The following is a 72,089-nucleotide window of genomic DNA, read 5'->3' on the forward strand; positions in this document are numbered from 1 at the left end:
GACTGCAGTCGAGGTTCACGTCCTTTCATGACTTCAAGCAGCGGTTTAAAAACTAATTCCTTCCCCCGGATTACGAATATCGTATCCTGGAGGAGCTGCACAAACGTACTCAGCATCCAGATGAGACGTTGGCAGAATTCGTACGGGCCCTGCGAGAGCTGTATAACAGAGCAAAACCAACTGCAACGGAGCAGCAGCGAGTAGCACGGGCTATCCGTCAGTGCCACCCACGCTTCTGGCCCTACCTTCGAGCCCATCGCTTTGATAGTCTTGAAGCGTTGGCGCAGGAGGTTCGTACCATACAGGGCGACCTCCTGGCGGAACTCGAATATCGGACCCCGCCGCCGCCTGAATAGGCGTTAGAACCACGCTGTGGTCAGCGGGGGGTGGTCAGCGGGAGGAGCCTCGGTCGAACGCCTACCTGCAGTGGGACCGGATGAGCCCCACCGCAATCCTTATGCGCAGCCATCCCGACGAGCAATTGATCCCTTCCGTCATGGCCAGAGGGTGATCCTCGCAGGAACGAGCCATGACAGACCCGTCCCGCCTAATCATCGTGGTCAACCCGGCAACACAGCTGGCGAAACTACGGACAGGCAGCGGGAACGGCAGCGTCTGCCGCGCCCGCAGCCACAAAGGTCCGCCGGCTGTTGGAATTGCGGCAGGACCGAACATTTCCGTCGGGACTGTCCGCACCGAGGACCGAATACCCGTAACGTGCCAACGGGAAATGGCCGCCGCCGATGTCCATGAACGCTCGCTTAACGACGTCGGCAATCTGCCGAAAGAGCGAACGGTCGCTAGCAGTGGCCTTGATCATGCAAAAGCTGGCTCTGCAAGCAGCAAGACAACCAAAGGAGACGGTTGAGAGCAATAGGCTCTGGCTGATAGTTGCTTGTGATGTGACGGGATCGGCACGATCTCGTTCTCGGCGGTCTCGCCACCTGGACGGTGGTGGCGGAAGACCGCCCTGTTGGATGGGTGGCTCACTCCAGATGGTCGTCGCAGCCACGCCCCCTCCGTGGTGAAGATCCTGCTTCGATACCTACGCCTTTTTTGGGACTGACGTTGTCCGACCGTCACCCCCACGATCCACCGATTCCCCTGTCCGAGGAGGAACAAAGACTGCTGTGCCCTATGTGCAACGTCTCAGAATTACACAGGGCATCTCATTGTCGAGGTCTGCTACACAGGACCAGGGTCGACGCCGCCCGTACCGCCGGAGACGTACCAGCAGCGTTAGCCACCCTGCGACGCCTTCGCCCCGAACTGCTGCAGGAGGCTCCTCAGCGGGCAGACCCTCCGGAAGACGTCATAATTCACATGCTGGATGAATTTTGAACTATTATTCAACGTTGTTTGTTGGTAAACTTTTACATTTTGTTCGTGATAGTTACCACAAGGGGGGGGGAGTGTGGGGAAAAGAGGACGCAGAAGTAGTTGGGAGGTTGGAGGACGACGAAGAGGTCCTACAGCTGGCTAACCTTTTCAGTGACTTTCATCTTTCATCAACATTTTAGTTGGTTACACTACTTGCGCTTGAATGGTACTCCGTAGGTCGGTAATGTTACAGCGTTATGCTAGTCGTAACAGTTTCACGAGAATCGGCATCTAATCGCCTAATATCATAGTACAATCGCTACATACGTATCCTCTTTACCGCGAGCGAATTCATGCTCAGAGATGGCTCGTCATCGTTGCTCTAGTTTCTCCTGACACACTGCAAGAAACATACAAAAAATGTTTACTTAATTTTCCGTCAGAGCACGCTCTCATCTTCTGTGCACCAGAAACGAAAAAACACGCTAGCGCCACCGTCAGTAAAACGCTTGATCCTTTCGCCATGGTAGCTGAACATGAAATATTTTCCTTCTGTACTGAGCTGCGCACAGTAGAACAATGCCGTGCCATGTAAGGAATGCGTACCTCCACGTGTATTATTCACTGTTTGCTCAGCCGTGTCACTAAGCAGAGGGTACACGATAGCATGCGGAAGCGCCATAGGGCTCACTGTTTTCCTCCTAAAGAAACTGTAAAGCGAAATATAATGACAATGTTTCAAGATTTTATCATGTACCACCATGTGTGATCAAACACCAGAGGTCATCACCTCTCAGTTCTTCATACTTTTCGCACCAATTAATTTTTAGAAACTGAAAGTTAGAAACTGAAACTGAAACTGAAATTTTTAGAACTTCTAGAAACTGAAAGTTACCGACGTTCACCGAGCCAAAGTTGGAGTGGGCCCCGGATTGGTGGGCAGATATGGAGTGACGTTGAAGTGTCCCGTAAAGTATTTTGAACATGTTGCTAATAGACCTCTCCTTGTTTACAAGGAGAGCTCTACAAGAGATTTGTAACTCTTGCGATGAAGCATTTTTTTTCTTTCCGCGGTGGACTGGGAACGGGAATAAAGACACGAAAGTTACTAAGAACGTGACCTCATTTGTGTGTAGCGCGCTCCAACTACCCGTCAAAAAAGAGGTAGAGCCAAGGGCTCATTTCCACAGATTTTCGGCGAATTTATTTCGGCAATTGCCGTTGCATTACGAGTGGGATTGTGTACTATACTGAGTAAAATGACCACCCATTTCCGCAAAGCGGGGAACCCATTTCCGCAAAGAAAACGTTATGTGGCCTTAGGTACTTTCGGAGTTAAATTCAAGAAATTAACTTTCCGTCAATTGAAATGAAATCAAAATTTTACCAACATGTGGCAAAAGCTATTGGCAGAAAAAATCTCTTGACCGCATGTCTCTCCGGGGCCTACACTTTTTACTATGATTTTCTATCAAGGGTGGTGGACCATCCTGTATATACACGGTATCCTGTATTCCGCCTCTCTCTTCCTTCGACCTCAAAGAAATATGCATTTTCCCTCTGTACTCAATCTTGTGCCTTATTTATGTTTCTCCCGTCAGTCTCAACGAAATGTTACTTGTCCTGTGTGTCTTGTGTTCTGTCTTGCGTCTCCATTTTCCCGCAGTATAAAAGAAATATTCTTTTGATGTTGTGTCGCGGCTTTCTTTCGCCTCAGTTTCGAGGAAACGATACTTTCACATGTGTACTCGCGTTTTGTGTTGCGTCTGTTCTTTTTTTTTTTCGCTCAGCCTCAAGGAAGTTTTGCTATGCCCCGTGTACATCGTGTTCTGTGTTTCATTTCTCCGCTCCAGCGGACCCTACGAAATCTCACTTTGTCCTGGGTGTATCGTATTCTCTCTTGTGTCTGACAGTAAGCAATTCGGTCTCGCAATGCTGCACACTACAAGCAGAACTTCGCCGCATAAGAGCCACAGAAGTAACCGTCATGCAGAACGATGTCGTTGAATTTCCTAATCTGTTGATAATGGATGACCGACACATTGTTGTGACAATTTCCCGGAGATATTTTTCATAAAAAGGCGCTCGTCCGGCTCTCGAATACTTCGACGCAGCTGTGGTTGGCGCAGCTCAGATGTTGGGTTATGCGGTGAAGGCGCACCTCTTCTTCGTCTTTTTTCTTTTCTTTTTTTTTAGATTACCGTTGCAAAGGAGAATGCAACGGGTTGCTTTCCGCTGGCATGTAGTATGCAAACATATCACCACAATGTTTTTAAATATCATTTCAGTGCGAGGTACTGCTAGGTGGCTGTGAAACCCAAGAACGGTGTGTTTGTGTCCTTGTCCCCGGTGGTCGACATCTGGTGTGGGCCCCGAGGTACGGTTAATGATAATCAGCAACCAAGAAGCAGAAATCATCCTGGCAATAAAAATAATGTTCCCTGCTCCAACGAACATTTTGGCCACTGGTGTTTTACTATAACTTGTGGCGGCCGGTGGGCAATGACGAGGATGGACACGTGCCTGGAGCACCCGCTCCTCAGTTCCACCGGCGTGGCCAAGGAGATAGGCCACCGTCATCGCCTCTCCATGGCATATTATCGTCGCCTGTCGGGAGTCATGTAGGGAACACCATCGCCCATTTGGTGACCCGAACGTGACTCTGCTCTATTACCATCCCAGATTTGGCAACCTTCCAGCAAGTCCAGCACCGTCGGCACGCTGCCGCGCAGTGTGGAAACAGTCTTCCATTTCTTGTTCGACGCTATAATGCACCACTATCGCAGCTCTGTGATACGCCAAGCGATCGAGCCTGATGCTCCTCTCATCATTCCACAATTTAGTCTCTTTTCTTGTCCATGACGATGAGCATGTCCAAAACTCACGCGCGCGGTATATCACAATGGGTTTACATCGTCGGAAACTATGCACGGGAAAACGTCTACGAGTAACCCCCATAGAAATAGGGGTTCACGCTGTGTTGCGATTCGGTTTCATGCATTCAGTGCAAATGCAGTCCAATGTGCAAAATCGTGAATTAAAGTCTACATATTATTCATCATATCAGAAACTGTGCAGTCAGAACGCTGTGCAGTGGGAAAGAGCCTTTATTTTTTCCGCTTCCAAGATAGGTCATCAGTTGATTTGGTTCATCCACACGCCATTGATGTGGCTAGCATTGCAGCTTTAACTAATGCGGCTACGGTGCGCAGAACCGAAATAAAATGGTTAAAGAAAACTTGGAAAGCCATGGCTGCAAGTAATACTAAACAAGGCATTCTGAGCAAAGAAGCTGTACTCTTCCCAGCACAGTCAAAATCGTTAATAAACATTCTCCCTCATACTCTACACCTGCGAACATCTCTTACTAATTGGGATGTTGCTATTTCTACAGTGCAGGTGCAGACAATACTTAAAGCTTCTGATTGAATCGATAGCTTCAGTGCAGACGCAACGTCTTCCTTTCTGCTTAAACCGCAGTTTACGTCTCTCCTACATAGGGCCTTACATGGGGCACACTTGAAGTTGTCCCCATAGACAAATAAAAACTCGGTCGTGCAACAGGATATACATAATCAGCTTAGTAGGTTGGGGGCGGATTATGACTAGATGGAAATTGAGTGTGCTGGCTGATTGGCATTGATGGGTGATGGCCTTTCTTCGGTAGAGAAATTCAATATATTAACACAATATTAATTTGATCAACTGAGCCTGTGTACGAATAACCGGGTAAGTCGACTTACCTATTGTAGCGAACTATGTCAGACGCGTAGAGGAAGGGAAGGAGGAGGAAAGGAGGAAGAGAAAGCTACGTTCTGGACAGGGGGAACAGTCCCCCATACGCTAGAAAAAGTGTAGACGAAGAAACACATGCTAGTATTATATTTGGCGCAGTCGGCGGGATCACGAGTGATAGAATGTGTGGGAGAGGACTTCTTCCTGGGCAGTTACCGAGTGGACGGGAACGAAGGTGTTTCTCTACAGTTGACCCGAAACCGTCCAATTCAATTTGGACAATACGAAGTCGTCTATGAAGAGGTATACGATCAGAGCGACTTATGAAGCTTAATCTGAAGACGACAGAAAGGCAAACCGGATCGTTGGAACCGACCTAGGGCAGCAGCTGCCATATCTCCGAGTTCGACCCCCCCCCACCCAAGTCCGACTATCGCGGTCAGCCTTGTCCGCAACGGCGACAGGCTGAACACTTACTCATCTCTGGAGCCACAAGCGCACCTTGAGGTGGTAAAACCTGACGTTGTCGACAGGACTGGTTCCAGCCAACATCAGCCCAACACTGGGCGGTGTTGCAAAGTGCATGTTGGACCGATGTCCTGCACCGCAATCCGTCGATGACCTCCTAGTCTGCTTCAAAAAATTATGTAATGACAGAATGACCCCCCCCCCCCCCTGTGTTTTCCAGTCCCCAGCAACTACAACCGGCCGTGCAATGATCCGTGTCCGCGAGCACGGGAAAAGACAATGTCGGTTGGAAAGCCAAAGATTCCCGGAAGAAGCCGAGGACTGCCTGGAATATCCAAGATCGTGGGAAAGCCCAATACACTGAGACATTCGGTGGACGGGGAAGGCGATAATAAAGTGTGTCACTACTGGTACGCTATTGCTTCACTTTTTTTTTCAGCTCCACACGCAGTAACATTATTAGTAAGCTGTATGACTCGCTCCTTTCATTGTGTGCGCAAGCGGCCCTGTATGGAGTCTCGTAACATTGTAATGAATTTGAGAAACTGCAATGCACATCTTACAGGAGTGCTGACAACTGAATGCATTTTTCTTTTTTTAGTACTGTTTCTTTCTTTTCTTCATTTATTTCCATTTTAAGCGAGAAGTTCGCTGTCGTTACCCTAATTACACTCTGTAAGGACCTAGGGCAAACAAATTTCATAAATGAATGAGTAGTGGTGTACAGGTTCGCTCAAAAATGTGCGAGCAGTGTAAAATGGAAATGGAAACCGGAAATGGGCACTTTCACTCAGGGGTGGATGGCTGACATTGGCCTCGAATGTGCATGGGAAGCAGCCTGATCGCGAGTGGTAACAGCCACTGGCCCCCCTCTGATCAAGTGGACGTCCCTGTTTCGCAGGATGTCGCTCCGCAGAGGGTTGACGCCGCTCGTGCGTTTCCCAAACTTTTGTCTCAGCTGGTACACCATTTTTACACCAAGATAGGTATTGCTATTTTGACTGTGGGGTGTAAGCTGTACAGTACACCATCTTTGCACCTGGATAGGTGCTCTGCTTTTGGCTGTAAGGTGTAAATTGCTAAATACACCCCTTCAACACCTAAATGGGCGTAAATATTCTTAGTGTGCATGTAGCGAGCTAGGTCGGACGCCTAGAGGAAGAAGGGGTAGAGGTAGAGAAAGCTGCGTTCTGGAAGGGGGAACAGTCCCCCATACGCTATATAGTGTAGACAAATAGTGTAATGTAGTGTAATAAGTTCTCGAATGTTACGTGTATGTTGTAATGAGGAATATCTCGTAATAATGATAACAATAGTAATAGCTTACTTTGCCATGATGCCCAAAAATAAAAAAAAGCGCAGTATCGCGCAGTATATCTGGTATGGTCAGGAAGGAGACAATCCAGAGAGAAGTGTGTATGCATGCATGTGAAATGACATTCCTTCATGACACAGTAAAAAGGTTCTACCGCTATCTATTCTAAATGCAAATCCAAAATGCAAACATAATGGCGCTCTGATTAGAAGAATACAGTTGAGCGCATCAACATATGGCTTCTAGCAACCCGTGAGGGAGGTTTTCATGTAGGTCTTGATGTAGTGCGCGTCCGCGTAACCATGAGTGAAGTTGGTATCCCCGCACTTGTTTCCTGTGTCTATTTGCTCGAAGTCAAAGAGCACATAGCCCCCTTGAAAGCCGTATAACTTCTGAGCGTTGCACATCTGAAGAATAGAAAAAAGAGAGAGAAAGTCAGAGACAGGATGAGAGAGAGTGGATGACGAAGTGAAAACCATCCAAGGTTTGTTATGAAGGGTTTAATCACCCCTTTTGGACAGGTATTCCTGGATTATCAGTGAATCCAACCATGAGCATAGCGTGAGCGTAGCACCACCTAGCGGTGTCGTGTGTACATTTCTCAAAGTTCATTGGATTACACACACCCTATATCATTTTTACGTTAGTGGGTAACACACCACACGCTTGGGGGCGCTACTGTCAAGCACTGTTGGTTTTGATCATCGATGAAGGTAGCCCGTCTAACACGAGTATAGACCGTAAGTTAATTGTAACTACAAGGAAATCCACCTTAAGGGTATGAATGCAGATCACAATTAGGAGTGACACAGACAGACAGACAGTGAGACAGACGAGTAAGCCTCAGACGCCCAGAAATTAACTATTTCAAACAACTCAGGGAAAAGAGGTGCTACCGCTAGGAATCCGACCTGGATCTTCTGATCTAACGTCAGATATGCTAACCGCTACACTGTACGCGTTTCCCTTCCGCTATGTACAGGGGGCACTAGAGATCATGATGATGATTAGAGTTTTAGTGGGGCATCGACAACACACGACTACTACAGATCACAAGAACCAGGTTCGATTCCTAGCGTCCGCATCTCTTTTGCCTGACTTGTTTGAATTTGCAGTTGTATGTCATCCACAGCGCAAGTCATAAATATGTATAGCTCATTATTAATAGCAGGGTGTCGAACAGTGAACCACTATATTTTTTGTAGTCTTGAAACTGAACCGGAACTAAAACAATACAACATCCAACTGTAGCGCTACTACTGCACCGTATATGCTGTAACCAAAGCAGCACATCATCTTGGCCAAACGTTGTCCCAATATGTTGTGCTTGGGAAATGTTATTCATGCGTGGATTTACATGCGGGCGTCATACACGACGCCGGTAATCGCGTACGATTATGCGCTTCGTGTCTGTGTTTGTCTTAGTTTGTTGCTATCTCGATTTGATCTTGTGGTGATCTGGGTACCACGGAAAGTAGGTACTGTACTAAGAGAAGACATACTGGTAGGATTTTCTTACTGCTTGCGTTGAACAACGCGCGTGCTTGCTTGCTGTGTCATCAACTCATCAGGCGAATCTTCAATGAGTCGATGCTTGATCGCAAAACGCTGTTTGCATAATGTGCTCTTGAGAAAGATTGCATCCTGCTCCGTTCACTCCAGCGTATTACCCGCGGATGTTGTAAAGTTAGGTGATTTCACGTAGAGTAATTCAGGGTGGACTGGCAAACCAGGTTGGACCGGGCCTCAGTATATATTGCAACGAAAAAATCTAAGAGGTCGACCGGACCACCCTGCCTGACTCAGCGAGCAATCTCCCAGTACACTACAAAAACAATGCGTGAAAGTTGTTGCCAATCTATAACGCAAGACAAGCAGCAGGAAGACATTGGCAAAGGTGAGTAAAAGACAGACATGATACTAAAAGACAGACAACTGTGCTTGACTACTCCTGCTGCCGGTTGCAGTGTAGATAACCAGCAAGTCTTTATCTTCCAAAAAATGGTTCACAATGGCACAAAAATCATTTTCAGTGTTTCTTTGGAGATTTTTGTGTGGATCGAGTTCCAGTAGGATACTTGGGTACTTAATAGGATGGCAAGTCAAGTACAATTCGAGGTACGCCATTTTGGGATATGGTAAAGGTAAGCAAAAAAAGAAATACCCAGATATGTTGAAAACAGGCAAAAAGCCAGGAGACGTGTTCACAGCAAATATGGTACGTTGGCTTACGTAACAAAATAAACAAAAATACAAAGATGTTTCGACGCCTATACGGGCGTCCTCATGAGCTTGGATACACACGAGAAATGCACACTACTATGGAAACCCTTTTAAGCATTTGTAGCAATCGGGCAAAGGTCACGTGTGGGTGTGGAATCTCCTGACCTCCTCCCCCATGTTGGTTCATGGGTCAAGGTCTTCGCGTTGTGGAAGTCGAAAGAATGACCAGTCTTTAACACGTGTTGCACGAGTTCTGAGCCTCGGTTTCGATCCGGTGGCTTAGAAAAATGTGATCATCTACCTCTACTACTGATTATTTCAAGCACTGTTCATCACTGTTTGGCACAACTTTTGCTGAAGTGCGCTGAAACGTTATGCACCAGAATAGACCCGCTCGAACCATTCTATCTGCGCTCCGTAACTGAACCAGAACGAGACCGAACCCACTTATTCTGTCAGGTGACTAAGACTTAAATTATGGCATTCGCATTCAAAAGAACCAGGTTCCTTCTCCTTATAATTGTACTCTCACAGAGCGGTCAAGGATTGTTTAGTGCTCACATTTTGTCGGTCATGACTAAGCTACAAACAAAGACATCTCAGTTGATCAGGTTTGATTCTCAACGCCATGTATCTTCGAGAAACATCACTCTGCAGGAATCAATGGAGAGGCAGAAGGAGCGAACTTATTGTAATTTAATCTGATCGGTAGATAATTGATTGATTAAATAGTGCGACGTACCTTCATCTTGTATGTCACGTTGGTGTCAAACATGTCTACGGTATCCTCGCGACGCGAACTAAGGGTTACATGGACGACATAATTGGTCACGCTGTTGCTTTCCATGCCCATCAGTCCGCTTTGGTGGCATTTCTGAAACATGAGACGATGTACGAACCCTTGAAGAGTAATGTTGACATGTGTGTTGGTAATTCCTACAACTCTGCTGAGGAGATGAGATAATCGAAGTGACAAAAGCGACAAGGGGATCGCGAACGCTGGCATCCAATATTCGAGCATATGGAAATTAGATCCTGCAAAACCAGGACGGGCGCAGGTTACGTGAAAGCTAGCGAGAGCTCTGCTACGCAAATCGACGCTCATTTTTAGGTAATTTGATGGCCAGTGAACTGCATACGTATTAGGGCATGATTGAAATTTTTCGAAAGACCTTGTCTGACTCCACGTGAAGTTACCTCGACAACTATTTCTCGTTTCCTCGTTAACATTATCACTACTAACAGCGGATTGTTGCACAGAAAGCAGCATAAGCTTCGTGTAGGAATTTTTGTGGGCACTGGGGTTGCGTTATGGCAAAGGGATTCCATGATTCTGCGGAAGGTGAACCATACGCACGCTTACATTTTCCTCTCCATAGTTCGCCAACTGGCTTACTCTACACTTCTCATGGCGAATGATATCGATGTCTTGATGACTCAAGTGAGCGGAGAGGCTTTTGTAAAATGTCCTGAAGCCGGTACAGCTGAAAGAGAGCAATATCCGTAGATCGGAGGGAAGCTGGACGGTCCTGGCAAACTCCAACGACTGAACCTGCATGCAAAACACAAGTCCAATGCAATATCGTCAGTCACTCTTTCTCATAAGGGCATGCATCCTAGTGAAGCCCAAGGCATATATCTCAGGGTGTCCCAGAAAATTCGAACAGGTTTTGATCACATTTATGTATAACTTTTTAATAAAAAGTCACTTGAAATATAGCATATGCTGAAGGGCGCCATCGAATGTCCTAATTGACTTTAAATGATTACCTATCAATTATAAAGGCTACGAAGTTGTCCCAATGAGGATATCCGGTCCCTTCGGTCAACTCCTACCGTACTCGTTTTCAGGACAAAGATCCGTTGGATAGATCATCCACAAAGAATTCGTGAAGGAACATTCTTTTCTATTTTTGTTCGAGAGACGCGTCTTCCCTTCACTCACGATGTGAGAGGGTGAAGGAGCACAGTGCTGCCTCAGAGACACTGTCAGCGGATGTGTACACCACTCTGTGTTGTCACTTTATCAGATTCTGTTCAGTTACAGTCTCAGTTATTGTGCATACTTTGTAGCTGAAGCTTGTGAAGCGTTATGCCACGGAATACCAGTTCCTATACTGTCGGTCACGATGCCGGTCTGTCCCTCCTGTTTTATTTCCAACTTTTAACATACCTCCAACAAAATCCTATCTTTTTCCCGGGACTCGCCGCATGGGACCGCTACGAAGTTAATAATCACCGAGCCGTATATTAAAAGAGTCTGGCCATTGGGAGGAGTCACAAAAAGAGGCTCGACCTGTCGATCACACTTTCGCTCCATTGATTGGTTTGCTTGTTATCAAGGGGACCGCCATGACACCTCACTGCCACCAAAAACTGCGACGAAAACACAGTGAAGCGGGAATTTCGTGACAAAATTTTCTTTGCGGACAACTGATTTTCCGCTGGAAATGTACTTGCTCATGTACGTTTCTTGGAAATCAGTTTCAACTGATGCTCACCCATCGATATTTAACCGAAACTAATACGTTTTGTCGCTGGTGTTAGGCAGAGTAAACACGGCGATCGCGGTGATCTCAACGAAATCATAACAAAAAAACGACACTGTGCTGTACAATCTTATATTCAATTGCTGGATTTCATGGATATAATCATTCTTGCCTTTTACGTTCCAATTATTCCTGTAGATTTGTTTCAAAATCGTACCGACGACAGAATGTGCCCTTAGCAGGTGGTTCTGCTGGCAGCCGTACAACGACGGAAGCAGACGACAATTCCCGTTCCCCACGCACTCTAGGTGGAGATCATCAGATCTGCACCAAAAATCCACTAGTTTTGCAGATAGCGAGAGGTATCCACTTGCCACCCAAAATGGCGCTGCCCATGTTGAATAGGGCGAACAAATAGTGGAGATAGGTTGATTGATAGCGCCCCATATTTCGAGACTGTATTGGTCAGAAAGCTGAAAAAGTGGGTGGAGCTTCAGGTATAGGCATGACCCATTAATGGCCAGACTCCCTTTGAATATACGGCTCTGAGTAATCATAACCGCTTTCTTCAGAATCACATATCACGACATGACATTATAATTATCGTGTCGTGTAGCGCACCGATATATTCCAAACTGGCTCGCGGCGAAAGAATGGGCTTATCTATAGCACATTAATGATCAGCAGGCACCACGTGGATGAAAAAAAAAATGCGGCTAAATGCACAATGTTTCACAGCTGCACTTTTCACGTCACTTCCTCAACGGTGCAGAAAATGCTGCACGGGCGTCGCAGCACGTGGGGCGCTTCCTGAACTCGCCCTAGATGCATTCTTCCAATATAATATTCGAACGTACTGAAAAGACGTCCGTCAGGTCGAGTTGGGACGGAGCCCCAGTCGGAGGCAATCTATTATGTCGTAACACGATTTCAAAACATCTGCAGTATTCGTGTCGTAGTTACTTACGAAAGTTACTTGTTTTTCCAGATTGTCTAGGTGCGTCCATAGTGATGGTCCGGTAAGACGACACTCTGGCTCGAATAGAGCAGACTCTGTCTGAGTAGTTCTGATGAGAAGGGCGTCTAAGTCGACTTCCCTGCAAGATAACTGTAATTAATGCGCATAAGTACCCAATAATGTGCTGGTGGAAGTTGGAATGGGAATGGGCTGGGAATGAAATTGGTAAACGGTGGCTGTTAGTGTCTTCTTTGCGGGCGTCAAGCGGCGTTGTTCAACTTTACAATGACAGGAGAGGCTGTACGATCACGGTTGGTTTAATGCCAAAACGGTCAAAAACTTACAGGTCACCCAGGGACTAACAACAAGAACATAGCACATAAGGTAGACAACCCTTTCTTTGGGAAAATCACGGCAGGGCGACCCTCCGTCACATACACAACAGTGGAGCGGGTTCAAGGGGTAGTGAAGCACACGTCCCTCCCTTGCTTTTTTGCCCGAGAAACAAGTGTGCTCAAGCACGAAACACGATCAGACGAGACCACGAGCAGGGGCTTTAAGCAGCACACCCGTCGCAAACGCCCTCGACTTCCAAGAAGTGGATGATTTAGGTTGGGATCATGATGTTACGGGCTTGACTAGGAAGGGGGGGGGGGCTTAGCGACGATCGCGTGGCTACTGGGCGCAGACAGCTCCTACCTCACAACATGCTTGTACGTCATCATCGCTGAGTTTGAACAGAGATCGTCGACCCTTAACTTGAATATGACGATTAACTGTGCCTCACTAAAGGGAGTTACTGTCACTGAAGCATTGAATCGTTCCTCAAACCGGGTCTATGTCACCTGCAGTCACAGAAATGGATGAGGAGGCCCCGCACGCCATTGCCGATAGGTTTGTCCTCAATAAGAACTTAGCGTTATGCTGCATAGTATTCCTATGCTGTTACTTTACTTCAAAACGAAACAAAGAATTTATTAATTTATTTCACTTAGCTTAAAGAATAGAAACCAAGAACACAAGAGCAATATATAGGGTGCACCCTTACCCATCTGTACGTTGTACAGTTATTTTCATTAAGGGGTGACTTAACGCCGGATGGTCCCGTCGACCTCTCAATTTTTCCCCATTCCAGTATACATTGAAGCCTACTGCTAAGGAAATATATTGCCGAATAAAATGGCTGAAAATGTTGTAGAGGAGGTGGTGTTACTCTACATGAGTCCTCACCGGCGATGATGGAATGTCCCAGCGGGCAGATGGTCGTGGACTCACGCTAGGACGGCGCCGGTACAAGTGCCGTGCTAGCGCCGTAGCGCGTGGCACCAGAGGCACATCTTCGCCATCACACACGGGCCGCGGTGTAGATCTAGCGGTTGAGGTCCGCGTCGATACATGAAGAGGAGGAAGACAGGCGACACGTGCAAAAGGGACGGCTGTTCTTGCGTCTTGTGCTGAGTGGGCAGAAGTGGCGGGATGAACGGTCGGACAAGAGCTGGCCGGAGGGTTCCAGGGGCGGGCCGAAGCAGAGGGCAGAGTAGGTAGGCCGAAGTGATAAGAGAGTGGAGCGACAGAACCGCGACCTGTTCGTGAGCGGTGAGCTCGTACTGTCGCCAAGGAGATTGCCAGGGAGGACCATCGCGAAGCACGGGGAGACCGGGAGTAGAACTCGGTGGCCTCTGTGCGGGTCCCCGGTGGAACGTTGGTCTCGGTGCCTCTTGAGCGCCATTGGATGGACTGCCAGCACCCTGTATCGAAGCCTGGTGGGAAGGCAAGGCGGGCAGGGTTCTTGGGACTGGCATGACGATGAGGATGGAGCCATGCAGCCACCAGCGGCGTACCGCGACCGGTATGGGAGCGTGATGCTCATGAAGGTGCCGCTGGTGAAAGCCCGAGGAATGCCATCGCGAAGCATGTGGCGACGTGACGCAGAGTGAGAGACCATGGCGATGTGAGTAGATGAGCGAGCTGGGTAGAACCGTGGTGTTGCGCGGCCGGGCGTTGCGATGAGTCGAGCCGCGGTGGATTGACGCCGTCACCTAGCAGTTCCTCGGTAGAACGATGCACCGTACCTTCGGAGATGGCTTCGGAGGTGGACTTGCAGAAATTTGGGATGGTACTGGGCCGAACTACGCCGAACATGGTGTTCATAGTTCGGGTCACCAAATGTATAGGAGGTGGTGTTCCTCTACCTCAGTCCTGACCGGCGATGATGGAATGTCCCAGCGGGTAGACGATCGTGGCCTCACGCTAGGACGGTGCCGCTAACTGCCGTGCCAGCGCCGTAGCGCATGGCAGCAGAGGCACGTCTTCGTCATCACACACGGGCCGCCACAATATCTTACAATTGTTACAATTTTTTTTTTAATAATCTCCAAGAATGACCGTTTCGAGCACAGCAATTCCTCAATTTTCAGGACTGGTACCTTCGTAACCATTAAGGCTATGCTATGGAAGTTTTTCGCCACACTTATTGCCTACGTGCTGCGGTGCTGTTTGCTCTGCGGGTTTGCAGGTGACTAGATAAAATATCGCCTATCGACTAGATCGCCTCATTTACAAAAATAACACTTTTTCGACTCTTCCGTTTTCTGTAAAACCAGAAGGTAAACATGAGTGATATCGGTTTGCCAGTGTTTAAAAATATATCCATTCGCGTAAAACATCCGGGAACGTGAAGTACAGGATCCTCCGACGACCTATTTGGCCAATTTTCTCTCTGGATAATTCTTTACTTATTTTAACGTAAGTGCAGCCTGTATGGCCGCGAGCGTCTCGGCGACAACAAGATTGGTGCGACGTGATTCGGACCATGACGGAGCGGACAAATCAGAGTCCGTCCATATTTCAAGTGCTTTGCTGTGGCACATTTTCCCAAGGGAGATTGTATCATGCCAAGGATAACAGGAACGCGATGTTATGTTCCTGGAGCTCACCGGCGAAGGGACAATGACACAAAACGAAAATGGGAGGCCGCAATCACAGCATGTACCCTACTATGCCTAAAGTGTTCCGCACATGTGATCCTCACATTTCGATGATGAGGCTTATCTGAAGACTGACATTATGCAAGCTCTACTTGCAGCTACTTGCCTCGTGCTTACTATCACGACAGCTCATGGAATTCCATTCTGCACTTACGCGGCAACAAAACCGCCAATTTTTTCTCCTCTGTCAAATGAGGCTACTTTGCGATTTTTCTCTAGGCACCTGCAAACCCTAGAACCAAGAACCTACAACAAAGAGTACAGCAGCATATAGGCAGTAAGACTAAAGACAAAACAGCTTAGCTTTAATGGTTACGAAGATAAGATGCCTGAACAACACGAAGAAGCAGGGTGCTCGAAATGGTCATTCTGGAAGAATATTTAAGAAAAACAAAACAAAAATAAGGCATTTTCAGCTATCTCCTTCGCCAGCGTACTTCCAGTGCGCTCAGCTTCAATATATATTGTAACAAAAATAGTAATAGGCATAGCCAGGAGCATGATCAGCCACTCTGTTCCGTCGAGCACTTTGACAGAATGTTCGTGGAACAAAGTATACGTCTCGCATCATTGTACTAGCAACACAATAGATGGATTGATTGTGTGTAATAACTGTCCCCAATTCCCATTAGCTGACAATAAATGAATCCAGTGCTTATTCCGGTACGATTTTCGGTACCTATTTCACTTACGTAACAATGCGTCGCAGGTCTTCTTTGATGTCGTCACCAATTGTGGGAGTGTTGGTATAAAAATAAGGTGTCACACCGATAATGTGGAGACCCCTTGTATTCATCTGGTTTTGTTTTTCACGGAGTGCCTGTGAAATGTCAGATAGGTCAGATGTTAGATAGATAGTTTTTTTTTTTTTTCAAATGCAAACGCGGCACCGGGCAAACGTTTCCTGAATTTTGACACCTCGAGACGAAAACAAACATCCTCTCTTTGACGGCTGCGTCCCTGGCCATGAGAATTCAATCGAATGATCCCACAGACTATATAATGCGGGTCTTATGATTGCCTTTCTAGAGAGACACCCGCACACTTTGTCCTGAAGTTGGAGCACGACACGTAAACTATCCCTCTTTGTGCGTGCTGTTCGCCCGTTAACGTCCATACCCGTGAGATATCTAGTTTTCTTCACATTTTCATTCCAAGTTCAGAAGTAATCACGTCAGTGTCCACGTGTGATGCGAAGGGCGTGCTATAAGGATGTATTTGCTATTTGTTCGTACATATTAACTTCCTTACTCAACATAGAAAAAAAATGACGTATATATACAGGGTGGCCACGGATTGATGAATTAGGAACTCACTATTCGAATTAAAATCACACGGGTCAACATGTCAAAAGCAGAGACATGCGCTCCCGAATATTAGTGAATTTTAGTATAGGTAGTTTTGATCTGTTGGTGCATCTGCATGGCATGAGCACAGCTTTGTGCATTGCGGAGAACCACCACGGTATTTCAAACGTACGCAATCACGACAGCGTACGTTTCCGGAACTTGCTCCATCCAAATACATTACCTCCTATAAAGGCAGAAAACAAACCTCGGCGCAATTGGATCATTTACGTCTCGCAACGTGTCAGCTGCCAGCCCACATATAAGGATGGGCTGCGCGACGTGTTCCTCAATCGGCGTAAAACTCTCTGGCTTTCTCCCGACACGATCGTTGCGGAGCAATGGGCTCGAACAAACACCCTTGGCCCAGCTTTCAAATTCATTAGTTCCCCGTGTTTGCTCTCTGTGCTCTGCTATCGTGCGTTTTTTTGGTGACCAAGAGAGGCTCTACCTTGCGTCAGCTAATTTGCGAATTCGATTATTCGAACTTAATATGACACACGAATGCAGAGAGTCTCTAGGACTATTTCAACTAGTGCCATAATTTGTAGAAGTGAAAACGATTTTTACGAATTTAACAACGCCCTCTCGTGGAACACCCTGTACAAGCCTCGTAGAATAATAGCACACAGGGACTGAACTGGCAAATCAAGCTCTTGTATACTCTGTTGTTCAACCTCGCCCTTCCGTCGGACTGGTTGTCGAGATGATCATTCTGCTTTGAACTCGTTCTCTCCCTGTCCTTTACCTCAAGCGGTTTCTCTGCCTTCGGTATGCGGTATATCAGTCTCCATGGGATTTTCTGGCGTTAGACGGTCGCCACCTCAATCTCCACGGGACCAGAGTTCTTTCATCACACTATCGCAACTGCATCAAGCGTTTCTTCTCTTCCGCCGTTTGCTCACCCCTGGAGCCCCACGATACGTTTTATCTGAACCTCCAAGATTTTCCTCCAATTGACCTTCTTTTGCCGGGCACCCCACCTCAAGCCCAACATGCCAAAACCCCCGTCACATACACAGCCCCGTTGAGCCCTGTTGTGCCACTTGCAGGTCCGAGCAAGTCGGATTCTAGCCTTCATCTTCTGTCTATGGTAGTTCCTACGTCTCCACATGCCACCCAGTGCGCTCCATGGGACCTTAAGTGTGACTACCTGCAACGCGTCTTCAGATGGTAATTACGTTCTTGTGGTAATGTCCTCGTTTGGATACTGTGCACCCCACTGTAAGTGTCATCACTGCCTCCAGTTCGCCAGTTCGCCCGGCGTCCAACGCCAACCTTCCGAAGCCTACGTCCCCTTCGTCTTCGGGAGGGGCCACTTTCAAGAAACCAGGATTCCGCACTTCACGGTACAACACACGAAGCTCAAGTTCACGTTGACTCATCTCGGAACACTCAAAATCCCCTTCTTTCCTGAAGGCTCGTAAATTGTTAGATACGAAAGCAAGGTATGTTTCCCACTTGTATTTTTATACCGATTGCATTAGACAAAACGTTGTTCCTAAAGGTTTGTAGCTCAGTGCATGTTCCTCATTTAAATTTAAATCTCCCCGTAATTCCAAAAGTTGGTCCAATATCTTGACCCATGCTTCCATAAGCCTCATCAGAATTTCACAGAATGAAGCCTCACATGTCATTAAGGACACAGACAATCAACTTCGACAACTTAGCCGTGTACTATCGCCGGAAGAGCTGGATTCGCTGCGCTCTTTTTGTGTCCGTAAACTTTCCGTCCTGCAACGCACTAAGTCCAAGAAGGCTAAACGCGACGGCATTCAACTCACTCCGATTGAGGATATTCATATTTGCGATGCTTTGACACCTCATACATATCCCAGTTCAGCCACAAACAACGTGGTATTCAATCTCGCTAACGTACCATTAAACAAAGCAGAAGTAAATGTGTTGTCCAAAGGTCTCACCTTTGTGCCCACCCCTCCCAGCACTGACAATTTCGAAATCCTAAATGACCTTCTAAGCTTAGGTCGTAGAATGCACCTGCAGACGTTTTTCCACGGCAGTGAACATAGAGGATTTTAAGAAACCCTCAAACTGGACATCAGACCCGTCGAAAACAAGCCCCATGATTGACAATTACATTAGAGCGGTTTATAACGATATTAAATGCCTAACTGTCATTGATAACAATGCTAAAAATTTTAACTTATCTAAAGCAGAAAGGACGGCCTTAATGAATCTGATCCTTAATGACACGTAAAGATATCATCATTAGACCTGCTGACAAAGGTGGCGGAATAGTCGTTATGAATGCATCGGCCTACATAGATGAGGGAAACAAACACCGAAGAACACCAAGCCTGGTTCTTTTTATCTCTTTAGATGCACAAAAGTAACCACCCTGGCAGGCCTATAATTTCGGGTGTTAATACACCGACTGAGAAAATATCCCTCGTCTTAGATCACTGCATCAAGCATATTCCTCCACAACTTCCCTCTTATGTAAAGGACACTAACGACTTCCTTGCCCAAATAAATTCCATTAATAACATTTCTCCTAACCTCAACAACGCTATACTGGTAACTATGGATGTGACGTCATTATAAACAAATATTCCCCATGATGGTGTTAACGCTGTAGAGCTTTTTCTTTCCTCCTTTCTGTCTGATCTTCTTCAAACTAAAACCATTATCTGTCTTCTTGAGTTAGTCTTGCAGTACAACAACTTTGTTTTTAATGACAAACATTATGTCCAAGTTCAGGGCGCAGCGATGGGTTCCCGTGTCTCACCCAATTACGCAAACCTCTTCATGGGGCTTTTTGAACAAAGAGCCTTAGAGTCTTTTCCAGTGACACCTTTAGTATTCCTGCGATACATTGATGATATTTTTGCCATCTGGACAGTTGACGAAACCTCTCTACTCTCATTTTTTTGATCATTTTAACTCACGGCACACTTCCATCAAATTCACGTGCAACTATTCTCGAACTTCAATCAGCTTTCTAGACGTCACTGTTTCTCTCGAGTCGGGTAAACTCGTCACAGAAGCCGACTGACAAACGGCAGTACCTTCATTTCAGCAGCCATCACCCTAATGTCAAAAAGCGAAATATTCCACTTGGACAACTCACACGTATAAAACGCATATGTTCCAATACACAATATTTTTTGAAGCATGCAAATGACATGTGCAATTACTTCAAGGAGCGCAGATATCCCGACGAACTCATCGACAATGCCCTAGCCAGAGCCACCTCCCTAGACAGGGAAAGGTTGCTTTCTCGTGAATGCAATAAGGCACAAAGTCATAATAAATGCACTTTCATTACACCTTACAACCGCGCACTCCGTAATGTAGGATCTGTGTTCAAACGCCATTTAAACATACTCCACGCCGATGAATATCTCTAAGACATTTTCCCTAATGCTCCGGCTATTACATTTCGGAGATCACGTAACATACGCGACTTACTCACTTCCTCCCGCAATAATCAACAGAGTCCCGGTTGCGCTCCTTGCAACAGCAACCGCTGCCAAACTTGCTTATTTATTGCAACATGTACCTCCACCTGTAGCACTGTTAATGGTTTCGTTTTCTCTATTCGGCAGTCTCTTCACTGTAACTCATTCAATGTCTGCTATCTCATTACATGCAAATTGTGCAATAAACAATATATAGGCGAAACACGTAACACCATCCGTGAAAGATTTTATGGCCATAAATCAGATATTGTTAATAAACGTCAATCGCCTGGCCGCTACATTTTAATCTTCCGGGACATGATCTGCATACGCATATACTTATCACCATTTTAGAATCCGGGTACGCTAATGACATCAAACGCAAAAATCGAGAATCCTTTTTCATTTCGAAATTTGCAACGTTACAGCCGCACGGCATTAACGTGTACGGCGGCCCATTACAGTCCTTTATACTATGAGTCTATTTACTGTATTATCACTTGTCTGCCATTTTTCACATCATACACGATGATACACAATCAGTAAGACACCAACTCCGGGTTACTTTCCCAGAGTCTGGAAGCCATCAAGGTGCTGTGTGTCCTCAATCCTTCGCTCTTGAGCCCTAATTCCCCGTACGCATTCTAAAGCTCTTTGTGCCAACTGGCTGCTGTGCCTATTCATGTGATGTTTATTGGTTTCCTTCACGTACAACTCCGACTCGTCTGTATGTCTGTCTGACCTTGTCCAGCCACCTCCTATTGATTGCGTTTTGTTTTTCATTTTTGTTGATATTTGTATTGGGCTTGTAGTTCTCTTCACCCTTACCCTTTTCTCTTGTACCATGTGACTTGGTTTTTCAAATATGCTTCACCACTTGTAACAGGTCCTCAAACCTGAAGAAGTGCAGCCTAGTGCACGAAAGTCTCGTTTTTATGTATATAGTGAACGGTTGATGCTCTTTTGTTATTTTTGATTCGGTATGCACATCAGGTAAAACTAACACTAGAAGATACAGTCGGTCACATGTAATGAAATGAAGACAGCAAGCAAAGAAAAAGCGTGTGCACGATTCCCATTCGTGTACCTCTTCCGTAAAACTGCACGCGATAAAGAGAATCTCAGTCACTCGCCTTGAAGTAATTAATTACACGTGTTATAGCTGCTTCAGTGTGAAGACCAATCCGCAGGTTAAGCATCCCATAATGTCGAAAATTGAGTCCCTCGAACCACTGAAGATCCTTTGTTCCATCAGCGCTGGTCAATTTGTCAAGCGCCTGGTTGTCAGTTGTTTGCCTGCAAAATAACAAAAAAAAAGAAAAAAAATCGTATAGAAAACCTTACAAGTGGGCATACTTATCAGGGTATTGTTGAGGGAACAGTGAGGTGAACATTGGCTTGTTCGCCTGTGCGCTGCAGCGTGTTCGGCACAAGTGACATCAGAGTGCATGCGACATTTCTTTAGTCAGGGGAGATAAACTGTTACTTCCATACAATACTTGAACGGCCGCTCGTCATAATGTATTGTTTCCAATCGGACAGAATGATGAATTACTGGAACTTTAAGGTAAATGTGAAACAAAAATGAGACTGTCCGGGGAATGACGCATACCGAGAAGCGCTCAGGTCAAATGCCTTTGTCTACGAGGCATTTGTACATTTACCTACGTGGACCAACTTTTAGGTTCGTTTTCAGTTGGTGGTTCATGGGAATCGGACAGAAACTTGAGGTTGGTTTAGGGAAGCATTGCCCCGTGACCGGACCATGCCCTGCCATGACAGGTGCCGATTTTATGACAAGAAAAAAATTCAGTGGCGTAGTGCGGCAAATGGGAAGAAATCTGTTTCCATTAAGCGTTTTTTCCGGACTATACTTGGCTTTTGTGTACACAGTTCAGCTCTAGAGCCAACTTCCAGTCCAGCTTCCGCCTTCCAACTCCGTCCAGCTCAGGCTTCCAGCTGTCTGCTTACGGTTTATACATGAATTCCTCTTCACGTTCAGGAGACGCAATTACTATATGACTTGATTAGCGTCAACTACTTTCAGTACCCTTGGATTCCATAATCTTAATATTTTTCCATAATTTAATATTTTTCTTAATTGCATATACCCTTCATTAATTACTCTTAAACTCGACATTCATTTCTTTAGCTGTAAACCAGTGTAAACCACATGATTGATTTTGTTATGCTTAGGTGCGGATCATCAAGGTAGGAGACTTCACTCAAGGCGATGTGAAACACGTCCAGCTCGCCTTAGATATGCGTTATCAGTGTTTTGTCACGCTGACGCAGAAACGTGAGTGGACTACGTGTACCAAACGAGGCCTCTGGGTCATTGGTAGAGCCCCGTTAAGCTAGAGCCGGCAATACAGGAACAGACAAACTGGACAGTCATGATATTCTCATTAGTCCCATCTCCTTTGACGGGATTTTCACTGCCGATTGGCATCTAACCGATATTCTTCAGTCCACGATTGATGACTTCTGCGCCCACATTACACTTTCAAAGGTGGTAAAATCGCAATGGGGCTCCTGCTAACAGCTCCGGCCAAGCTCATGTATTTCGCGATACGGCATTTCTAAACCAGTGGATTAGAAATTTAGGAATTGTCCCAGTGCATGTGTGCCGCCATCCATCGCCAGACGATAGCGTACCGACGTGGCAAGAGCACCCCTCAACAGCTGAGACTATAAAACATGCCCTGTTTGAGGGAACTGAAAAGTGAAGAAAGCTACGTTTAAACCGTTTAAACCGATCTTCTCAAGAGTTCCTCTTCTTCAAAACAGGGCTGATGACAAATAGTTGCCTGCCTCAAATGTGTTACGTAGTACACCAATATTGCACGTACCAACCAATCTGAGCCCGACTCCAAATTTGCTTTCCGAGAACGTCCTGCATTGCCACTTCTCGCTTCCTAGATGTGTTCAAAATAGTCCGCGCAAAAATTACGGAGACTCGGGAGATGATGACTTGCATATTGGCACATTGTGGTTATATTTGTTCCACAGATATCGACATGCTGTGCTAGTTTTTAATGCGGTCCACCCCGCTGATCTAGACTTTTTATCTAGGCACGAATCTTCTATGGCTGGTGAAAATTGGAGTAGGCCATCATGAGCGGCTTATAATAACTGAGAAAAACTGCCACAGTTCAACAAAGGCATTCTAGAAAAACTTTTTTGGTATACAGATAAGGCTCCGTCGGTGAAGGTGATGCATCCCTCAGGCGCGATGTTTTGGCTTCGGTTCACTTTGCATGGAAATTTGAATGATGAATGCTTAAAATTCAATAAAAATCGACTCACGTGCGCACCTCAGCGTTTTGTAATAGTTCTCAATGAGGTTTGTCCCGTTCCGCTGCTTTTATTGTAAAAAAAACCCAGTCACTAAGAGTTAGTTACCAGATGTGAGGGAGTCATGCGGGCTTCCTGTATTTTCGAATGCATTTGTTTGAAGCCGACGGCGCAAATATTTGTGGAATTCTCCATACTGCGTATCTAAATAACGAGTACAACACGAATCACTCACTTGACATAAGCGGTTGAAAATCCTGCCGAAATTGCTATAAATAATTCTTGCCTAAACGATAACACTTCGATCACTATCCCCCATTGACATGTTAAGTATGCTGTGATGCTACTATCCGGTATACCGATGACTCTCAGTCGCGTTTCAGTAAGTCTCTCATCGCGCTCCCGTTACAATGACGGTCGCACATGATCAAATTGCGGTCCAGAATGGCAGCAGCTTATCCCCATCATTGTTCGTTAATTGTACACTTTAAATGTAGGTTACTGTATGTTACTTACAGAAGAATCATGTCAATACCGCATTTCGTGATGATACAAGAACCTCCTGGATTAGTGTTAGTGAAGTTCTCCACTATCAACAATCTTGTAAGAGTTCCATGTGGAAATCTGTGCCGGTAGGTGAGCAACAAGACGTCACATAGTCCGTCTGGCACCACGACGCCGTAGTTCTTCAAAACGCACACAAACAGCCGTTCAGCTGAAATGGAATGGCAGTTAATTGCTTCATCTATATACAACTGCATATGAACATAGGGCAGCATCGGGTTATTCCGTATTTAGTGCCGACGTTGTAAGAAGCCTACCGCCCCACTGATTTTAACACGGACAAAATGTCGATCCGCGCGGAAAAAAATACATTTTACTAGAGAATGCTATTTATTATATATGCCGGTAATTTGCAAGGGCGTGTCATCCGCTGCGTTGTATTTCATTGATCTACTCATACGAAACTCAGTCGTTTGATAGCAATATGTCATCGTCATGTCACATCGAACCTACAGCATCGCGGCAGACAGCGCGGAACCTTTGGTCTTGAGAAGGAAGTGAACCCTCATGTCTAACTTAATCACAGGTGTATCAAACCTTCGACATTCAAATTCTCCTGAGAGTTTCCAAAATTCAAACTGTTCTTCGAAAAATTCGCATGTACGCCGAACTTTTCCACTTCGCACAAGATCTGGAGTAAGATGGGTGGCCAGAGGAACCCATTTACTTAGCGGTCTCGCCCTTTAGTCTCTTGGAAACCCGAAACACGAGCCCGCGGCATGCACGAGCCTGTTACAACACAGGCACTGTAAGGTGCTTGGAATGTATGGGCGCACTTCAGCTGAGGGATGCACAACTTCCAACAGTAGTACTTCAGTACAGTACAGTAGTAGTACTTCGACAGTAGGGAGATTGAAAGTGAGGATGATACTTCGTGTCGTAATGCACTGGTTCTTCTCGATCTTTATTTTACGCACGTCTATCTCATCCTAAAAATCTTCCGCAAGCACGTCAATAGGTTTAGGTGTTTAGTGTTTTACGGAAACGGTACGTTCCCAAGGTGCACACCACTAACAAGTCACAAGATTGCACGCAACCACCTTCTCAATGAAGTCTTACCCAAGGGTATACTGCCTTTTCTCTCCATTTTGTGCTGCTGCAGGGACAATGTACTTTGCTGTGAATGTTTAACTACCTTAACTTTGATCTTCAGGCCGGGGGCGTTTACAAGCCTCAGCCATTTGAAACTACTTTTCAACAACGCCTGACCAGGACCCCGAACATTCAAGGCTTCTACACTTCGCCTTACATGCCCTCGGCAAGATAACACCATGCGACTGGGGCGACTGGGTCCAAAGTGGCGCCACTCACTACAGATTAGCATACACTGATGACGCCTACGGGGCCTCTAGATATGCGCTGCTCGTCTGGTTCCCATGCATCATCCGGGTGTAGGAGACCTAGTTTATCACCCGCACTATGGTACACTATGCGTAGGAGCATTTTCAGAACACGAGAAATGACTGCATTCTTCTGCCTTTGTTCCTTCTACAAGGATTGAAGAAGCTTTGTGCTCCTGGTCAGGCAGATTGAAATGCAACTCTCAAAATATTTGGGATTGGTTTTGCATTTAAAAGACTGGTACATAGAACATACTCAACGTAGCTTACTATGAGTAAATCCTTGATTCACATTGCATGTCATTACAAAAGACAGAGCATAAAAACTAACAGCAGGGTACAAGGTTGACACCAGAATCATCCTCTGCACCTTTCTTGTCCGCTTTACCTGTATCTGGCTGTGGCCTCTCAAAAAAAAAATAATATAAGCCCTTTTGGGCCCAAACGGTCTAGCGTCAGCTTTGCATTGTATAGAGATATCTGTTCGTTATGCGAGCAAAAAGGGAAATACTGCTACCGATAACGAGGTACCGCTACGGTTACTGAAAAAAAATGTAATGATCTACATTACATTTTTTTTAATTACACGACTTCAGCAACATTTTTTTCCGACTTAGTGCCGCGAAGCAACTGTGTCCATGAGCAGCGTACAGGTACGGCATTTCGCAGTTTCATGGTTTTAAAAAGACAAGATTGGGTCTGAATAATGACTGACTCCAGCCCCACCACTGCACCTTCTGCATACATATATAACAAATACTTATAGGAGAACATTTGAATTATACTGCAGACAGCTACCACATCTTGCCATGTCCACCGAGATGAAGGTGCACATTGTGTACGTTCAGATTGTGTGCACACAAGTATACAAGCACTTTTTGTTAGCTATGGATTTCTCAGTAAAAACCTGTGATGGTACAGCAGATGCTTTCGGGCACGGATTATGCGGGCTGTAAGTGGCGCTTGTTTTCTACTCTTGCTATGGCAAAGTATTCTTTAGCCATTAACACTCAAAAAATGTTAAGTGCTACCCACGCCGCATGTAAACGGAGCGGCAGTACGCACTCCTTCACAATCGCATCCGATTGCCTGCCATTTTCCGTTTCTGCATGCTAGTGCCATTCCAGTCCACAAGTCGCAAGTACAGTAACGTCGTTTACGATTATGGCAGAAGTGCCCATTAAAACTTGAGTACGTAGCTTTCTCCAGAGCTACAAGTGTCGGTGGCTTCCACCTCACCAATGCAAACGACGACTTCACCTTTGCACGCACCAAAGGGTCAACAGACAGTTTTCCGACGGCCGAGATGGAGCGACGCAACACGTGCAAACTGAGAACGGTTATCGATGAGACATACGATGTGGCTGAAGATGGCATAGAAAACAAGAAGACTGACATCACATCCTTCATCGTCCAGTCACTGAACGCGCACACACCATACAGAGGCTGGCCTAGACTTCCACAACAGTTCCTCACTCGCTATGTCTGAAACGTGGAAAGATCAATCCACACCGATTAATGATTTCGAATGTGCCACGTACAGCAAGAGGCCAGATCTACGGTGTGCGGGAGTTGCAATTTACAGGAACAGCAACGCAGACCATTTCGCAGTGTGTGAAATCACAATTCCCATTGACATTGAGAAAATATTCACAGTAAACGTCTGCTTCACATAAAATGTATTGGCATCGATGTCATTCTCGTGGTAGTGTACCTAAGCCCCGGTTCTACCCAGAAGCAGATTCACTGGTGGTGCGATACCATTTGTGGATAACACAAAGAACGCAGAGATGCTAATGATCATCGCGGGGCATTACGTGGACATTTCAACACCTGCATATCAGTGGTTCACACAATACACGAAGCAGGTACTCAGTGTGTGACCCTAAACACACGTGACGTTGTGCCAACAACATGACATGGCAGTGTCATCGACAACATCTTTACTAGGGGTGTCGACGTACACACTTCATACGTCTCATACTTCACTTTGCACAGACAGTTCGATCTCGACACAGTTAGTCTCGGTACTAGCAATCGACGATGAAGACTTCAACAACATCGACATGTCCTTGTCCTTGAATTGTCCTTGTATTCATAGCCAGCTGCGTCGTGAGTGTCGATGTGGTTATCTGGAATCGTAACAAAATCTGGCCTCTTCTTGTACGTGACGTCGTGAGTCCTCATACACGATGTTTGACGTATGGTAGAGAGAGAATGTGTGAGTGGGCATGCGCGTGTGTGTGTGCGTGTGAGCGAACGCTCCCCGCTAATATGACGAGTGACTTGTAAATCGTGTTGTAGATTCACATCAACATACCTGCCTGAGGCAGGGGATGTGTCTGTGCTTTGGTTGTCGTAAGGCTTGGCGTCACAGAGCTGCTCGATTGGAGATAGGAGGAGGAGGATCTGGAGAATGTGTAGGCGGTGGATGCTTTGTCAGATGGTTTGAAGATGACTGAAATAAGAAAATTAATGAAGTGCCACAAGACTGAAATAATTAAGAAACAGTTACAGCATAGATGAAATGGAGCAAAGAAAGATAACCCAAACAACCCATGCTTTCTGAAGTCAAGTTCAATGTATTTCCAATAATTCGGTCAAACGTACACAGCGAAGACTACAAACCGAGCATAACAATACAACGAGTCAATGAGCCAATGATGGCCACGTATTGCACACGTTAAAACACACGTTAAAAAATATCAATACACTGTCATACAACAGGAACTCATACAACAAAATTTCAGATTCAGATTCAAGAAATAAATCCGAATAGGGTGCATATGACTATAACAGAAAGGGCATGGTGGACCAGTGCCCATTCTATTGTCAGCCTACAGGAGATGCCATAGACAGGCAATGGCAGATGTACGCTTACTTGCTATAACTGGCCCGTAGACAGGCCAAAGGAAGGATATGATGTCAAAACATGTCAATAGACTATACATACAACAGGCAGGCAGGCTATACATTCAATAGTCGAAATGACTTCCGTTGAGGAAATAGGACGCAATACGGGCGTCGATACCCTGGCTGAACATATTTTTTTGTAAGGGATTACCGGACATTTTATGTCCGGATTACACCTTCACGGGGACTGTTCAGGAGAAGTCCGGACAGGCTAAATTCGCTCAACTGAACTTAAAGAGAAACTGAGTCTTAACTATCGATTATCGGAGCGTTGAATTACGTATTAGACTATGACTCACCTTAAGAGCAAATGTACTCCCAATTATTATACATATTATCCTGTTATCGAACTCCTGCATACCGCTGAACTCCTTTGGACATGCTCTCTAATCAATGTTTTAGTTGATTTTTTTTGTCAATTACACATAAAGTGATACGGTTAGAAATAATTAATAGGGCTCCCAACGGCCAATCTTACCACGTGCATGAGACAGTTCATTAAATTGTAATACGATGTTTTAGCGTACCGATATTTTAATACTACAGCTTTTGGCCGTTCTTCGGAAGTTTTCGGTGTGGAATTGAGAGAAATATGCTTCGACATGGCAATGAACACGCATTTAGCAGTGTTCTACCAGCCCCAAATACTCCAATACTACCCAAATACACTGACCAAAAAATCACTCACGTGCCGATGCAGCGATAATCATTCCTATGAATAAAAGGGGCAGCACCGCTGAAATCACGATAAAAGGCGCAGACCTAGAGAGAAAAAAAAAAAAAAAACACTATATTTGTGACGTAGAATTGTGTACTGAGAATGTATTGCCCTGGGATATTCTCTTTCACAATAACTGAACTGCTGCGGCTTTCCTCACGAAAATAATTTTCCGCACTCACTTTAAAGCACAGTGCGGCCATGTTCTTAAAAATGCTTAGAAGTTGTTATAAATCATCTACGTCCCTTTGTTCCACTAGCGTTGTACTTGCTACCGATTACTGCATCGGGTTTACTGTCGTGAGAAGTGCCGCTAAATCATATTTCAAATTATCAGTCGGCATCGCCGAAAGACTCAGTGCGTAAAATAATAAATGCGGCATTGAACATTAGGTGCTTCCAAGGATTCTCGGAAGAACCCTTTGAGCTAGAAAACACCTGAAACATCCAATTGGCGAACTCCATGTGGCCTTTGTCCGGGCGGACTATCTCTGGGTTTGAACACGATTGCTAATGTGTCTTGAGCCATATGGGAAATATACGCTTGAGGACAATGCGTGCGCAGCAGAAGATAACGCATGTGATGTTCCATTTTCGTTTCACGTGAAATTCCGCTCGTTGTGATTCTTGGTACGACCACAACAGCACCTACCGTAGGTCGTAACGCCCTGCGACAGCGTACGTTTTGGTAAGCCAACTACGAGGTGTGGCTTCTTAGCAAGACCTCGCAATTAAGCAATCTCCGCCACGGCTCAGTGTCCTGTCCCAAGAACTAGAAGCTCAAGTGACAGGCGTTCTGACCCTCCACCGTCTATTAATGACTCCCTCAAGGCTGCGGTTCTCCAAACTGGCTCTAACGGCTGCAGTAGCAACCGCCTCTCGCCTCTTGAAGAACCCGGGACGCTCCGCCCGATCCAACAACAGCGGCTCATGCAGAATCTGTTAGGTCGTACGCTCACATTTTCGATGTCCACGTTGCAACTTTTCCTTCGGTTTCTCCCGCCTGACGTCAGGATGAGACTGGGAACGTGGCCGTGCCATCACTAGAGGAGATAGTAGCGTATGCTGACAATATCATGGGTGTGGCAAGCTCGTCAGTTTCTACGATCTCCACTGCACCTGACATTACTGTAGCGGTTAACTGTCCCGTATCCTTGCAATCAAGCGACTCTGTGACACGACTGTAAGCCGATGTATAGTCATTTCTAGAAGTATAGCGGCCGTACACTGACTAATCCTGCTCCGCAACCCTCCCGAAGTTCTTTCTCATCGTGGCACAGCACCCTACGTCATCCTGTATGCAATAGAGGTGGCGGCGGCCCATCTTGCTTCAGGTGGAGGTCTTCTACTGGAAGCACTGCGGCAGATGGCTGGAAGAGGCAATTGACTTCTTCGATGCTACGACAAGCCGCTCTTCTTGGATCTAGACAAAGCGTCCACGAAAGGTTTCTGGTGGTCACCAGTGCCGAGGCAAGAGTCTTCCGGGTCACGAAACAGGAGCGTTCGGTACCCGCATGGTACCATTCAATTCAGAGATTACTGTTACTGAAGATACTTGTCTCTGGCGCCCTGTTCCAGGAACTTTACTCATAACCACTGTCTACAGGTCCATCCTCTGAGGGGACTTGACGGCCGGACTGCTGGTGGATATTGCACACCACAGGATCAGGTGCCACGACCACCGTGTCTGCTGCTGGCATTGACTGCCGTCGTCCTCCACCAATGGCAGGCGCATTCCTAGAACTCCTAAGTCCAGCTTCCGGTTCGTGCTGCAGAAATTTCTCGCTCTCTCGCGAAAACCCAGATGGAAAACCCATCATCCACACAGTTGTAATTCCAAGTCGGTAAAAAGCACCCTGATTATGCCGTAATCAATAATGCCTTCAAGGGGCCTTGTCCCACCTCGTTTCTTACACCACACGCCTGAAGTCACACGTTTATTCTGTGCTCTTGGCTTGTTGTTTAGTTCATATATGTCAGCTTCGCAATGCTTAAACCATATACTTGCAGCATTGATATTGTGGCTTATATTACTTACCCTGTGTCTGAAATAGAACATAAGAATGCAAGGCGATTAGCGCAAATGTCTCAACGTCAGTCTTGAGTGATGATAATGTTTCATCAAGGTGATCGTCAGTGACATACGGATGTTTTTATGCGCTTACCTTCTTCTACGCGTGTGTCCTGTTCCAGCTGCAGTTGACCACCTAATGTAAATGCAAAAGCACAAGTGATAGGTGCCGGACATGTCACATATGGTATGCTAGCTGCCTTATTAGCATATCAGCATGCCTTATCAGAACATAGCAACCACATATCGCGGTGTAATATATTGGTGAATTGTAACAACGAACTATCAACTGAATCAGTACGGACGCGGACGGACGCTAAGCGCTGAAGAGACAGTTTCTTATGGGATGGCATTCTTATAAAACCTCATGCTTCGATGCCCTCTGCAGTGAAGGAACGCCAAAATCCTGCTCCATGGACACAAGTCAAAGCAGATACGTGTTACTGCAACTATCATACCTACAATCTGTCTACATAGCCTGTCATCTACCATCGGTAAAAGCAAAAAAGCAACCACCTACAGCTAATTGTGTAAGCACTCCTTCTGTGACTGTTTCGGGCAAGGTACAGGTCTTTATATGGGAGATCTGATTCGTATCAGAGTTGTACGTAACTCGTTACCCAGTAACCAGTTATTTTCTGGTCACGAATATACGACCTAGTTCCTTGTCTTAACTAATAAGGCATTCCGTTACAAAAATCGGTAACTCGTTACTCATATTACTCGTTCCTTTCCTTCGTCTACGCTTGGCTTCAACATGGACCACATGGCCAGTTCCTATGTGAAAATTTTCCAAACTCCGTACGCTTCTAACACGAGTTGACCTGACCTGGCTGTTTAGTTCTTGGGGACTACTTTTCGACAGTCAATCTTCATTGAACGTGAAAAGATTCTTCGAAAAAGACCCTGGATTTCTTTTTGTTTGCGTGTGCGTGTGATATCTCACAGGGGCTGCCAACTATTTCCTAAACGCGGATCCTGAGATCGCATTGTCATTATCCGCTGACTCACCGTGTTATTGTAAAGTGTGTTCACCTGACCTGGACGACGAGGTCCCGGGTATATAATATGCTGCTTGTGCCTGACGAACGGTATGGCTGATAAGGCATTGTTATCTCATCGGCACTGTTCATCTTATGTCTTTTTTTTCCTTTTTGATGACATTCTAAGTAAGCTTGAAAGTATGGCGTTCACCCCGTTCAGTCTTTATCCTCCTTCGTCGTAACGTTTTCAGATATGTGCCAATCTGGCGCTTTTGTAGCTTATTTTACATATGCCCTGTCTCACAAGCTGGAAAGTTGTGTGCCGGACATTACCATATGCGACAATCTAACCGGGCAAGACTGCCTCGTGAAAGCGACTGAAAGTACCATCCTCATCTACGATGCAAGCTGAACTTCCAACCAATTCGTAGTTCGGGTTAGGAAACCACATACTATTGCTCGATGATAGCGTGGCTACCCAAAGTCAACTAGCGTGGGCTGCGCACGGCGCGAACTGTTGCGAGGGAGCTAGACCCTTCGATCAAAAGTAAAACAAACACGCATGCTTCACTGCAACATCAAGTGAACAATGAACTTTATGGAGACTGTTATCAGTTTTAAATAATTTCTCCCTACGATTTGGATGTGCTACCGCCCTACGGTGCACCGTGTGCAAATCGCTCGAATTCGTTGACTCTGGTGCTGTCGCATCGTTCCATAAGTTGAACAGCGCCACCCTGGAATACGGGACATCATGCATCATAATTGCCCTCCTCTTCCCACGAAAAATCTTCCTCGAAGCATCCAGACCATGCTCCATAGGCTCCGCACGGGGTGCGCGTTCACCAATTCTCAGCTGTTCAAGATAGGCTCTAGGGGTGACGCCTGCTGTGGCCACTGTCAACAACCCGAAACAATCGAACACATCCTGCGAGACTGCCGAGCATACCATTCTGCGCGCGAAACACATCTCCCTCGCTCCACCTCGGGCTCGCTAGCAGACATCCTCTACCCCGCTGGTTCTTCTGCCGAACGTTCCGCCAAAGCAAGAAACCTCATTCTCTTCCTGCTGAAGACAGGCCTTGCTGATCGACCCATCTAATACTGTACTCTCCCCGATGAACTCGTGCACCTCACCGCATCCCCATCCTTCAACCTCCTCTATCCTCCATCCGTCCGTCCTTCCTTTGTGTTTTGTTTTGCTATGCGTTTTCCTTTTCTTTTTTTGGCTATAGTCGTGACGACGCCCACTACTGTGTGGCCAACAACGGCGAGCCTATCCTGCCATCACCCCCCCCCCCCCCCATGAGTATCTGTTTCTCTGCGTGCAGCCATAGAGGCCATCTTAATCTGTAATTTTCAATTTCAAACACATTTAGTGCCATTTACTTGTTTCTTTAATGGCTTTTTTTCCTTCATTATAATTCACTGGCTTGCACTGTGGCATTGAGGAGTGCTCAGTCACACCCCCAGGTGTATATCGCTCGCTGAGCGACCCCTGGTTTGCCAATTCCGAACGATGCTCCCTAGAGATCCCGTGCCAGGCAGATTTTACATGCTCCCCAAGATCCATAAACCTGGGAACCCAGGGCGCCCGATAGTTTCGTGTAACGGTAGAGCTACCGAAAATATTTCCAGCTTTGTAGATTATCTTCTTAAATAAATACCCCAAAACTTCCATCCTACATTAAGGATACAAATCACTTCCTGGAAATATTAAGTCAGTGCCAACCTCCTCCCTCAAGTTTGCTGGTCACGCTAGACGTTTCTTCCCTCTATACCAACATCCCCCACGAAGATGGCATTGCTGCAGCTCAAAGGGCGTTTTTTAAAATATTCGGACAACTCATACGATCCTTGTGTTCTATTCACATTCCTTAACCTTATTCTGAAAAACAACAACTTTGAATTTGATGGTAAACAATACTTGCAAGTCAGTGGCACGGCTATGGGCACTAAGATGGCACCAAATTATGCAAACATCTTTATGGGTAATCTGGAGGAGGCATTTCTCTTCCAATGCGAGAAAAAGCCAACGTTGTGCAAGCGTTTTCTCGACGATATCTCTATGGTTTGGCCATATTCGGAGGACGATCTGCACATATTCATTAGCAATTTTAACCAAGCACATCGGTCTATCAACTTCACCCATTCTTACTCAGCTCTAACTTAACTTTCTCGATGCTAAGGTAAAGTTACTACTTTCCTGCCTGGTAGCTTCAATATGGATAACTTCATAAGCTTCATATGGATAACGACCTATGTTTCAGTTTCTTGTCCTCCATACTTACTCTGAACGGGACCATATGTTCGGGAGTGCATATTAGATTCCTGCATTCCACTTGTCATTTTTCGGAGATAATTTTAGCATCTCACATCGGGCTTCTTTCATTACAGTTTGTGCAGATACTCTGAAGAACAAGGTGCTCTACAAATGTATCTGGTTCGACTCCATTGTGTTTGATATGCATCTCCGCAGCTGCTTTCCATTTGAACGCCGTTATGAAAAATCTAAGAATATGAACTTTCTTCTCCTGTTTCTAGTTAGATATGTTGTGGGACTCACCCGGTTGCTGGACATCTCCCGTTCCGGCTGCGCGTCCGTCAGTACCTGAAAGAAACGGGCATGGTGGTTTTACCACACAGCATAAAGCTCTGCAAAGGCAATGTTCAGTTGAGTGCTTGACACATAGTGGCAAGAAGTAAAGCGACAGCACACTCGACTTGAAAAAATCGAACTTGAAATTCTCAGGAATTCTTCCGTTGTGCCGCGAACCCGTGAAGTGAAACAAGCGAAACCGTATCGGAGAAATAGGGTAAAAATACTTAAGGACAGTAAGCGCCCTCAGATTCGAACTCTTTGTGGCTGTCATCAATCACAGCGCCACCCGCTGAGTCAGAGGCCGATACGTTTAACGTGCCAACGACTTCCTAAGCAGGAAGTGAACCCGTGCCTGAATTACTCTCTCGAAATCAAATCGCGACCCCACGAGGCTCGACTACTGTTTACAGGATATCACGAATTACATGCTACTGTAATCGGTTGAAATCTCAGTGACGTATTCAGTTCCACCCATCGGTCATGGGTACTCCCACTGTAGGAATCGTACCATTTTACAAAAACATGCCAAAGGCATGCACTCCTTATTAATTTTATAAGACGTGTAGGGAGTCGGAGTTAGGCATGCTTACGGCTGTAAACATCTCCAATCAGAAGCGAGAAGCAACCGATTGATGCGTATGTCACGAAATTCGTCACGTGATGGATTCATCACTTAACGGAAGCAGTTCCGAAAATGGTATGCGCGCTCGTAAACCAATCACCAAATGTATCGGTTTAGCAGTATCCTGTCGTTTCCACACAATGCATACAATGTACTGAAGCGATCTACAAGGTACTGTTGAAGCCAAACACAAACTCAAGCAACTCAAGGCAAACTCGAGAACGGCAGTATAACAGTATCTCTTGGATATCGCGGACGACGCGTGCTGCAACCAACCGCCACCGAAGCTCTGAATTTTGATCTTTTGACTCAACTGACAAAGTAGAAACAAGGATGACGGAGTATGAATGCACCTACTCACTCATTTCGGCTCCTTCTTGTGAGACACTGTGAATGCTTGCGTTCCTCTCGCTCGCCTTCAGAGACAGGAATGATCTCGTGGCTGGTGGAGGACATCGTTCTTCAACTTCTTTCTCTTCGAATTCTGATTTCTATCTGTTCCTTGGAATCTAATATGCGCAAACGAACGAGGGCGAAAGAATGCACCACTTTTCGTAATAGAGGCTCGTAAATTATGGGGGCGTAGAATTTTCTTTTGCAGCTTTTGATGAAGTTAATTTTGCTAAATAATCGAGTTGATTCATTCAATAAAAATAATATATGAGTTCAACTCCACCCTTTTTTTTTGTTAAGGTGCCCGTAAACATCTGTATGGTATAGCCAACTCTGCACACTTAAATAGGCCGAAAATATTCGGGCGTATTCCGCTGGTCGTTGTAGTGCTGAAAAAAAAAAGTTATAGTGACTCGAACGACTGATGTTGTCTGGTCGCGTTCATTGACTCCCCCCTTCGCTCTTCGCGCATTCAACCCACAACGGCGAACGGCACTGCGACGCGCTGCACGAAATCGATTTGCGGAATCCACGATTGTGTCAACGACGACAAGACGACACCTGACAGGAACACGACGGTGGCAACTGCACCATAGCATAATACCGTTGCAGAAACCCATCTTATCGAGCTAACTTTGCGTTTCTCAGTATGCATGAGTAGCGTGCAGCCACTGGCCAAAGGGATGGCTCGCTAAGCATCGGTGCAAACGTAATGCCACTAAGCTCCTAGGGAATAGAATACTGTGCAATTCTTCCGCTCAAATCCTTTGTAGCACTATGCATACGTCGTCAAGTGTCAGAGGAACACCTTCAGAAATATCCTCGCAGGCGAGAGCTCAGCCTCCGGCGACATTAAGTCTTCCCGAATCAGTTTTCATTGCCATTTCGTGCATAAGAAACACGTTCATTGTTTTTATGTCCTCTACGGTTTCCCGAAGAAGAAACAGACGGAGTGATTATAGTGAAGATCAGTGATCTTGCATCACATCGTATGTCCATTGCTCGCACCGTTTCTATGTAGCATAGCACATTGAAGCTCATGCACTTCCTTTTTCTTTTTGCTGTGACATTTTCTGTTCATTTTGTTTCGTATTCCTTCGCTCTCTCTTTCACAATGCATTGTCGTTCTGTTAACTCAAATTCATCATCCTCATCAATCATAGCTTGTAACCATTCAGCTTAGCCTTGGACAATCTCCCTTGATGGATAACGGCATCCACCTGAGCTCGAAAAAGAAGAAGAAGAGATCGCACAACGGATAATGTCGACCACCTGGGGTCAAGGAGACGTGCGCAGACACAGGGTTCAGGAAGCAAGGTGTACCTCTGCCACACTGCAACCTTCCTCGGCAGGTATTGAACCCGCGATCATGAGCTCAGACTGAGATACCGAGGCTCTGAATGGAAACGGACAATAATCATCAACGTGGTCTGGAAAAAAAAAATATATCGAGCAAAAAAGAGAGGCCCCAACTGAATGCGAGCACAGTAGTTGTCCTGCGAGCGTAGCTACGTTGAGAAACGAAAATTAACTGCGTTACGCCACTTGAAAGCGATGTGTGCACCAACAGAATATTTGTGTTGAAGACGACATACCACTACGACATACTAAATGTCGGCAGAAGCATACCCTAATTCGAGAGGATAGAGAGGTAGCAAGCGAGCTGGTGGTATAGATCCATAAGTTAGAAACTCTAGGGGAAAAAAACGACAACACAGACAAGGTTCCTTGTCTGTGTCCTTGTCCTAATTCGTTGACGATCCAATGTGCTAGGGTAAGTATACAAAAGGTCGTTGGGATACCTTCCTTTGTAAGGGTTACATCCTTGCGCTGTCAGATGATTTGGGGGTTTCTGTTGTACGCTTCTCTAAGGCACACGTATATTAGTTCACGGGAGGCAGAAAAGGGATCACTTGCCACATCCGAATCCTAGGTCAGAATCAATCATTATTTTTCGTTGTTGTTGTTGCTTTTCATTCGCACCGCATTACAATAAGGCATACAAGTCTCCGCCAGCGGATGTCGCAGGAAAGTAACAACAACAGCGGCATCAGATCAGACAGCAAGTAATCACTTTATAGAGATGGTGACCTGAATTAGAACACAGTATCTGACAGGAAAGGATATCAGGAATGTTGTTGGTTCTACTTTGACAAGATGCAGAAACACAGGAATTGCGAAGACGCATCAGTGTCACTGTTACCAGTGTTTTGTGTACCACTACACTTAACGAACCTACACCGACAACTTGTAGTTCAGTATATGCTCCATCCAGTTCGCAAATGCAGGTTAGTGTGGGATTCCAAGCGGTTTCTCGCAGTGCCCAAGGCAAGTTACGCAATCATAGTGCAAGGTTCCACATGTACGCTGGTTAAGCAGTGCTGCTTTGCTGTGAACACCTTGTCATACTGTAGAGTGACAAAAGCAACTTCATTTATATTTCATCCGATTGTTGCGGCATCGCAATGGATAGCATAGTGCAACATCTATGAAACAACAACAACAACTTTATTGTGAAATGATGAATGGGGAGTTTCATAGCCAGCCCTGGGAGATACCGTACCCCATTGCGTGTGGTGATGCAGGGAATGAAATAATGAACCCTTTCATAATAAGAATCGAAGTTCTATGGTATCCAGAAAGGCGAAGATAGCTTTGCGGGCAGAGAGCTCGTGAGCTGGATGTGACCAGAGACCTAGCAATTTTGGGAGATAGAGGGGGAGGGGCGGTGAGAGTTCAGCACGTTAAGGGATCCGGAGAGTACGGTTCGGGAAGGTTAATAGAGTGGTTTGAGTACGGGATTGAGAACATCCTGTGAATATCCAAATATCCCAAAGTTAAGTTATGTGTCTGTGGCACTCCTGAAATGTGGAAAAAGTGGGACAAACCATAGTTGCCATGACGTACATGCGACATCTACAGGCTCTCCGCAATAAGCATATGGACATCGCCTGAACACACACGGACATCGCAAGACTTACCTTCGATAATCTGCGTGAGCAACGGTTGCTCATCATCGGCGAACTTGCACGTCGAGGCCAATTTCTTTAGCCTAATGAAGTATCCGATGTTGCTCTCATCTTGCTGCTGATTCGCATGTCGAAATATGTGTTATTCGAAGACAATGGTCATCTTAGGCTAGTTAGTGGCCGGTGAGGCTTTTCTTTGTCTTCTCGATGTCATCCTCGGACGTACATCCAGGCGTCCGAACCTGCCATAGAAGCCTATGGGAGAGGAAAATTAACGAATGCAAACAACTCAGGGAAAACAGAGAGGAAACTAAGAGGTGGTGGTGGTGGTGGTGGTGATAGGGCTTGCCGTTGTCGGCCTCACATATGTGGGCAACGTCACGACTCACGCCCTGGGGGAATATGCGTCCTGGGCCGACTTCTAAGGGAACTGTGCCGACATATGTCTGAAAGCGTCTGAGGAAAACCCAGGAAAAACCCCAGACAGCACAGCCGGCACCGGGATTCGAACCCGGGTACCCGGAAAACTAAGAGGAAAATTCACGTGACCTCCGGCTTGACCACTGACGGACGACTAGCTACCCTTATTTATTCCTTGGTTTTTGATTATACAGCCAACTGCGCAGTATGACGAGACACGCGTTTATCTCGCACGGCTTTCCTTCTTTCTACTCTCCCCCCACCTTTTTTTTAGTTTTCTTGTTGTTTTTTTTGTTCACGTTTCTTTCTCTTCTTTCTCGTTTCGTTCACGTTCAAGTGCAGTGGGAGACACAGAAAAACGACGAAGTTTTGGCTGTTTTTGTCACACGAGGCTGATCAGTCGGTATTTTATTTTGCCGCATACGTTTATGCAAGCGACAGGCACACAGCATGTTAGCAGCAACGATAACTATATGCCATTAATAGTGCTCCGAAATTTGATTGAAGACTTCCGACTGCTTCAGGCAAGGACTGTGAGGCTGCTACGGAGGGCTGGAGCTCAGAGACTGCAAACTTCAAATTATGACCAGATATATGAAAGCTGCGTGTGCAATGTAAACAAAGACGAAACCAGGTATTCGATGCGAGAATAAAGAACGATTATGATACGGTTGTAAGGAGCTCACTGCAATGGGTAGTGATGAGTGATCTATGTACGCAAAATATATTTGATTTTGTCTACCTCACAACGGGAAATCCAAGCTCAATACCCAGACACACTTCGTTTTTGAGCTATAGAGGAATTACAAAGCTAACGACGTTGGATAAAGCTTGTCGAGCTAAATCGCCTAAAATCACACACTTACCGTAGTGTCATGACTTTAGACATTATGGCGCGAGTGTTTTTTTAATCGTAACATGAAAATAATATGGTAGTACGAAACGAAATATAATGTAACATCGTAACTGCACAGCTACGCGGTCGGTTACTACGTAGTTCCATATTCAGAGTCAGTGTTCTGCCAATTCTCTACAAAACACCAAGTGATTGCAGTATTATAAGGCCACATGGAATAGCAACTGACCTACCTGCCGACTGTCGTTGACCAGGTATCGAAACAACGAAGTGTTCGAACACTCGAATTGGCTCTACATCAAGAGGCAGAGCAGAAATGCTGCGCAGAAATCTTCCCTGGCGTCTGCGACGTTCGGAAAACACTGCATAGTCCAGGCAGCGTTTTTAAACAGGAAACATCGTAATTTGTAGACAAACCGCTATACATGCCATGAGCCACCCAGGGGAGACGCCAGCTCCTCTCCGCGTACGCCGCGACCCGGTACTGCCGAAACTGTGTCGCCTCTTTGATTGCCCGCAAGCAAATTTGAAAACACTCAACTGTCACCAGGAAAACAAATCCATCCTCATGAGAACCAATCAAGATATTGATTGGTAAAATGTGTGAAGGTTTCTGACGTCCTATGACGCGAAGACCATGCACCACCACACTTTGTCCCGCAAAGGAAGTCGAGAGTTTACTACCCGAAGTACTTCCCAGCACTTCGAAAATGTCACAAACCCACTATCACGCGATGCGGAGTACGGCTGCTTTCTCCTGTGTTTTATCTGTTACGTTGGTCGCCGCAATAAAGTTCTAGAAATTTAACCACTTCTCCCACCATTGCACTGAAGCTGGCTGTCCATGTGGATTGAACAACGCAAAGGGCGATATATACGGCTCCATCGTTTTCTTTTTTTTCTCTCTCTTCTGGTGCTTCTACAGATGCAGTAGAGACGAAATGCTCGTGGCCACATGTAGTACCCAGCTTTACGGTTTCGGTGTTTATTGCTGCAAATGAAAACATACAGTGAATCTAACAGATTGTTCGATATCAGCTAACTTGGATGCTGTCCCCTCGCCATGACGGCTCTATTCTATCTGTCAGTGTTGCCTGCCTTTATTCCTGTTTGCGCGAGGCAATCCTACACACGTCTCATGAGTATTTCGGCGCGAAAGAACAAAGTAGCTGCAAATGGACTGCAGGTGCGAAGATGTCAGAAACTCTCGCGATTTTCCAAAAATTTTATTGCACAATTTTTGCAGTCTTCCAGAAGAAACATACACTCATGCTTCACTGCAAGCGCACAAGGAATGAGCTACTTAAAATGCACTATCATTATATCAATAAAGTGCGCACACAAATGCACAAATATAAGCACTGCCGCGGAATACGTTGCGCTCTCTAAGGTAGGAAGTTGAGTAGACAATGCATGCTCAATAAGACTGAATACGGCGCTAGGGTGTACGGGAAAACATCCGACATACCAAGCGTATCTTTCTCACTATGCGCTTTCTGGCCAATCTGATCGCACGCCTTATAGCGCCGCCGTTACCGTGTAGAATTACTTCGGCGAAAAAGGCAGCAGTGGATATCAGCATGCCAGTAGCCCATAGCTCAAAATGTGGCCGCAAATCCCTCATGGTCAAGGTCTCCTCTTCTAAACCCTCTGGCAACTCGACGTTCCCCATTTGACGCGTCACTCGGAACCCTTCCAGGTTCCTTTCTCTTATGTATAATCCCGACTCGACACCCTGAGCCACGATTTCCCTGGTGCTGTAGAAGAAGGGTGAAGTAACCCTGGTCAGTGGCCCAAACATTGATGGCAATACGTCTTCCCGATATTTTACGTAGCCCATTTGTAACAGTTGCTTTTGGAGTTGAGCATTTTTTCCAACGGTAGTATCTGCTGCCAAATAGGTATCCTTACCGTCACTTCCTTGCCGAATGGAACCATCCGCATTGAAGCAATCATCTCCATATTTGATATTATATATTATTGCTGGTATCTGTGAACGCGAACAGGTCATCTCTTTCCAAAACGCAAAGACTATAGCCTCCTGTCAATGGCCTCTCGTAATCAAAATCGATTCGTTTTTCCAGTGGCATGTTCCTCAAGTAAGATGTTAGCAACCCTTGAAACGCCGTGGATACGACCATCACGACAATGATCCAAAATCCAAAAATTATCCGCAAAGGGTGATAGCTCAGAAGGACCGTTGTGTGCGCAACACTTTGGTGTACAAGAGATCTGAGTAGGGGAGCAACCATTTGCGATAAACGCGCTCTGTTCGGACGCTTTCTACGAAGATAAGAGGAACCCATAAGTGTGCATGCTATGAATGAAGAAAGTAAAGATATCCACACTTGCCAGCTGAAAGGAATCAAGAGAACCATTTCTTTCGGCATCTGTTTCGGCTTCTTTGCATAAAATGTGAAACTTAGAGATCCGAAGTAACCTGCAAAGGCAATATTATCCTCCAGGGTATCAATCTTGTGGTACTCTTGTCCGACAATGCCATGACCCTTGTATAAAGTATCCGCGTACTCGATGTAGTGTTCGCGAGGAGCACTTTTAGGAACCCGTGTGTAAAACTTGGTAATTGTTGCATTTTTATGTAGTAGTGTCAGGATGAACGTTTTCACATTGGGATGTTTGCACGTCAGTTCATTCACGCAAATAATAACTACCTTCTGTCCTGCAAATGTTCGTCTTCGAATGAGAGGCTTCCGAAACACATATTCCGGGCTACATGTAAGACATTCTTCTCCGGTGTAGTCCCTTACGTAAGCGTAGCCATTTGAAATAGTGACATTGAACATACCGGTGAAGAAAAACATATTTAAGACACGCTTGAAAAGCCCGCTTGGTTTAGGTAGGTCTTTCGTCCTCGTTGGATCTGAGCTTGCTGGTAACATGTGCAGCTGCGTCGCATAGTGTCCGAAACCTGTTACAGCTTCCGGCAGCCAGGTATCATTAGCTGTGCAAAGTACGTGGAAAACTCGTCCCGCCAGACTTGCTAGTCCACAGTTGTTTTCATCCCAAAGGAAAGTGTGCGCGATTTTCATATCTGTCCACATAGCGATGGGGACGTCAATATTATGAAGCAACTTAACAAGATGTTGAGAATAAGTGTCGATACAACCAAGCGATGTTCTGACGTCTAGCCGTCCGTTTCCTGCGAAAACATTGATAAGCCGTGGAAGTACATCAGATGATAGTAAGTCTTCTATGGAAGCAAACGTCTTCGGGCACGATGTTACGTGAAATAGGCATAAAAGCACAATTGCTTTCAAACGCATGATTCAGCCCTCAACTGCGTCATGCGTTGCAAGTCCGCTGAACGCTTTCTAGTAGCAGTCTCCGCGCTGACACTCGCACTTGTTTGCCTTCGAGCGCTGTCTTTTGTGCATTGCTGAATAAGAGGACGCCGGTCGATTTCAATTTTCCGGAATGAGGCGCCTTCAATTGCAGCTCGAGGTTCGTGCGCGATATCTGTTTTCAGAGGGGACATTCGATCGGTGCAGGTACCTCAAAATACGCGGTGAGGTAAGTAATAAGTTGGTGAACAAAGTTAAGTAGAAGACAAGAAGCAGTAAGCGTATTGTAATGTAATTTTCTTGAATGATGGGAGAGTCAGCTCTAGCGTGCTCTTGGTTTAGCGAAATTTCGTATGCGGCGTTGACATGTAACATCGAGCATGCCGTTCACTCTAGGGTATTCATATTTTCTAGTATGGTTAGTAAAGACGATGTGTTGCTTGGGTTGCCATAAGCCCGTTTCAGAGTTTGCGTCGCCTTGAGGATTATACATATGATCGATGTAACAGCGACAAAATCACACGGAACAAAACTCAATGTCAACTGAAAACAACAACAACAACAACTTTATTTCAGGATAATGGGTGGGGAGTCTCATCGCCGGGGGTGATACTCTACCTCATTGCTGGAGGTGAAGCAGAGAATGAAGGAATGAGTCCCGTTACAATGAGGATCGAAGTCATGTGCCGTCCAAAAAGGCGAAGAGAGCCTTGAGGACAGAGCGTTGGTGAGCTAGATGTTGCCAGGGGCCAAGCGGTTTGATGAGGGAGAGGGGACGAGAGTGGGGCTCGTTGAGGGAGGCGGAGAGTGCGGAGCGGGAAGGGTGGTAGTGTGGGCAATGGAGAAGAATGTGCTCGAGATCTTCAACAGCACCGCAGTGACTGCAGTGGGGAGAGTTAAGTTGTCGCAAGCGGTTGCGCCACTGTGCAGTGAAGGTCACGTCGAGGTGCATTCGATGAACTAATGCGGCGTCTTGACGAGAGATATGTGCTGGCATGCGGAAAGCGACCGCTGGGTCAAATGTGCTCAGCATGGCGGGGGATAGAATGCCAGCGGTCCGTTGCCGGGTAGCCAGAGGAGTCACAAGGCTTCGAAGTATGGACCGCCAATCGCCTCTCAGCAGTGCAATACGCGCCCGTGTCTGAGACGAGAGAGCTGCTTCGGCGGCGCTGTCCTCCAGTTCATTGCCTTCGACACTGCGATGGGCGGGAACCCATTGGAGCCTATGTCCTGCTTCATAGACAAGTATGTAAGAGGTTAACACATCCATAACCAACGAGGCGGAGGAGCCTCGGATGCCAGAATTTTCAATTGCTTGCAGCGCGCATGCTGAGTCAGTAAAGACCACCCAATTCCGGGGTGGGAAGAGAACGATGTGTTGCAAAAAGAATAGTATGGCGTAGAGTTCCGCAGCTGTGGATGATGTACAATGCAAAAGGCGACGTCCTTGAACTACACCTTTATCGGGGATGTCAAATGCTGACGCGGGCTTGCCTATTTCGAGATGCGCCAACGGTGTATGCGGCGGTAGAGGTGGAAAACTTCGCGTCGACGAGAGCATAAAAATGGGCTCGAAGGATTTGAGGGGGAACCTGAGCTCTGCGGACCTGAAGGTCAGGAAGACGTGGGAAGGTGGGTCGCACAGGCACAGACCAGAGGGCGTTCGGTGGTGTGACAGTCCTAGGTGTGAAGCCGGTGAGAGCGTGGCGTGTCCTCTGCGCGACGCGATGGAAATCACTTTCAGGGCGGTATCGAATTTTCCTGAGGAGTAGGTGACGGGGAACGTTCGCACGCAAACGTAGGAAGTGTCGAGCCGTTTCCCGCTCACGGAGGACCTCCACCGCGAGTTCTCCAGCTTCAGCTAGGACTTGCCGTGTTTTAGCCAATCTTGGAACGCCAAGGCAGCGACGAAGGCTTCGGGCGAACAGGGACCAAAGGGTATTGAACGATGTTGTAGAAACCCTATGCAAGACTGGAAGGCTGTAAAGCACAGTCGCCCTCACCAAAGCTGCGTGAACGGCTAAGAGGGACCATTTATCACAGCCCCAGCTGAAGCCAGAAAGATGTTGAATGACAGGAAGCCATCGCTGTACTTTGGTTTCAAGGTGTTTAATGTGGCGAGTCCAGCGCAGGTGGGAGTCCAGGACACACCAAGGAAGCGATGGGAAGGCACGGGTTCGAGCTTCCGTGCACCAACCCAAAGAGGAAAATTACTTATGGCATTGTGGGTGAAAGGGAGTTCGACGCACTTTTCGGGCTAAAGGTCCATTGCAAGTCGCGTAAAGTAGAGATGAATGTTGTTTAAGGCTTGTTGCAAACGGCGCTGAATGGCTGGTCGTGACTTGCCTACAGTCCAAAGGGCACCGTCATCGGCATACACGGAGAATGCGACCTTGCGTGGAACTTTCGATTTTAGTCCTGCCATGACCACATTAAAAGTGTAGGACAGAGAATGCTTTCTTGGGGTACGCCTTGATGAACAGGGTGCTTGGAGCTTTCGCCGTGGGATGAGCGGACAGTGAGAGTTCGGTGCGTAAGGAAATCGTGAAGCCAGCTGAAAAGTCGACCAGATACTCCAAAAGGTCGCAACGAGTGGAGGACACAGATGTGCGAGACGGTATCATAGGCGCGCTTAATGTCCAGGAAGACCGATACCACGATCTGCCGATGAGCACGAGCATGTTGGACGGTAGAGACAAGATAAAGAACTGGATCCATAGAGCTTCGGTGGCGCCGAAATCCTGCCATTTACTGCGGGAACGCGCCTTGTGTTTCGAGCCACCAGTCGAGAGGACGCAAAACCATTCTCTCGATCAGTTTGCCCATACAGCTTGTAAGGCTCACGGGCGAAAAGAGGATAGGGCATTTGGAGGTTTGCTGGGTTTCAGGATTGGAACAACTAAAGCCTCCTTCCCAGTAGATGGTGCGGATTCCTTTCGCCAAGACGTATTACAAACATGAAGGACAGCTAGGAATGACGGCTCGTTAAGGTTTCGCAGTGCAGCGTAAGTGATTTTGTCTGGTCCTCGGGACGATCGCACATTCACAAGTTTCAACTCAGTCTGCAGCTCAATGAGAGTAAAGTCGCGGTCCATAACCTCCTGTGGACGGGGCCAGTCTTGGTGGATTTCTGTCTGCAGGCTCTGGACGAAACTGTGGTGTACTGCAGACGTTGAGGCATCCGCTGGTGTCGTTAGGATGACGGAAAAACTTGTAGCGAGCGTGGTTTCTTCTACACCCTTAACGATAGCCAATGCGGCGAGATGATTCTTTTGTGGGGCGCATACTTCAGAGCTTGAATTGTCCTCCAGATCTTTGTGGCGGGTCAAATGGTGAAAGGTGGTGCCAAAACTTACGCCAACGCTTCCGGTCCTCTTTCTTAAGTTCTCCTGTTACATTAGCTTTCATCCGGTGGTATACGCCACGATGTCAGGAAGTTTCCCAGTTCGGCGAGCCGTTCTCTCGGCTCGGTGACGTAATGCTCTGAGGTGGTTAATTGCGGGAGAATGAAGGTTAATGCGGGAGAATGAGAATTGCGTTTGGACATGACTACCGCGTCCTGCATGGCGGAACGAATGCCTTGCGAGACATGCTCTGAGGACATGCCGGTGTGCACAGATGTTCGGAGGCCAGCGCGAAAGAGTGCCCAATTCGTGAAAGGAATCAGTCCAGTAGTGGTGACAGAGGCAGCCGTTCGTGCGAAATATAGATGGGAAAGTGGTTACTACCTCGGGTGTCGACATCGGTAGCGCACGACATGTAGCAAATTATGTCTGCTGAGCGCCACGACAGATACAGGACCTCGAGTGACGTTGGTGATCGCATATAAGTTGGCTGTGGGCTGTTGAGGAGGCACATGTGAGCAGTCTCCATTACTTCTAACAATCTCCTTCCCCGACCGTCCGTTCTACGGCTTTCCCAGGCTGTGTGATAAGCATTGAAGTCACCCAGTACAAGAGCTGGGCATTCCTGTGGACTGAATAAGCAGTGGAGGTCAGTCCACGGAACCTGTACCGCGGGACGTAGATAGATACTGACGACGGTTAACAGCATGTGCCGTAGGCGGATCTTACACGAGACATAATCATAAGATCGATGACAAACTGACTCTATGGGAACAACAACGAGGTCATTACGAATGTATAACGCTGTGCGGCTCTCAGAGGATTGATGAGATCGACAGATTGTACAACCATTAACGCGATGTGCATCATCCATGCCATGTTCGCATACAGCTATGAAAGGAAACTTGTACTGGTAAAGATGAGATTTAAAATCTGGGAGCTTGTAACGTAGGCTGCCAGAATTCCACTGCATCGCGATGGCCTTTCTATACAGTTCCATCATGCGGAGATAACGATAATGCCTCCAATGCCAAAAGCACTTGAACGTCAGGCAGTTGCGACGCACCAGGAAAGCCGTGAGTACAGCAGAGAAGAGTGTCAGAGAGGGGAGAGCTTCGGTGGTTGGTGGTGCTCACTGTCGTCTCATGACTAATGGGTCTGTTACACCGGCCGTGTAAGCCGGCCGTACAAGTCAGTGTAATCTGATTTGAGGGACCTGGGTGTGTCGGGTGGCTGGTTCGGATGGGCTTCGTCGCGGTGGCGTTCTGTAACCTCCGTTCGCCTTGTGAACAACAAACACCTTTATTTTGAGATGGAGAGTGGGGAGGTTCATCGCCAGAGGCGATACTCTACCCCATTGCTGGTGGGGAGCTGGGGGATAAAATAATGAGCCTCTTCACAATAACAATCGAAGTCCGATGGTGTCCACAAATGTCAAAAGAGCTTTGATCGCAGATCGTTGCTGGGCTGGATTGGGCCAGGGACCAAGCAATTTCGACAGGGAGAAGGGGTGAGAGTTGCGCTGTCCAGCTGGCTAAGAGACTCGGAGAGTGCGGTTCGGGAAGGTTGGTAGTGGGGGCAATGAAGAAGAATGTGCTCCAGATCATCAAGAGCACCACAGTGGCAGCAGGTGGGAGAGTCAACTTGTGTCAAGCGGTAACGCCGCTGAGCTGTAAAGGCCACACCGAGTCGCATTCGGTGGATTAATGAAGCATCTTGACGAGAGGTGTTTTGTGGCATGCGGAAAGCGAGCGTTGGATCAACTCTGCTCAACATAGATGGGGGGGGGGGGGGGAATGTCGGTTGTCCATTGGCGGGAAGCCAGGGGTGTCACGAGGCGTCGCAGAATGGAACGGTTGTCTCCTCTCAGCAGAACAATACTGGTCCGTTTCCGATAGGAGAGTGCTGCTTCTGCGGCGCTGGCGGCCTGCTCGTTCCCCACGACACCACAATGGGCTGGAACCCACTGGAGAACTAGCCTGTGGCCTGCTGCGTAGACAGTGTGGTAAGCCATTAACACATCTGTGACTAGGGGTGCGGATGGGCCTCGTATGCCGGAATTTTCAATAGCTTGAAGTGAAGATTTGTATTCTGTGAAGACTGCCCATTCCCGCGGGGTAAAATCAGCGATGTGTTGTAGAAAGAAAAGGATGGCACAGAGTTCCGCAGCGTTTGAGGAGGTTGGATATGAAAGGCGTCGTCTTTGCACTACGCCTTCGGATGGTATGACGAATGCTGAGGCGGACTTGTTGTTGCGGGATGTGCCATCTATATAGGCTGCCGTAAACGTAGAAAACTTCTCGTCCACCAGAGCATGAAAATGGGCTTGGAGGACTTGAGGGGGGACCTGGTCTCTTCTTCCCAGAAGGTTCGGAAGGCTTACGAATGTCGGCGGTATAATGTCCTTAGCTATGAAGCCAGTGAGAGTCTGGCGTGTCCTCTGCGCTACTCGATAGAAGTCGCTTTCAGGGCGGTATCGAATTTTCCTGAGGAGCGGGTGACGGGGAATGTGAGCACGCAAACGTAGGAAGTGCCGAGCCGTTTCACGTTCACGTAGAACCGCAACCGGGAGTTCACCAGCTTCAGCCAGTACTTCCCGTGTTTCAGCCATTCTTGGAACTCCGAGGCAGCGACGAAGGCTTCGAGCAAACAATGACCGAAGGGTATTAATGATGTTGCTGATATCCTGTGCAGAATAAGAAGGCTGTAAAGCACAGCCGTCCTCACCAACGCCGCATGAACTGCGAGCAGGGAACGCTGATCACAGCCCCATCCTCAGCCAGAAAGATGTTGAATTTCGGGGTGCCATCGCTGCTCTTTAGTTTCAAGGTGTTTAATGTGGCGAGCCCAGCGCAAGTCCGAGTCGATTACCACGCTAAGGAAGCGGTGAAAGCGTACCGGCTCAAGCTTCTTGGCACCAACCCAAAGAGGGACATTGGTCATAGCTTTGCTCGTGAAAGCGAGCTCGACGCACTTTTCGGGTGAAAAGGCCATCACAAGGTGCGTGAGGTACGTATGTACACTATCTAAAGCGAGCTGCAGGCGGCGCTGTATGACTGGCGTGAGTTTCCTACTGTCCAAAGGGCGACGTCATCTGCATACGCGGAAAACGACACTTTGTGAGGAATTACTTATTGTAGGCTGGCCATCACCACATTAAAGAGTGTCGGACTGAGAATACTTCCTTAAGGGGCTCCTTGATGAACAGGATGATGAGGGCTTTAAACTTGGGGCATACGGACAGCGACAGTTCGGTCCGTAAGGAAGTCTTGGAGCCAGGTGAAGAGCCGACCGGATACCCCAAACGAGCGCAAGGCGTGCAGCACAGAAATGTGCGAGACGGTATCATATGCGCGCTTGATGTCGAGGAAAACCGATAGGACGATCCGCCGATGGGCACGAGCATGTTGGACTGTAGAGACTAGGTCGAGAACTGGATCCATGGAGCTTCGGTGGCGAAGAAATCCAGCCATTTCTTGAGGGAACTCACGTTGTTTTTCGAGCCACCAGTCGAGGCGATGCAAAACCATTCTCTCTTTCTTGAGTTCTCATGTTACTTTAGCTTTCATCCGGCGGTATTTTCTTCTTTCTTCTTTCTGCTCGGCGACGTAATGCCCTAAGGAGGTTGATTGCTGGAGAATGACCGACATGTCTTGTTACCCTTTTAGACATGACCACCGCGTCCTGAATACCGCGGCTAATTGCTTGCGAGATACTCTCTGGGGACATACCGGTGTGCACAGATGTTCTGAGGCCCTCACGAAAAAGTCTCCAGTTTGTGAAACAAATCAGTCCAGTACTTGCTGAGAGGGGCAGTCTGTCGTGCAAAATATATAGAGAAAATTATCGCTACCTCTAGTGTCGACGTCCGTAGCGCACGACAAGTGGCGAATTATGTCGGTAGGGCACCACGAGAGGTCCAATACATCGAGTGACGTTGTCGCCTTGTGAAGAGCGGGGTGGAAGTGTATGAAAGTCGTGGTCATCCCAACGAGGCGTGACTGTGGCATTGCCGCCCCTGGGAGCGTCAGAAGGAAGGCGTAATATCCGGTGTTGATATCTTTTTGTGGCGGTGGTCTTCACGGGACATAAAGAGAATGATGCAGGATGGACGGATTTACAGTTGGCACAATTTGGCGCTCTCTTATTGTTGCAGTCAGATCGGCGTTGAGACCTAGCGCATATGCCACAACTAGTTGCACCTCGGCAATTTCAAGCAAGATGGCCAAAGTGTTGACAGTTACAGCACTGGAGGGGGCCTTCTATGTACTCTTGAACGATGAAGGTCTGAAACCCGAGGGCAATTCGGTGTGGAAGAGGGATTATGGGTTAAAAACTTATATTGACGCTGGGTAACGGGGTGAACACATCTCCGCCATCTTCTGCCATGGAGTGCCTAACTTGGCGCCTGGCCTATATAACTCCTGCGTCTTTCAGGTAGAGAACGATGTTGTCATTGGAGTATTCCTTAGGTACCGCAAATATCTTGCCCATATTTCTGGCGTACAATTGAGGTGCTGTAGGGAATACAGGGATTCCAGCTAAACTCTGAGCGGACAAAAAATTGCGACCAGACGAAAGAACGGAGACGAAGAGAGATCCATCTCGGTGGAAACGGTGGTGTATAACCTGTTGTTGGGCTAGCAGGCGTATTTCGCTGGCGACTACATTAGGGTTGACCTTCCAGATGGAGAAGTCACTAGTTGCTGGTCGAAACAAAATGGAAATACCGCCGGCTCGATTCTTCCTGTTGGTGACAGTGGTGAATTGGTCATGAAGAGAAGTGGCAAGGTTGCCATCATTCATCTCATCTGTCTCCTGAGGAGCTGCCGGTGCCGAAGTGTCCATGGTGTTATCGGGCACTTTCACGGCCTGTGGATTGTCGGGATCACCAGAGAAAGGGCTCTCCACCCGTTGCCGTTTGGCAGGGCTGGCGGGGACCTGTTGACCTGTGGGGAGTATCATACAGACGTCGGACCTCCCGTCCAGATTACGGCGGGAGGTCCGTGAATCGTTAGATGGCTCCTTTCAAAAGGCTCAAAAAAAAGCCTAAGGGACTGGACTGACACTGAACAATGGTTACCTTAAACCTGTCAACTGAAAGTTGAGCGATGGTCTATATCATGTCGTGATTAACCAGTGCCACTATATAGGTTAGCTGTTAGCGCGTTTTATGATCAAAGGAGAGTTGTATTGTAGTCGTGTGGTCAATTGGACAACTGGGTAAGCTAGGCGCTGCGGATGACGCAGCGACCTTGTATGGGGCATAAGAACGACAGGTTTATTTATTTATTTACAATACTGCGAACGTATACTTATGCACTGGAATGACAAGGACTTCAAAATCCCAATAGCTTAGCAAGGATTAGGATCGGGTAATTGTTCCACAGCTCTTACAAAGTCATTCCAATGACACATTCATGCATTCCAAAGACACAATTTTTGTCGGGTAGTCTATTCCACTCCCTTGTAGAGTAGTATGGGATGAACACAGACTGCCGCCAACATACAACTGGCAAAAACAGCATTAAATTATCAATTAGAGCTAATTCGGACCCCCCACAGTAATCAGCACCCTCCAGGGAGTCGCCACACTAATTGGGGAGCATTGTGTGTGTTGGCGGCAACCTGTGTCCATAAAAAAGTGGAGAGTAACAATTTATTTGAAAATCAACGGCACCGTGGCGAAGATACTGCTCCGGAACACCCGAGCGGCCAGCGACCACCATGTTGCTTGTTGACAGCCGGTAGTTGGAGAGATCAACCGACAGAGCAGACGACAGGTGGCCACCTAGTTGCAAGGCATCACAGCACATGACACCACGATCATAGCTCTATGCGAGGAAGAAGAGAACAAGAAAATACTAGCGGCAGGTAAAATAGCAACACTTCTGAACAAGTCTAGCCATGCCAGAGCACGAGGAAAAGGCCTAACCGCTACTGCTAAACATGCGACAGCACAGAGAAAACACTACGCATCGGGGGAAAAGGCTTAACACGATCGATTACGGCTAACCACAGTGTCACCTCACAACGTTATGAAATTCAACGGCTAACACAAGATGACAACCACAAAACGCTAGACACACAACGCTAAACATGCGTGAAAAGGCTTAGGACGCTACGGGTCAGTGCTAAACAAGTATAAACACTCGCATACAAAACACAGAGAATAAGACCTAACCGCCACGGCCAACATGCGAGAAAAGACTTAACACGAGTGGGGTAAAAAAATGCGCAAACATCGGGAAAAACCTCCACAGCAAATCACTCACCTTTCCCCCCGCTACGACGGAGTGTCTGATCCCGACGACAGCCATGTCTCAGCTGACACGGAGTGGGGACGGCGGAGCGACCAACCGCACATGCTCACTCCATGAGAGCCAGCACGTGAATGACTGCAGTGCCTCTTTGCAGCCGCTACACATGACCGCGCGCGCTCCTAGCACCCTCTGTGCCACCGGTATCGAGCGGTCATCTCCTCGCGGGTGATCCCCGTTTCGCTTTCGCTCTCTCCTTCCACTGCGCATGCGCACTCCTAGCGACAACGAATTGCTTCTCTGTTTCAGTTTTGCTGTCATTTCTTTGCACGTGTTTATTTGAAAACACTGTATAAAGGCAACACGCACTGCGCTCATGTCATCATTCTGACCGATACGTGGAAAACGTGTGTTGGTTATTCTCCTACGTTTCTCGCCGACAAGAAAAGGCAAAAACGAAGAACTTCGCGAATTTGTTCGCGGCAGCGTGGAGGAAGCCTTCCAAGTCTACTGCCTTGAATCGTTGCAAGCACATCAAGCAATGTGTCAGGACAAGTGTGTTATCGACAATCACATGACCGATGCAGATTCCTTGAAGGAGTTTACTGATCTTTTCATTCGACGTTCTCACCACGCCAACGCGTTGATCTTCTTACTCGTTCAAAACATCTTTTTCAACAGTAGTCATTTTATAACTATGTCCTAAAACACCAGTTATGTCGTCCTGTGGCGCACCGTGCGCAGCGTCCACCAGATGGAACATTCCGGCAATGGCTATTTGGCAGAAAAAGATTGGAGTATGTTCTGGACGCACAGAAACAAGCAATGTCGTCGCCCCACGCTTATTTACTCGTGGATCTTCACAACTATACGCGCGAGGGTCACAGGTTGTGTGGCAATATCTTTCCAGGACAACGTCAATGTATCTGCGCTCCGAAATGAATCTCCACCCTCACCTCACTTTACTCAAAGTGCTCTCTACTCCACCCCCTCCGAGCCGTTGCAGTGTCTTGAGATGTTATTCCTCGTCCGACATGAAACACCTCTCTGAAATTTGTCTCAGTGTATTGAACAGAAAGGTGGCTCTGGCTCCAGACACGTTTGCGCGTTTGAAGAAGCACAAACATTTCTTGTATCTGCTTGCCTACAAAAAGATTCACAAGAATCCGCAACATTTGAAGCGCTATCTGTCTCAGCAGCGAGAGCAGGGCGTTCTTTCGGCAGTGGTTCCTCTCCTGCTTTCCGCAGTGTTGAACCTCTTCGCCAATGGCCAAGTGAATTGAAGTGACTAGCTCCATCGGAAACATTCTTTCCTCAAAAGATAATGATGATGATGATTCCGGTTTTTATGGCACACAGACAACTAAGGTCATAGTGTGCCAAAACTGTGGTGAAATTATGACTAATTAAATTTGTGCGTGAACAATGATAGCGATGTGATCAGTTAAACTTCTATTCGATGTCCAGTAAAAGCTTCTTTACAAATGCATAAAAACAGCTATATAAAATTACAAGAGATTGACTATCCCGGTGTCTTTCAAGAAGTTAAAAATGCTGTTAAAAGGGACGATAGCCTCATCACCCAGCAATAGGGCTGGGTGAAGAGGTAAATAATGTGTATGAAACTGTCTAAAGTGATGTTTACGATGGGCCTCATAGCGAGGACATGAAATGAACGGAGAGAAGTTCACCGCAGTGCTCGCACTGAGGTGGCTCCTCTCCACAAAGTAAAAACCCATGAGTGATGAATGTATGTCCTATGCGTAACCTTGTTAATATAACACTTTGAAAACGATTTTCTGCACGCTCTTCATGATGTTGAATGTTCGGTTTATTCAAATGAAGTTTGTTATGTGTTTGGCTGTCCCAGAAGTTTTGCCAGTTTATATGAATTGAATGCTTTAGTGAAGATGCAATATCCCGTAAGGGTAATTCAAAGGGGGTTATATCATTTGAAGCGGCAGCTGCAGCAGCCTGGTCTGCTAATTCATTGCCCTGTATGCCAACGTGGCTGGGCACCCAGCATAAGATTACAGAATATACATTCTTGTTTATCGTGTGGGCTATGTATTGTGCTCGCTGCACAAGAAAATTCTTCTGCTTGTGTATGCTACAGATGGCATTAAGGGAACTCAGGGAATCCGTGTACACAACTGCTGATTTTATGCAGCCTTCAAGAATGTAGTTCAGTGCCAGGATAATAGCATAAACTTCTGCTGTAAAGCTGGATGCAATGTTTTTTATACGGTGTCATCTTGTGCATGTTCCAGAGACCATGGCACACGTCACTCCTGCACTAGACTTTGATCCATTGGTGTACACCTCATCGTGATTCCCAAAGCTTTGTTTCAAATATTCAAACTCTTGTTGCAGTATAGGCATGGCAGTGTTATGTTTGCTGTATTTCATAAGTGTAGTGTCAGATCTCGGAGGTGGTCCCCAGGGTGGGATCCTCTTCCTACGTTCTACAACCAGAGAATTGCAATAAGAGAAATTGTGAGACTCACTCTCATTTGCAAGACGCATACAGGGTGGTGGAACAACTGAGCATTTGTTAGTAAAGAGCTGTTCAAACCGTGTGCTTGTAACACATGGCAGTGCAGGGTGTTGTGGATAACTTCTTATTGTTAATGCGTAAGATGCCCCAAGATAAAATGTCCGTCTCGTCAAGGAGTATTCATGAGTTTCAACATCCAAACTTTCAACTGGTGAGGTTCTAAAAGCACCAGTTATCAGCCGAAGTCCTTGATGATGTACAGGATCCAGTATTTTTAAAACAGATGGACGAGCTGAACCATACACAATACTCCCGTAGTCTAGTTTCGAACGTACTGTCGAAACATAGACTTTATGCATCGTCTCTCGATCTTCACTCCAGGACTTGTGCGAAAGAATTTTAAGACTATTATTCGATTTGATACATTTGAGTTTTAAGTTTTTAAGATGTAACAAAAATGTGAGCTTTTTTGTCAAATCTGACGCCGAGGAATTTGTGCTCGCTTCTTACAAGAATGTCATGGCCATTCAGTTTCAGAGATGGTTGAGGGAAAAGACCTCTAACTCTTGAGAAAGGAACACATACAGTTTTCTCTGGTGAGAACTTAAAACCATTCTCAGTAGACCATTTCACCAACTTATTTATAGCCAGCTGCATCTGTCGCTCACATATTGCCAGGTTGGTAGAGGAATCTCTAAATTATTCCAGTCATCATCCTGCAATTTCCACCAGGGCGGTCGTGTTGTGAGACAGTCCACAGTTCGCAGATACTTTAAAACGACAGGGAAGTGGTCACTTCCATAAGGATTCTCATCTACAGTCCATTCCAGGCAGTCCTCTGGAGCTATCTGACATGCTGGTTGCTAAGTCGCATCTTGTTACCTAGATACTGTACTGCTATCGAGGAACCTATACAGCTGGCAAAACAGCGACACGTGCTTCAGCGTAACAGAGCCATAAAGCTACCACGTCATCAACAGAAGTGACACCTGGCGGACGTTATGACTTCATAAGCGCCCTACGATCGTCTCCACTCTGCAGTCCTCTGGAGCTATCTGATATGCTGGTTTCTAACTCGCATCTTGTTATCTAGGTACGTGATTTTATCACAGTATCATTTTGTTCGCTCCAGTGGACTGCAACTGTTATGGCTAATATTTGTCTCGCATGTATGAAGCATGTCTCTACTGATGATAGTGCTGTTAAATGTGCCCTATGCAATAACCACTATCACCCTGGAACATGTAGCTCTATTACGAAAATGACACTAAAAGCAATGACAGTGCCTGAACGGGAATCTTGGCTTTGTAACACGTGCACCGTGCACAAGAAGAGAACTGGTCAAGGTCAAAACCAGATCACTCCTCAAATGTTACTTGCTGCCCTTCAAAGCAATGGACAAAAGACTAGTGAGGTACTGGAAAGAATGACAACTATAGAGAAAAGACTGGACAGTATTGAACTGAAGTATGATGACCTTGTACATCGTGCCGATGACACAGATACTAAAGAGACAGCTATGGAAAGAATTCTGAAAGATAAGGATGAGAAGATTACTGGCCTAGAAAAGACTGTAAACTATAATGAGCAGTACAATCGCCGACTGAATATTGAAATTCATGGCGTACAGTACACCCGCGGTGAAGAGCTTGTCAAAGTGCTCGATGAGATCGCCACAAAGATTAAGGTTATGTCTATCTCAAATACGCCGGTAGAGGCTTATCACCGACTTCAGACTAGGTCAACAACTAAGCCGCCAGTTATCCTGATAAGGTTTAAGGATCGTTCCGACGTACAGTCAAAATACGACGTTCCGATCGTTCCGACGTACGACGCAAAATCAGAAGTTAAGAAATTATCTAACGAGCATCCGTATCGAGGTCTGTTTTGTGTGCGAGAGCCTTATCCGCCAAAACAAGAACATTCTGCGGCTGGCTCAAGAACAAGCGAAAGAACTAGGGTACATGTACGTGTGGGTACGAAATGGTCGTATCTTCGTTAAAAAAATGACAAAGCTGAACGCATTTCTATTGAACATGTGAATGATATTCAGAGGCTGTAGAGCGGTCCTCAGTGTTTATTTATTCTCCTTTTTTTGTATGTCCCTGCTTTCTGTTGATGATTTCTGTGATGAAACGCACAACTCTGGCTTCTGTGCTGCGCATTTAAACATTCGTAATTTAAATAAACATTTTGATGATTTACAAACGTTGCTGTCATCGGCAAGTATACAGGTATTTGCTCTTTCTGAAACATGGCTTGGTGATGAAACCTCTCAGTTTTTTCATATAACTGGTTACTCGGCAATCTTTTGTAACAGAGCTGAGAGAGAGTATGGATGCGTTGCATTATAGGTGAAGGAGGACTTGCCATTCAGACAGCGGCCTGACCTGTCCATAAGTGTTCCAATGTGCGAGAGTTTATTTATCGAGTTACCGAAGCTGACTATCGGCAGGGCTGTGCCACTCAGAAACTCATCCCTGATTGATGGTGTAGTTTACAAGTCTCCTTGAGTAAATGTCACTGTGTTCTTAAATGAGTTGGAGGCTACATTGCACTCACTATGGACAACGAAATCAAATGTACTGATCCTTAGTGATTTTAATATTGATTGTCTGAAGCAGGGCTCTGTTGCTGTCAGTTATTTGGAACTCCTAACGAACTATGGTCTAAATCAGTTGGTCAAAGTCCCGACTAGGTTTACAGATGATGGATCGTCAACCATTATTGATCACATTACAACTAATTTTTATGAAAATGAGGTTGTTTGTAAAGTTGATGCAACAGGGATCACGGATCACGAATTACTCTTCATTTCTGTTAAAGCGGCTTGTCCACGAGATGATAGCATCAGGGAGAAGACGTTCACTGATTTTGTGGCATTCGGAACATTGCTAGAAGCGGTAGATTGGTCGTTCTTAAATTCTGATGCCTCAGTTGATGTTAAGTGTAATGATTTTCTTACAAATCTCTCCACATCAATACAAGCTGCGACACATACAGTAACAGTTAGTAAGAGGAATAAGATAAGGAAGCCGTGGGTAACACCTGCAATGCTAAGAAGCATGAAACACAAAAATAATTTATATGAAAAAGTTCGTAGTCATCCAAATAACGTAACGTTAAAGGATCGTTATTCCGCATACGCTGCCATTTTACACAGAGTGCTACGCCATGCAAGAATATTGTACTACCAGGAAAGCATCAATAATGCTGTTGGCAATAGCAAAAAGGTTCTGTGTCGAACAGTTCCAGTGAACGATGTTCCTGCGCTCCGTGGTACTAGCGGGCAGCTTGTTAACGACAAGCAAACAATAGCAGGGATGCTCAGTGAGAGTTTTGTCATGAGTGATGCCGACGGAGATAATGATGTTCCGAATCTACCACTGCCTCCGCGCAATCCGGACACGTTTTTTCTTGCGCCAGTTACTCCATTAGAAATCGAGAGTATCATTCAGAAATTAAACAATACAAACTCAGCTGGGCATGATGGGATATCTGCTTCCGTGTTGAAACGCTTCCGACATGTGTTATCTGTTCCTTTAGCAAAATTAATTAACTCCATGTATCAAGAGGGGTCTTTTTCAGACGAAGATGATTGCGAAGATGGTGCCTGTTTTCAAAAAAAGGTGACAGGTTGTCTACCACAAATTATCGTCCAATATCTGTTCTGTCTGTGATCAGTAAAGTAATTGAGAGAAGTATACTATCCAGGTTGCAGAATTTTTTTTCTGATAAAAACTTACTTTCGCCTTCGCAATATGGATTCACGAAGAAAAGATCCACTGAAATGGCGTTGGTTGATATTGTTGAGTATTTAAAGAACAACATGGATAGCAAAATTTTAACGTTAAATTTTAACGTTGGGCCATTTATTGATTTTACAAAGGCATTTGACTTCATTAATCATAATATTTTATTAACTAAATTAGAACGTTATGGGGTACGAGGGCTACCTCTTGATCTCTTCAGGGGCTACTTAACCAACAGAAAACAGTACGTACAAATTGATAGCAAGCGTTCGTCAATGCGTGTGACTTCTTGCGGTGTCCCGCAGGGGTCTATACTGGGACCTTTTCTATTTTGGGTCTATGTGAATGACCTGCCCAAGTACTTATCAACAGTTACAGCATTGTATGTAGATGACACAAACATTTTTGTTGAAGGCAATACTGTACCTGAGGTTATTACTAAGGCCAACCTGGTTCTTAAAAAACTGTCTCTATGGGTCGCTGCAAATCAGCTAAAAATTAATCTAACCAAGTCATGTTTCATGATTTTTCATCCACGGCAGAGGAAAATCACAAATCATAGTTTGAATATTACTTGCTGCGATGCAACACTTCAGAAAGTCGGCTCTGTTAAATTCCTGGGTATACATTTAGATTCTTGCCTCACTTGGTCTCCACATATTCTCCATGTGAGAAAGAAGATTTCACAGGGCTTATTTGCACTTGCTCGTTTGCTTGCAGGGATAAATGCTTTGCGCGGGCAGCCGCATGTAAACGGCAGAAATACGTAACGAATATACTTGTTCCTCCATATCTAGCTTTTTCTATGGTTTCACGACAAGAAAAAAGTTGTTGTCGGAATAAGATGCCTGCAAACGTCACAGGTTTATCGGTATACCCCGAAGCGACGTCCTGGCGACGTTCCTGTCACGTTCAATATAAGGATATCCATGGGATATGCAAGACTACTTCTTCCTTCGAAATATCCACAGCGTGATATTTTACAGACCAATCTGGGCATCTGGTGTTCACTCAGTAAAACCGAAATGCAAATGTCGTCCAGAGGCAACCCATAGAAACGCATCGATATCCAAATATTCAGGACGTTCATGATCATATGATGTCGTGGGATAATAATGGTTAATGGAGTGAGTACTCTGCAACAGTTACTGCTATTCCTTGATCTCTCGGCGTGAAATGGTGTCCATAACGATGTTTTGTTACACATAAGCTACATATCTACGAACTTCACACAAGAGTCGACTTTTCCAAATGAAAAAAAAAGGTATTATTTGGAGAACAGCAGCACATACTATGAATCCACAATAGATCACAGGAGCCATTGCGATATTTTAATGCAGAACTACGTAATGTTAAACATACATAGCTTGCAGCCCCGTTGCTGGTACACACCAACAGATTTATTTCATATTCGTATAATGACCGCGTGCATCCGCGGTGCAAAAAAAAAACAGTTGAAGGCTACAGTGGAGTGAAGGCTACAGGCAATTACACAAGAAAGTACATGTTAATGGAAAAGTTTTGATGTAAAATCTGCAGCTCGGTAAAGTATATGGAAATTCCATTGAGTGCGATGTGGTCCATTGTTATGGCTTAATGCACAAGGTGATGAAGTGTTCGATGTATGAAGCGCATCCTTCTTACCATGCGTCTTCTGGCCACCCTGATTACATGCTTCATGGCGCCATTGTAACGATGGAATACCATTTGAGCCAAAAAGACGACGGTAGATATCAGCATGCCCGTTGTCCACAGTAGGAAATGGGGCCGCAAATCGGTCATAGTCAGCGCTTTCTGTTCTGAGGACTGTGTACAACTTGTCGCTGTCCTTGTGAAGCGACACTCTGAACGCTTTCAAGCTCCGTGCCCCTACATATAATCCGGCCTCAACACCCTGAGTCACGATTTTCTGGGTGCTCTGAAGGTAGGGAGAAGTGCTCGTGAGTTCATCAACCTTTCTGTAGCCCATTTGTAGGAGTGCGATGTGAGCTTCGACACTATCCAGGCGATGGCTCATTGTTATATAAGTATCCTTGCCATCGTTTCCTCGCTTAATGGATCCATCCGTGTTGAAGCACTCACATCCACCTTGTATAGGATTTTTGGGGGGAAACCGTTATACGGGTCGCAGTGGCTAGCACTTTGCAAATAGCAAGATCTGTAACCTTGGCTCGAAAAGAGGTTGTCATCCCAATTTTCTATTCCTTTTTCGAGCGGCATGTCTCTCAAGTAAGACGTTAGTAATCCCTGAAAAGCCGTGGATACGATCATCCCGACTATCAGCCAAACTCCAAAAATTATTCGCAAGGGATGGTAGTTGAGAAAGGCCGTTGTGTGCACTACACTTTGCCTTAGAAGGGATTTCATAAGTAGGACAGCGACTTGCACTAAGTCTGCTCTGTTTGGAACTTTCATATAAAGATAAGAGAAACCAATAAGCGCGCATGCGATGAATGAAGACAGTAGAGATAACCACACTCGCGCGCTGAACGGTATCAGTAGAACCATTTCCTTTGGCGTCTGCTTCGGTTTCTCTGAGTAAAACGAATAGTACATAGAGTCAAAATACCCTCCGAAGACAGCGTTATCATGCAACGCGTGATACATATGATAAGTTAGCCCAGCAATACCGTTACCCCTGCACAGAATACAAGGTATACCTAAACAGGTAGCGCAACTCCCATAGGCCCCTGTGTCTTCAGAATGACGCCATGATAGAGACGGTCAGCGCCATCCATCCGTTGCGCGGACTACTACGATTGTAAATAAATTGCGTCAGAGGTGACGTCAGCAGTATGAACAATAAGTAGTGCATAATTGGCGTTTTCGTTCGCGCACTTCGTTTGCGTTGTACTCCCTTTACCTCACCCGTGCAACAGTACCAGACGAGAACACAGAAAAAGTAAATCGTATCAAGTTTAATGAAACATATCAATACGAAATACATATAGTTATCACATATCTCGACAACTCCAAACAGAAGGGCACCGTGATATCACACAGAAACGAGGAAGGTTCACTTAAGCTCCATTTCTTACCTAGAGCAATACGCACACGCAGTGATTAGACGTTTGTATTTATTCAATGAATGGCCATTGCAACAAAACGTGACATCGTTGGTGCACAGCTGATTCCTGCTAACACTCACGCTATCATGGCCGCTGGTCCCATGAATTTTTTTCTCGCGGGGCCATCAACAGGGGATGCATTGTATTCATCAGTTCACACGCGTTAATGGTGTTGGCCTACAGCTCCGAGATGTCAACGTCGCTACCTGTTTAACCCAAAAAGTATACGAACTCCGCATTACAATGCACGGATACACAGATGCACGGATAAACACGCCTACTGTGACACATGCGCAAAGGAGCAGGATACGGAAACGTACTCGGGTGGTAGATGATTTCGTACATGTGCACGAGTGGGGCAACAGAAAGTGTTTTCTACATTGAAATTATGAATAACCTATTAGTACGCACACAACCCATGCCCACGTTCTAAAGTTTTTGTGTTTACGATCGTACCTCTACTGTCAACACCCAGGATCTCTCGCGTCTCATGATGGTAGCCTTGCCGATGGGTCTGATTTAGTATTTTCGCTTGTTTTCGCTACCAGTTTAGATATACCTTGCAGAATATTCGCTAATTCCCTCAGGAATGCGCGAGAGCGCCTTCGGGTGAAGTCGATCTCAAATATAGTGACTGTCACATTTCTATGTCGCAGTGAGAGAATCAACGTTTTCACATTGGGGTGAATGCACGTCACTTGCTTTGTGCAAATAAGGACTAAGTTCTGCCCTTCTAATTTCTGGCTTCTCACGAGGTGCTTCCGAAGCATAAATTGCGGGTCACACGAAAGGCATTCTTCCGAAGCATAGTCCCTCAGGTAAGCGTTGCCGTTTGCGATAGTGACATTAAAGACGCCAGTGCACGAAAACGCATCTAAAATGCCCTTCAACTGTCCTACTGAATTAAGTAGACTTTTCGTCCTCGTTGGATCGACGCATTCTGGTAACATGTACAGCTCCAATGCACAGTCTCCAAAAATGCTGAATGCTCTCAATGAATCGTTATAAGTGCAAATTACGCGGAAAACTCGGCCCTCCAGACGTGCAACTGTCCAGTTCCTTGTCAATGCAGCTTCGAAGATCTTCATATCTGTCCAAACAGCGATGGGAACGTCAAGGTGATGAAGTAACTTGACCAAATGTTGAGAATAAATGTCCATACACCCAACCGATATTCCAACGTTCACGGGCCTGTTTGATGCGAAAGCATTGAACACCTGAGGAAGAACGTCAGACGCCAGCAAGTCTTCCATGGAACCAAATGTCTCAGGGCATGTTGTTACGTGGAATAGGCATGCAATCACAACTGCTCCGAGGAACATGGTCCAGTCGCAAGGTAAGTGGTGAAACTGAGTGCGTGATAACTCCGCTAAGCTCCTACCAGTCCGATTCTCTACGTGCATATACGTACTTGTCTCTCCCGGAGCGATATCCCTTCTACATTTGTGAATACAAGACGGCCGGTCGATTTTAATCTATCAAACTTTGCGAGGCGCCCTGACTTGCACCCTGCAGTTCAGAAACGATAAAAAGCGATAAAAAAAGCAGTGCTTCGTCTGTGTTTCGTCTGTCCGTGTCCTCCGCACTGGGGTTTTATCGCTTTTACAAGAACGATATCCACTTCAACCGGTGCGAGTATCTTGATATGCACAATAAGGTGCGCAATCTGCTGATGAGCATAGATAGGAAGAATGCAAGCCGGAATAAGCGTACGATAATGTAATTTTGTAGAGTGGTGAAAGCATCGGCTCTTTGGACGCGCGTATTGTTTGTATAGAGGCACATGGTGAGCGATGTTGGCACGTAGTGTCGCGCACGCTTTTTTTTTTTCTATTTTCACACGGTCTCATATTCGGCTTGATGAATACGTCGTCTTTTATCTGTCCGGTCACGTCAGCACGATCCGTGTATTGCGAATGTTATGCCGTATCTGTCACCCGTACAGAACATTTGTCCGGTGGCGTCTGGTCACTATTTTGAATGTTTAGCATATATTGAGTCATCGAAGGAAGCTGTGCTCTACGCAATCTTGTCGCTGAGAGTATACTGACGAAATCGGAAGGGACGCCCGTCGCTTTTTGCCCTGGTTGGCTGTTTGAAGGAGACTGTTGCTGCTGCCATGTTTGGAAAGCCCGTGTCATTCTTCGCACCCATTGCTGAGACACATTTATTGTGGAGTCCATCCACCAGATAGACTGTACCTACGTCGTCTTATTATCAAACTGTGATATTAAAAGATAGGAGCAACTTATTTACTTACACATGGAGACTTTCGTGCACAAGACTGCACTTGTTCAGCTTACAAGAATATGAAAATGGTACAGGCACGTATATACAGTTGATGGGGAAGTTCTGGTACGAGAGGGTCACAGGGTAATGGAAAGGATGCAAATACAGGTAAAAATCAAATGAACGTAAATACAAAAGCACGGGTATCAGAGATGCAATATAACGCGAGTCCACGGCACTGCATAAGAAGCGATAACGCATATACGTAGGTGGCGTTCGAGGAAGTAAGGAGAGAGAGGGTGTTATGGCGACGGAATGAGGATACAGGTGCGGAGTACAAAGGTAAGCAGTTGACCGTGAGATCGTGAAGACGGAGGTGGTCTCACGAAAGAGACGCACGGAGAAAATATGGAAAGAGAAATGGAGAGTTGTTTTAGAATTTGTGTGTGTGTGTGTCTGTTTATCATTATTTTATTTTATATTATGTGAAAAATTATATTTGTAAAACTATTTACGCGTTCAATAATAATAGTACTGGGCCTGCGTGGGTGTTCAAACCATGAGGTTTCAGAGACTGGAATTCTGCGATAAAAAAAACAAAAAAACTTCGCGATTTTTACGCTTCATGGCACTGTTATAACCCGATTCAACGATAACGATTTTGAGGTCAGTACCTAAAGCGTGTCCAGGAAGGTTAAAATGTGTAGAAATGGGTGTAGTATGGTTATTATCAATATCGGATTTATGGCCGTAACACCTTTCCACATGGTGTTCGAGGTTTCTCCATTATACTGAACACAGCATTTAGTGCACATAACAAGGTAACATACGTTCAAAGAGTTGCAGTGCAACCCCCGTCGGATTTCGAAAGTAAAATAATTCGAGCTGCTAGATATAAATGTACATGGACTGATGAAATGACATGTTCCGCAGCGTTTGTTAGCACAAGGGGAACACCCACGATTTAGTCAGGATAGACGGGATGAAACTAGTACGTTATGAATGTTACGTGATCGACGGAATGTGATATTGGGGGCAGTAGCGAAAATTGTTTTAAGTTTTTCGGCTCAGAGAAGTATGTTGAGATGTCTGGTGAAGATGGATCCTGCGCCACTCAGTGCTTTGTTACAGGCGGTTACGAAGGATAAAGCGTTTTGTTGCTGCCGCGGTTCATGTGAAAGCAATTTATCCCGTTCTTGAGATTTGCACGTGGAGAGAGCATTGTTTATAAGGTTGTGAGGGTAATTTCGTTTTCTGAAATCGTTCGACATTTCTTCAGCGCATATCTCACAATCTTCTGGGTTGGAGAACATGCTTTTTAGACGCGTAAATTGACCAAAGGGGATGCTCCTTTTCTGAGTATTAGGATGGCTGCAGTTAAAATGAAGGTACTGGCGTTTGTCAGTGGGTTTCTTGTATAGATTCATGACCAGCTTACCAGACTGTATAGAAGTAGTCACGTCCAAAAAATTCACTCATTCGTGAGAAAGGTTACACGTGAACTTGATGGCCTGATCGGAGTGAACGGGATGAATGGATGAAAGTGCTCGAAAAACGCATGCGTAACGCGATGGTACATCACCCGACCTTACGATGAAAATGTCGTCGATGTACCTCCCCACGGAGCGCACAATATCGGGCCCATATTGGCTGGTCATTGACAATACAGGTCCAATATGGGGCCCGTTTCGCCACGATTTTCCCCAGATTGGATGAAACTGGACAATAGGGGCTCCATATTGCCGGTTGCGGGTTCCTGTCATGATAACGGAATTGCGTCAGGTCAACAAAAAAACACAGTGTTTGATAGGAAGGGATGGCTCTTCTGTAATGCTAAGTGCTTTCAATTTACTGCAGGCAGTGTCAGTTGCTGAGGCGTATGTCCGTCATCGTCACGAGAGTGTTTCGCTCCTTTGTGCTGTCTGAGCAGGTTGGAAATTTTTGGTGCATATACTATTGCGATCCCAATGAGGGTTCCTGAGGGATGTTTGGCATTTGCAGTTCCGTGGCACTGCCTAGCCAGCACTGGTTAATCCTGCTCTTCGTTTTTAGGGCGAGAGAAGCACTATTTTTGAATTGTGATGTGGGCAAGCTTTCATTTGTTCATCCTACAGTTGACAATACGAAGACGGGCATAGCACCTGGTCTTCGTTTTTGCGGCGATGCGGTGTAGTTTTTGTAATGCTGTGCAACGTGGATCAATGAGAAGATGTGCTGAAATAAAAAAGCAAAAAGAAGCGGTAAGTAATATCAGTGGTGGATATTAAACCGGATAATGCTTTATTTTTACACGGGCTCCCCGTTGGCGTTATCATGAAAATATTGGCGCAATATGGGCAAAATGGGCGCGCCAATATGAACAATCCCTATTGTTCCAATATGGAGCTGGGTCGTACTCCCTATATTGACAGCACATATTGGACCGATACTGGAAATATTGGCAGCCCATATGGGTCCAATATTGGACAAATATTGGCGTGCTGCTTGGGTGTCAGGAAGACTAAAGGTTTGATCGGAAAGTATGCTAATGTTTTTTTCTTCGAATTACCCCATGAAAGGGTTCGCATAGTTAGGACAGACACGTGATCCCATTGCTGTTCATTGAATTTAGAGAGAATGTTTGTCGTTAAATATAAAGTTCTTATACATGAGCACAAGCTCACGGAGCGACGGGGCAGCGGATATCTGGAAAACTTCAGACGGGAAAGATTCAAGCAAAACTTTCACTGCATCGACACCCTCATCGCATTGTATGTTTGTATGAAGGAATGTAACATCCATAGTAGCCAAGACGACGTTGCTCAAATCGCAGTTCTGCTTATTAATCGAATTGACTTTGAGGAGAAAGTCATTGGTGTCTTTCATGTGAGAGGGGAGAAGCGGAAGAACGTGTTTAATGCAATGATGTAAAAAGATGAAATGTTTTCAGTGGCTGTGTTTATTCCTTATAATATAGGCCTGCCTGTTTTGTTTTGTTTTATTGTGTACATTAATCAATAGGTAGGATGAACCTGGAGTAGCATTTTTGGGTCTCATGTATGATAATACGGATGCGTTGCAAAATTTTCCGTTTGGCTCATGAAAGTTTGCAACCACGAAACCATATGTACATTGCAGTCCCGGTCGACAAAGCTGTATGAGGAGATAAAATGGTGTCGACTTTTTAGGTAAGCGGCAAATTCCAGAGCTCAAAGGGAAGCATACACTGACCGTTCCCCTTCTACGCCACTTGTCCGTTCGGGCTCATGTGGAACATACTTATTCATGGAATATTGTCGACGTCGGTGGGTCACCTGATCTTCGCAGTCATGCGAGTTGCTAGGCCCAGACAAGATTCATTCGCCATCACAGGCGTCATCGTGTAATTCAAAGATAGCCTACGCGCTGGTAAACTTGGAGGAAGAAAAACGCTTTTTTGTGTGCTTGAGATTTTAAAAAAAATAATAATAAACAGCCTACAGTAATGAAACGTGTACAGGTAGGAGGGTCAAAGTGCGCTGACAAGCAAGAATACTATTTTAAGAATATTTCTTGTAAGTGGCTGCTCCTTACTTCGCAAGGTTTGTGCGTGTGCGCTTTTTCCTTCATCCCTTCAGTGGCACTCTATATAGCGACGTGTCTTTCTGCACTCCAGGACTGCTAGAGATAAATGTACATGGACTGATGAAATGACATGTTGCTCGCGCTTCCTCAGAAGGTGTGTGTGTGTGGGGGGGGGGGGGGGGGGTCTGTGTTCCGTGCCTTATCACCCATCGAGAGTAACCAACTCGCTCGCATCAGCCCTCTCTTGGATTATCACCAGACAAGCCCAGCGTAGGACAGAAGGTATGGGAGGCGTCGTCCTCTGGTCTACTGAAATTTCTTGCTGTAACAAAATTAAGTGAATTGAAGGGCAAACGAAACGATGGAAATAAAATCGCTGATTGAATCTTGCACTACATGTTCCATTCATGCATATATAATGCGAATGCATGACAAGGGCGCTTCCTCAAAGAGCCCGACTTCGGGCAATCCATTAATCCCACATGATCCCTTCCCGGTTTAATCGCAGTATTTGTTGGTTTCACATAAATCCGCGGCAATAAAGAATAATAGCAAGCGGAAGCGTGCATCGCTATGGATTCACCATTTCTACAGATCTTTTTCAGAAGCTTTCCGTTTTCGTTCAGGAATCATTCAGCACTGTTAAAAGAAAAGGTATAGAAGAGGTATAACGAAGGTATAAACTAGGGCTAAACTGCCGTATTTATGCCTCATCGCCAACGTATATACGCCGTTGCAACCATTTGAAAGGTATAAATTGCCGAGGCTATACCTCCCACGGCAGTTAAGGCTATAATAAGGTACTTCTTTCTTACGTTTATACCTTCGGTATTTTGTATACCTTTAGCTTATGAATATGTGGCATATGTGCATTAATTTGTGGTGGAGACAGTATCCTCTCAGCTAAGCAATAATTTAATTAAGAACACAGTCAGTAATACGGTTGCAGTTAATAGAGGGAGTGATTTATTGCAGCGTGCTATTTGTTCCTGAAATGACCAAGTCTGCGCGAGCTTTCCCCTCCGTTTTACGCCTGCACTTTGTGAATAATAGTTTGTGGACACGTTTGTGTGCATGCGTAACTATGCATTTTCTTCCTTTCTTTCCCAGTACTTTCCTTACCATTGTTTTGGCGCATTATGGCCTTCGTCGCTTATGCCCCAAGAAAATCATCATCATCACCTTTCTTTCCCTCTCGCAGTAGTTGTTGTTATTAAAGCACTTGTCGCTGATCATTATTTTCTTCTTATTTTGTTACGAGCTGATCAGGGAAGTGCCACTCTGATATAGCGCTGAAATAAATCGAATATTCCCATTTTCTAAGATTACAGCCCAGGTTTGAAAATATACCTTAATGGGGATATATGTTTATACGCTAGGGTGCAAATCCCGGGGGTATAAAGTTACTATACCTCGAAGGAAGTACAATCTTTTTACCTGGTAGGCGCCCTTAGACAAGCCGTTTATACCCTACAAGGTATACAGTTTTCTAACAGAGCGTTTTCTCTCAGCTGCATATATGGGTATCATCAGACAAATTATGACTTTGTCCCAGTTACATTCAGTTTATGGTTCAGGACACATTCAGTCCGGGAATAAACTACCGGAATAGATCCTGATACGCCGTTCGTGAATATTTCCTGATCCTCATTCTCGCTAAATTTTGGGTTCAGTCAGGAACCAGATCTGATCGAAGAAACCCGATTGGCTTCGGACTCAGAAATTCAGTCGTTTGCATCACGTCAAGGATTCGGCGATCCCATTAACGACAGTCACTCTCTTGGCAACACTGAGTTGCAAGGCGTCATTTCAGAGCAAGGCACGTATGCATGGGTTATCTCCAAGTTGTTTTCGTTGTTTGGAACATAACATAATCAAACTGACATGGAGGTTTCCTAGATGGACACTATTGAGCAGTAGACCCTCGGCGTTATGTACTCCTGTGACAAAGCCTCATATTAAGCACGACGGCACCGGCAATGGAAGACAGTGTCAACGCTTTATTTCTGTATGAGGACGGACATATTGATGGTACAATAAGAGTCAGCTAAATTTAGTTGGGCATTCCACGCTGCATCTTCTTGAGATGAAATGATAGAAATGAGACGGAGTCAGTCATTACTTGTTCTCGGAAGACCACGAAAATAATCTTACATCTATCAGCCAGCCCCTTGTCGGGCGTTAATATTTGTACTTCACAGTCGCATGAGTAGCTGCACCTTCTGTAGTCCCACAGTGAGTCATTATATTTCTGTCTTTGTTTCGTGATGAGCCAGATCGTGCCGAGAGAGGCTCTGATGATCACGAAAGGGTTTCATGCATGTCTTGCAAACAAAGTGTCTTTCTCCGGTGTGGCGTCTCTGGTGCCTTTCCAGTTCGACTGGCACGAAATAGGAAGCCCCGCATATTTCGCACATGTACTGAAGGTCTTTCTCATGAACGCGCGGGAAGTGTTGCTTCAGAGCATTCTGTGACCTGTAGGCGCCATTACAATCGGTACAGGCAAAAGGACGCTCGTTTGTGTGTGTCCTCCGATGAACTATCATCTTGTCTTTCCTGTCGGTGGAATAACCGCAGAGGGAACAGACATGTCTTCCTCCCGTACGGTAGTGCACGCGCTTCCAATGGCGATTCCGGTAAGCCGCGCTTGAAAAGGTCTTATTGCAGATGCTGCAGCTGAAAGCTTCCGATGGACCATTCGCTGCTGGAATCCCTGTTCGAATACAGGAGTGTTGTTCATGATCAAAATATTACAATACACCTATTATATTCTTCCTACCTTGGATTTTCTACTTTTCTAGCACTTGCATATAACTTGATGTTGCAGTGTTTAATGACATCGTGACATGAGCTATGTGGTGTCTGTTGTGTCGAAACACTGGTGATTGTTCGCGATCAGAGTCTCCTTTGTCAACCGAATTTGCGGTTCCGAAGGTAGGATGCATTTTTTACTGATCTTAAAGTTGCGGGTTTGAATCCGGCTACGGACGCCGGTGGTTTTATTGTAGAGGTTCCTACACATGACGTCGTCGTGTGGCGCGGTGTGAGGATTCACATCATGTCAGCTAATGTTCATAATGGCTATATCAATCCAGAAATCAAACATTATGACCAAGGTTACGATGACGACCTGAAACCTGCTTTGATTTATCAAATTTGCATCGCCAGAGAACCGTTCATATGAACGCCAACACAACGGCGTATCTGGGGAGTGATTTCCACCGGCACCCCATATGTAACCTTCCTGGCATGGGCCGCGACGTGTTCATGAGATTTGCCTACGGGTATCTGGAGATTGGGTGCCCACCTAGGCTCAAAGGGAGAATAGTTTTGTGTGTTTCTATTTTCTACGTTCGTCGTCTCCAGTATCGTTTCCCGTAACCAACACTGACTACGGGAAATGACATGGACAATGCAAAACAAGATATCCAAATGTATTCGTCTCTAGTGACAGCACAAGCTTTGCCAACGCTCATTTGAAAGCGAAGGGAAACAACAAATTTATCTGAATAAATATAGTATAAGTGGGAAGCTCTTTAAAACGAATGGGAAACTCTTCGTTGAACTGTTACGGAGTGATGCAACTGGGGGAATGATAGCACAATGTTGCCCTGTCGGTCCCTTATAAATGTGCTATATTCAAAGATAAACGCTAAAAGTATCGTAGCGGCCGTAAATGGTCAACCTAATCCGCGTTACCGGGTGTCACCAAAGCATAGCTGCATGCTGCTTGCTGGAGGGAAATTTCTTACCAGCTACAGGCTCATCGATCATGTTAGCTGGTGCTGCCATGGACAGTCTCAGCTGACTTTCCAGTTGACTACTGCCTCAGCCGGAGGTCGTCACAGAACTGGCAAGCGGCAACGAGCGAATACTTCCAGCTCCCGCTCTACCAGTTTAAAATTGTCACTTCTTCTTCACACATTTTGTTCCGGCTTTCCTCTTCCAACACGTCCTTAGCTTCTCTTCCGAGTGTAAATGTATGAAGTAACTTTTGATGACACGTTTTTCAACTGCAATTGTTTACATAAAACCTTGCACGTTCGTCTGCTTCCGATCCCTTTAATGCCCCGATGGCTCGCC

The 72,089-nt window shown here is 46.0% G+C and overlaps 1 protein-coding gene and 1 long non-coding RNA gene across 2 annotated transcripts; both read right to left on the minus strand.

Annotated features, from left to right (window-relative positions):
• Window positions 1-6,980: 6,980 nt before the first annotated feature.
• Window positions 6,981-29,202, minus strand: LOC135376935 (uncharacterized). The gene is made up of 9 exons (XM_064609361.1): window positions 29,066-29,202; window positions 27,785-27,922; window positions 24,077-24,275; window positions 21,397-21,559; window positions 16,188-16,315; window positions 12,518-12,647; window positions 10,425-10,613; window positions 9,804-9,935; window positions 6,981-7,245 (listed from the first exon to the last, which is right to left on the minus strand). Exons 1-9 carry the CDS (start codon window positions 29,085-29,087, stop codon window positions 7,081-7,083), a joined length of 1,266 nt encoding a protein of 421 aa, XP_064465431.1. The 5' UTR covers window positions 29,088-29,202; the 3' UTR covers window positions 6,981-7,080.
• A 2,058-nt stretch (window positions 29,203-31,260) lies between these two features.
• On the minus strand, window positions 31,261-35,834 carry LOC135376946 (uncharacterized). Its single transcript, XR_010417922.1, has 3 exons — window positions 35,735-35,834; window positions 34,716-34,760; window positions 31,261-31,302 (listed from the first exon to the last, which is right to left on the minus strand). It is a non-coding gene; the product is annotated as an uncharacterized LOC135376946 (long non-coding RNA).
• Between the last annotated feature and the right edge of the window lie 36,255 nt (window positions 35,835-72,089).

The sequence above is a fragment of the Ornithodoros turicata genome, chromosome 1 (genome assembly GCF_037126465.1).
Source record: "Ornithodoros turicata isolate Travis chromosome 1, ASM3712646v1, whole genome shotgun sequence".
Taxonomy (NCBI): Eukaryota; Metazoa; Arthropoda; class Arachnida; order Ixodida; family Argasidae; genus Ornithodoros; species Ornithodoros turicata.

Excerpts from the sequence above, each read along its gene's own strand:
- LOC135376935 (XM_064609361.1), bottom strand. The coding sequence starts at position 29,087 with ATGATTATCGCTGCATCGGCAC. Across the intron at positions 12,648-16,187 it reads GACCTGCGACGCATTGTTAC|GGAAGTCGACTTAGACGCCC; the intron begins GTAAGTGAAATA and ends GTTATCTTGCAG. Across the intron at positions 9,936-10,424 it reads CGAACTATGGAGAGGAAAAT|AAATGCCACCAAAGCGGACT; the intron begins GTAAGCGTGCGT and ends CTCATGTTTCAG.